The 72,089-nt window shown below is 44.9% G+C and overlaps 1 protein-coding gene across 1 annotated transcript; it reads right to left on the reverse strand.

Annotated features, from left to right (window-relative positions):
• Positions 1-2,298: 2,298 nt before the first annotated feature.
• LOC141146001 (uncharacterized) lies at positions 2,299-30,238 on the reverse strand. The gene is made up of 3 exons (XM_073632781.1): positions 29,016-30,238; positions 28,665-28,814; positions 2,299-2,316 (listed from the first exon to the last, which is right to left on the reverse strand). The coding sequence occupies exons 1-3, from the start codon at positions 30,201-30,203 to the stop codon at positions 2,299-2,301; spliced, it is 1,356 nt and encodes a 451-aa protein (XP_073488882.1). The 5' UTR covers positions 30,204-30,238.
• Positions 30,239-72,089: the final 41,851 nt, after the last annotated feature.

A 72,089-nucleotide genomic window follows, 5' to 3' on the forward strand; every position in this document is an offset into this window, starting at 1 on the left:
CAAATTCAGACCGTTTTTTCCGGCTCTAAATGCCTGAAAAAATATTCAAACATAAAAGCTGAAACCGGTAAACCACTCCCCCCTCCCTCCTAAACCCCCGCTCCCCCTCTCTAACTAGAGGAGATGGAATTCCTGGGGAGTCCGGAGAACCAGGGGGGGACAAAAGACCCTAAAAATCGTATCCTAACCACAAAAGTGGAAGTGTTATATGGGGAGCTCGGACAGACGGTGACTCCTAGCTAACTGGGGAAGGACCTGAAACAATTGACACATGAAATCTAGTCCGAGAGCCATTCCTCTATGTGAGAGAAACCCTGGTCTTCCTGGAGGAGCTTGTTTCCTGAGAAAATCATCTTCGCCGGGAAGGCTACAAACTTAGCCGGTTGGCTCCAGGAAGGTGCGGGGTGAAGATAAACTGGAAAATGGTGGTTTCAAACCTCTGCTATCGAAGAAGGTTTACAGCGGTGGGTAATGAGGTGCAGAACTATGTAACAAAATGTGAATCTGGGTGTGGGGTCTTCCACTCCTTTAAAACGTGAGGTGGTTTGGAGCTCCTGCTCCGTCAACTGGGAGGACAACTGCCCCAAAAAACATCCCTGATGAGACAAAAGGAGATTAAGGTACTGGCCGTCCCTTACCGTGGTCTCCCTTCTTTGCTCTTCTTAGATGGGCCCTTCAGCCAAAGTGGAGATACGGGGCTGCCTTGAGGAGGACGCTTAGTGGAACCTGAGGAAGATGAAGAAAAGTCCATTGGGGCCTCCTGTGAAATTAACTTGAGGGAGAGAAACAGTCTTTCACCTTCTGGAAGACTTGCGAAGGAGTGGGTCTTGCCCTGAATGGAAAACTTTACAGCAAAGGGGAAGGTCCAGCGGTATTTTATATCCCATTGAGAGAGGACCGTAAGAAGGGGTTTCAGCGTCCTGCGTCATTGAATGGTTGAAGAAGCTAGGTCAGCAAAAATCTGGATCTGATGGCCCTGGTGTTGCAGCTTAGGATTTTGGCGTGATTGTCGAATTACCTCTTCCTTTACCGCAAAAAAGTGCGGTTTGACAATTATGTCCCTTGGGGAGCCATCTTGTCTGGGGGGGTCCAAGAGACCTGTGTGCTCTGTCCAGTTCAAGACGCTGGGGTGGTATATTAGGAATAAGGACAGATATAATGTCCTGTACCGTGGATGGGATGTCTGTGAAAGTTTCCGGAAGGCCTCTGATTCTAAAGTTATACCTCCTGGACCTATTTTCAAGCTCATCGATCCAGGAGAGGGCCACATCCAATTGTTCTTGAATGGTCTGGAGGTGTGCTGCATTTTGGTTGGTTCTGGAGACTGTGCATTATACTTTATCCTCAATGGCTTCAATTCTGGAGCCTAAATTGGACAGGTCTGCTTTAATAGTGTTGGTAATCTGTTTTGCTGTGCTGGCCAGACCTTTCTCTAATAGGGATGAAAATTTAGCAAACATGTCTTCCTGCATTGCTGTGAGGTCAGTTACTGAAAAGCCTGATGGCTGGATAACTGGAGGTGTGAGTTGGGCCTGTGCAGGAAAGGCCTGGAGGGAAAGATCCTGTTGTGTGTGGCTCAAGTGCTCTGTGGAGGCCTTTACTGTGGCCTGGAGCTTCATGGGGCCTTGCAGGGGTATTTGGGGCGTTGGGGAGGGTCCTTGTGCTGCCTGTGCATAGGTCAGGGTCGGTGGAGTTAGTACTGGCCTGTGCTCCTGGATCCTTGAGTGGAGGCCTGCATGATGCAGCAGCCCGTCCGTGCTGGCGGCCATCTTGGAGTTCCCGTCTGCGCCTGCTGTGTCAAATTGGGGGCCGAGATCGCGTCTAACCGACGGACCAGACATCCCTGCGGGTTCCCCCGAGGTTCCCCTGCTCGGGTGGGGTGGCTGTGTAGTGGGCTGGGGCGGCTGTAGTGCGGCTCGATGGTCCGGGGTGGAGCGGAGCTCCTGGCTCAAGTGGCCATGTTAGAGCTCTCGCGCATGCGCACTCCAATTTTCTGATATATTATCTCCTACAATAAAACTGAGGCCTTCGATACGTTGTTGAGGGGGAACTCTTTTCGTTCAGAATCCTTAATGGGCACAATTTCCATTCTTCCCAAATCTAAATCTGATACAACCTCTTTGACAAATTACCATCCTATTTTGCGTCTTTATATTTGCCTTAAACTTTTAGCTAAAATACTTGCAACCCGCTTGAATCAAGTAATAGGCGAACTTGTTCATCGAGATCAAGTTGGGTTTATTCCCTCGCACCAAGCAAGTGATAATATTCGTAGAGCTTCTTTACTCGCCCATGTCGCTAAATCCAGACGTCTACCTGCAATATAAGAAAAGCGTTTATCATATATGTTGGTTTTAAATAAGACCCTTTCCCTATTAGAAGAGGCACCCGTCAAGGATGTCCTCTCTCCCCCCTCCTATTTGCACTCCTCATTGAACCCTTGGCCCATTTAATTAGATCTGATGCAAACATAAAAGGTATTGAATTAGCTGTATGTCATCATAAAGTATATCTTTTTGCAGATGAGATCTTACTCTTCATGTTATCTACCCATATCACAGCATCTAATCTCCTCTCTGTCCTAAACCGTTTTGCACACATTTCGGGCTTAACAGTTAACTATCAAAAATTGACTGCACTCAACATTTCCTTGCCTCCTTCAGACCTTCAGCTTACTAAAGATTCACTTCCCTTCTTTTGGACACCTCATAGACTTCCATACCTAGGAATACAACTCACTCCTAAGATAACTGGCTTATACTCAGCTAACTTCCCGCCATTACTAAAACAGGTTACTGAATTATTAACACAATGGTCCTCTATCCTTCTATCCTGGTTAGGCAAAAATTAATGTAATTAAGATGGCTATATTACCCAAGTTTTTATCTCTTTTTAGAGTCTTGCCCATCCCACTTTCATCTCATTTTTTACGGTTTATACAGTGCAGAATTATCTCCTTTATCTGGGGTAAAACAAAACCTCGAACCTCTAAATCCACTTTCTGTCTCTGACAATGCTGCGGAGGTTTAGGTCTCCCAAATATTTCTGCTTACTATCATGCTGCACACCTTGCACATTTACCGAAATACCATGCAATCAAAGAAATTCCTTTATGGGTAACAATTGAGTCTATTGACTGTGACCCTATTTCAGTATCTAACATGTTATGGTTAAGACCAACTCATCGTACTTTGATTCACAAAACTATCACAAAACATTCTTTATCCATCTGGGACAGATTCAGAACTTCTCTTGGCCTTCAATCTCCTCATTTACTGCTCCTTTCTTTTGTTAAAAATCCCGCTTTTTACCCTGCCTGGATCGCTCCTAATTCTTTCAAAGCATGGAATACAGCTAATTTATCCCATCTATATAACCCTTTCATGACTAAGCCTATTTTTGAAATTTGGTGTTTACAAGTTAAAATCCGTATTTTTTGCTAGAAAATTACTTAGAACCCCCAAACATCATATATATTTTTTTAGCAGAGAATCTAGAGAATAAAATGGCGATTGTTGCAATATTTTTTATCACACGGTATTTGTGCAGCGGTGTTTTAAACGCAAATTTTTGGGAAAGTGACACTTTCATGAATTTTAAAAAATCCAAACAGTAAAAGTTACCCCAATTTTTTGTATAATGTGAAAGATGATGTTACGCCGAGTAAATAGATACCAAACATGTCACCCTTTATAATTGCACGCACTCGTGGAATGGCGATGAACTACGGTACCTTTGAATTTCCATAGGCGACGCTTTAAAATTTTTTTACGGTTACCAGGTTTGAACTACAGAGGAGGTCTAGGGCTAGAATTATTGCTCTCGCTCTGACGATCGCGGCGATACCTCACATGTGTGGTTTGAATACCGTTTACATATGCAGGCGCGACTTCCGTATGCGTTTTCTTCGCTGCGCAAGCTCGCGGGGACAGGGGCACTTTAAAAAATTTTTTTTTTTTTTATTTAATTTATTTATTTTTGTACTTTATAAATTGTGTTTACATTTTTTTTTTTTACTTTTATTGCTGTCACAAGCAATGTAAACATCCCTTGTGACAGTAATATGTGGTGACAGGTACTCTTTATGGAGGGATGGGGGTCTAAAAGACCCCCATCCCTCCTTTACACTTCAAAGTATTCAGATCGCCGAAAACGGCGATTCTGAATACTGTGTACTTTTTTAAATTCGGTGCCATTGGCAGCCGAGTAAACGGGAAGTGACGTCATGACGTCGCTTCCGCGTTTACAACAGGAAGGCTGGAACGAAGCCGCTCGCAGCTTCGTTCCAGCCCGCCCCCAGCCGCCGAAGGCAGCCGAACGGACACCGGGCCTCCCGATCGCACAGGAGGCCCGGTAACAGCGGCGGGAGGCGGCGGGAGGGGGGAGATGTCCCCTCCCGCTCCTCCGGTATAACAGCCGAGCGGCTTTTAGCCGCATCGGTTGTTATACACGGGTAGCCGATCGCCTGCTGTAAACAACGGTACTGGGATGATGCCTGCAGCTGCGGGCATCATCCCGGTATAACCCCGGAAAGCCGAGTACGCATATCTGCGTACGGTCGGTGGGAAGGGGATAATTTGGTATCTGCCTCCTCCATACATTCTTTTCCTACTTTGTGTGATACATTTGGACTTTCTCAATGGGAACTGTTCCGATATATGCAAATCAATTTTTTTCCCATCCTTATCTCTATTCCAACTCCCAACGATCCCAGATGTCGCATTTTGAAAGCATATGTATTTCTGACCCTCATGCTAGAGGGCTTGTTTTGTTTATAAGCAAATTTTAGCTAGTACTAACACTGGTCCCCCTCATATGCCTCCAAATGGGAACTAGACCTTAATCGCTCATTTAATGCGACTGAATTGTCTAGCATATGGCCCGCCACTAAGTCTGCTTCTTCTAATGTTGTTGCTGTGGAAACTAACTTTAAGGTGCTAACCCGTTGGTATTTGGTCCCCGCTAGAATATTAAAATATGCTTCTGATTACCCTGGAGCTTGTTTTTGTGGCTGTTTAGAGTCTGGTACTCAACTTCATATTTGGTGAGATTGACCAAAAATTCTGGAAGGCAGTTTTTGACTTAGCCTCCAAAATCTTTGATACACCTATACAACCCAATCCTGCTACAGCCCTAATAAACCTGAAACCTGATGGGATAACACAGAATCAATTTCGCCTTCTTTTACAGCTCCTAACAGCCGCAAAACAAACCATTGCTAGGGCATGGAAAACTCAATATTTAATTCTATCTTAAACCATACACAGAACTAATAAAGCTCTTATTCATGCTAAAATGGAAGCAATTGAAAGACTTTGATGACATACTATTATTGCTTTGGTAATTTTACACTATTTGCCTTAACTATACTTTGTATTCATTTGGTATCGCATCACAACTTGTAAATACCTCCCCCCTTATTCCCTTCCCCCTTTTTTTCTACCCTATTCTCTCTATCTACTCCTATTTTTTGTTTTCTACCTTTCTTTTCATATTGTGTGGTGTTTATAAACAAATTGTCTCTTCTGTTTTAATATATACCTATTAGATTGTTCTCCTTATTACTGCTCTTGTAAAATGAACCAATAGTCGCTAGCTTACTTTTTTCCTTCTGATAGAATTTTATAATGCTTTCAATGTAATACTTTATTGGTTTATTCGCTGCTCTACTGGTTACATTTTTACATTGTTATGTACTCATCCTGTTCATAAATTGATATGTTTAGCTTTATTGCTATTTGAATATTGTACCACCAGAATCAGGCTCAGTATACAAACCTGTAGAGAGCAGCAGTACCCTCACAGATAGCTTAGACGTTGGAGTAGAGGTCCCTGCTATGGTCAGGCGTACCTGACCACGTGCCCAAGTTCCTGAGGTGGTACAATCACATAATGACTCCCGTATGCAGCAGAGTGCCAGTACTAGTGCCGCTCTACCTTTTGATGAACTGGCGAGCACCAGAGGCCTAGTACTTCCTGGTCTTAGACACACCAGCACTGCAGTAACACCTGGTGATGAGGCAAGCCCCATAGGTACAGTTCAAGCTTGCTAGCACAAGTGGTGTCCCGCAGCCACCAAGAATTCAAACACAGGCCTGTAGAACCCATAGTGCCCTTCCCGATGTGCTGATTGACTTGATGAATCCTGATTGGCAACCCACAGATTCTGCAGCACCTGTACTTCCCCCATTCACTGGCCAACCGGGAATTCAGGTGGAAACAGCAAATTTAACTCCCCTTGCTTTTTGGAACTGTTTTACACAGAGGATCTGTACAGACTGATTGTGAACCAAAGCAATTTATATGCCAAGCAATTTATCGCTACAAACTCAAATTTGTACCTTGCCAGATCATTCAAATGGAAATGTATCATGGTTTCTGACTTTAAAAATTTTTTGGGCCTAATCCTCAACATAGGCATTACTAAAAAGAATGAGCTGTGGTCATATTGGTTCACAGATTTAATTCATTATATGCCCATGTTCTCTGCTGCCATGACAAGGCATATATACTGTATAATGTGATTTATGAATTCCAGCAACAATGAACTCTGTCATCCTCTGTCATCCTCAGGCTGACCCTGGATTTGATTGGCTCCACAAAATTCAGCCTCTCGTAAATCAATTTAACCAAAAATTTGGAGACTTGTTTACGCCCCAAAAAGCTCCATCTAACTTTTTCCATCGGAATTTCTGACACAGAAAGTTTGAGAGCAGGATATAACATTTTCCAACAACAAAATCCGATCATTTAAATTCCGATCATGTGTACTCAAATCCAACCCACAAAGTGCCACGCATGCTCAGAATAAATTAAGAGACGAAAGCTATTGGCTACTGCCCCGTTTATAGTCCCGACGTACATGTTTTACGTCACCGCATTCAGAACGATTGGATTTTTCGACAACTTTGTGCGACCGTGTGTATGCAAGACAAGTTTGGCCCAAAATCCGTCGGAAAACATCCGATAGATTTTGTTGTCATAATGTCCGATCAATGTCCGATCGTGTGTACAGGGCAATAGAATCTACAAACTATGGTGCCAATCACTGAAAATTGATCACATCTGATCACACCTGATGTACCGAAGGCTCTTATTTCTAGAGACACTAACAAATCAGGAAAGTACAAATACCCACCAAATGACCCCTTTTTAAAAAGTAGACATATTAAGGTATTAAGTAAGTAGCATGGTGAGTTTTTTAAGTTGTATTTTTTCCCACAATTCTTTGCAAAATGAAGATTTTTTTTTTTTTACAAAATTGTCATACTAACAGGTTATTTCTCTCACAGAGCATATGCATACAACAAATTACACCCCAAAATACATTCTGCTACTCTTCCCAAGTATGGTGATACCACATGTGTGAGACTTTTACACAGCCCGTCCAGAGCCGCGCCACCCGGCCGTCATATGACGGTGGGTGGGCGGCAAGCAGTTAAGGAGATTACCAATATAGAGATACCAGAGGAACCTTGGAGGTGTCTGTTTCATGGGGTGAGAATGCCAATTAAACAATACCTGAGAACATTGGTTCCCCATCTAATGAACGCAGCCAAAAGTCTAATACCTCGACAGTGGCAGGAGATAGAAAGCCCTATGATGGGGAGTTGGTGTAAGAAAGTGGATGAGAATTACAATATGGAATATCTTAGGTTCTGTGGAGAGGAGGGAATGGAAGGATTTGAATGTAAGTGGAAGGTTTGGAGAGAGTTTAAGCAGACAAGGAGATATGTAGAATTAAAGGGGAGAGGATGGGAGTCACGGCAGATGTTAAGTAATAAAAAGAGGAATGGGGGAGGGGGTATAATAATGGCAAATTGTCTTGGTGTTTAATAAGTGTTTTTTTAATCTTGGATATTCATTTTTTATAAAGAAAATAATAAAGAAATTGAAAAAAAAAATTAAAAATAGTTGTTTTTTTATTGAGTTAATGTTCTGTGGTTACTGTGTTTTATTGTTAACTATTGTTTGCTTTGCAGGAACGCCATTCAGCTGAAGCACTGATCTGTTTATTCTGACTATTCACAAAAGGGATAATATGATGTTTGTAAGAAATGAAGAAAGAAATTCCACTCACTGGTCCCAACACATTTTCTAGCTTCTTCAGTAGACCTTTTAGAACTAGAAGAATGTACATACATGCATCAATAGAAATGTATATTGCTATACTGCATATTGAACCATACCATGACCCAAATCATATACTCACATAATAAGGATATAACAGGAGTAAAGTTAAAATCTTGTTGTATCTTAGTCCAAAGTACGGATGGACACTATAGAGACCACAGTCTAAAGAACAGTGATAATAAGATGGCTAGCAAAGGAACCCAAAAGGGGTGCAATGAAAAGGGGCACCATCTTTAGATTTCTATTTATAGAGAACCTACCAGTAGACACTGTATATACTGTACATTTTCATTGATGCATGTATGTATAATCTTCTAGTCCTAAAAGGTCTCCTGAAGAAGCAACATATTGAGAAACATGTTGGGACCAGTGGGATCTCTTTCTTTATTTTTTTACAGAAATCATATTATCCCTTTTGTGAATAATCATTTTTGATGTGTATGGAAACAATACAGTCATGTAATGAGATCCTCTGCTTTACATTGTTATGGTGGTTTTCACATTTTGTATTAAATAAAATGTACGATTTTTAACAGTATTGGCGTTACAAATATTATTCCTGAGAGTTTAGGCGCCAAAAAAAATCCCATTGACTAGGTAAATATGCACATCCTTCTAATATATGGCTTGATGTAGAATTCCAACTGAGTGACACTGACTTATACACAATGCTCTGGGTTCCCAACAAATACAGATCGCCTTTGCCTTACATCTCTCCTCTTATGAGTTTATACCTAACAACTTTCACAACAGCAATGGCCTAATAACTCACCATTACAACCACTTCTGGGTATCTTTTGTTTTCTCCTGAGCCTTCTAGACCCTCAATTTTACAATTGGTGACCAGAACAACCTCTCCTTCTACATAATGTGACAAACTTAATTCTCTTGAGACTCTTTTGTCTAAACCTCCAACCAAATTTTTCAGCTGTATTTTTAGGTTCCTTTGGTATGTGGACTCTGCTCCATACTAATAATATTCATCAAAATGGGCAACAGACCTTTTGCATTCTGTTTTTCTGCCAATCTCCCCTCAATGCTGAAGAGTTTGTGGTAATGCTGGGAATCATGCTCACATCTGGTGTTTTTGCTCAGAATTTCTGGACTATGTTGTTCAATTATATAAATCAAATACAAGGAACCCCTGTTGCCTTCAATCCCTGTGTACTACTTTTCTATTGTTCAAGTGAATTAATCGGTCAATATAAACAATCACATGATGAAACCATTGGACAGCTTTTAAAACTACATCCTCTTACCTAAAGTTTATGTCAACCTCATCATAATTCAGGTTGCTGTATTGTCCTTTATTATGCATTTAATTCCCACTGGAACAAGACAACTTTCTGGACTAGACATTGTTTCCACTTCTAACCCCTTTTTTTTCTGTTTCTCTCATCAATGTACACCTTACAAATTCACCAAACCCAAGCCCGTAGTTAAGTTTGTGCATCTGATACATTATAATATGCCTTTTCACCAATGCCGGGTACAATTATAAGTGCAAACAAGTGTAATAAATTCATCTAAGTACCGCTGAAGTACCGATAAAGTAGCTTTATCACTTACTTGGAAAATTGAACAAAAAGCAAATAAATAAAAAGCATAATTTAGTACACTAACAATACTATAAATTTTCATTTTAACAGCACATTAAAAGATCCCTAAAACAAATTATTTTGGACGTATACTTCCAAATCCAATTTTATAAAATGATCATAATTTTTTTTTGTTTTTTTTTAAATAAGATTGATGCTTATCAAAATAAGTAAAATAAGTAATATAGATAAGCATATTTGAATTGTATTATAACTGCAGATTTCATAGACATCACCCTACAGTTTATGACATTTAGAAGGTAGTGGTATTTTACATTCAAAAATTAATGCGACAGTATATTTTTTAAGATTTTTATTTTTATATAAAAATACCTTTAAAATCAATAACATAACATGTAAATGAAGAGGATCAGTGTGATAACATCTTTACTGAATTAATAATAGCAATATTGCTTCTATTATACTTAAGGACTGTAGTGGTCAACTTACAGGAGGCATAAGAGTTGTCCCTGACTTGTCCAGAGGGCCATACAATATTTTAATGTTTGGTTGTGTTATTAGCAATTGCAGTCTACCCTAACATAATACTCACTGTTATTTCTGGTATAAATAATGCTTTAATTTAATAGCAGATTTTGATATACACTATATTACCAAAAGTATTCTGGGTGTTCTTACAGTATACAATCAAGGCCCATAAAGACATGGACGAGCGAGTTTGGGGTGGCCTGCACAGAGTCCTGACCTCAACCCTATAGTACACCTTTGGGGTGAATTAGAGCGGACACTGCGAGGCAGGCTTTCTTGTCCACATCAGTGCCTGACATTCTTCTGGAAGGATGGTCAACCATTCACATAAGCACACTCCTAAACCTTGTGGACAGCCTTCCCAGAGGAGTTAAAGCTGTTATAGTAAAAAAAAAACGATCAAGGAGTTAATATGGCGCACAATGGAGGTAGCCGAGTACATATAACTAAAAATGGTGGGAGGAAGGGGGTGGGTTGGGGGTTCCTGAGAGGGAGAACTTGATGGTGGTAGTTAATGTTTCACAACAAGTTCGGGTATTAGTCCATGTAAGGATAAAATGATGCTGAATAAATGGAAGGCAGCCAGTCTATAAAAGCTAGAAGAAGCTCTGGAACAAATAAAAAAGAAAGAAGGACGGCGCCCTCTAAGTGCAGCATGTATGTTAAAAATATTTATTACAATAGATAAAAACACTCACATTTGAGTTGCTAAAAACCAGCATGTAAAGTAGTTTCATCCGCGTGCTTTCGGGGGATGTGGGTGTCACGGGCCAGTGGAGGGGTTCCTGGGATGTGAGTCCTGTAACCTGGGTCCTGGTAGCTGTTCCAGTGGATGTCGGTCATGGATCCTCCGTGGAGCGCCGTGCTGACCTGCGTCTTCACTTCCGGGAGCGGGGTGAGGCGGGCGGTGCTTCGCGTTCGGAGCATGCGTGCTCCTTCATCAGGCTATGCTGTGAAGGCGCAGGTCAGCACGGCGCTCCATGGAGGATCCATGACCGACATCCTGGCCGCCCGGAGGCTCTGAGGACCCTCGGCACCACTGGAACAGCTACCAGGACCCAGGTTACAGGACTCACATCCCAGGAACCCCTCCACTGGCCTGTGACACCCACATCCCCCGAGAGCACGTGGATGAAACTACTTTACATTTTTTTTTTAGCAGCTCAAATGTGAGTGTTTTTATCTATTGTAATAAATATTTTTAACATACATGCTGCACTTAGAGGGCGCCATCCTTCTTTCTTTTTTATTTGTTCCAAAGCTGTTATAGTTGCGAATGGTGGGCCAACTCAATATTGAATCCTACAGACTAAGACTGGGATGACACTAAAGTTCATGTGCATGTAAAGGCAGGTGCCCTAATACTTTTATATAGTGCATGTATTTTTTTTTCCTAGATATTCATTTGGCAGAAATGTACCCCAAAATATGACTGACAAAGCCTTCTGACTAAAAGGATATCACTTTATGTGATTTAGAGTGATGATAGAACTAAAAGTAAAGGTTTGCTTTTTTAATTTAATCTTTCAATGTTTCAAACATTGTGGCACTCACATGAATATAAAACCTCTTTGCTTAAGTTGTTAATGTAACAATGAAATAAAATACAATTTGTGCATACAACCACTATGTCAGGAACTGCTTGGCTACACTCAGGAAACTGGGACCAGACTGTGTATGCTTTAAGTAGGATTTGTTTACAGTGAAACAAAATCCTTCCAAACACCAGCGCACAGCAAACATGAAAAGATAAGTGAACCAAAAAACCCAGTGACAGAATACCTGACTAATAACTAACTATGCATAATAAATACAAAATTGGGAAAACCGAAAAGCAGGGGAAAACTGAAGGTGCAGTGAGCAAATGGGAAGGGGGAAACAAAACTGGGATCAGAAACAAGGAGTAGTAGGTACAAGGCAGCAGGGTACAGGGTACAGAGCACAGGGCAGGAAGCAAGAGCGGGATCTAGGCAAACGTAATCTGACAGCAGTAAAACACTAGAGCGAGAGTCACATTGTAGGGGAGGACTTAAATACCCTCCCAGCAGAAAGAATCAGGTGGAAACTAATTAATGGGTTCTCCTGGATGTTGGGAGACACCTGGTGGTGGCACTGGAATTACAACCCTCTGCCCAGATACAAAATAATGTTGAACAAAGCTCAAGTAATTTCCAGTACAACAATTTCGATCAGTACAAAAGAATTTATTCCCACCCTCACTCTCCCCTTCTTTTGCCTTCTTTATCTTTCTTTTTGTCTCTCTCCTACGCTACATGGATAAATCCATTTTGATCTGTCTTTGCTTGCCTTCTCTAAATCTAAATCAGGGAACTATATTATGGCCTACAATGTGTCAAAAGGGATAACTACTTTTTAATACACATTGTTTTTAAACTAAACAATGCATATCTACATCAGTTTTACATATGTATATTATACAAGAAAAGAAGAAAAATTGTGGCAAGTTTGTTTCAGAAGAATAACCTATCCTAACAAAATGAACAGACAATGAAAGGCCAACAATTACCAGATTTTTCTTTATCTGCATAGTATATGAGATGTGCTGTTGAAAGGTTTGTATTGTTTTTTTGTAAAACTGTTCAATAAGTATATTGCAGTCCAAAAAAATACACAAGATCATACAAACCCTAAATGTAGAACTCCACAAAATTCATTAGTATATTAAGACATAAATATATATGAACTCTGTCACTGTTCAAAACAGATTACTGCACGGGAGAAAGACCTGTGTTTAAACAGTACAATAGTACGATATTAACAAACTTAAAGTGATACTAAAGTCTCAGTTTTTTTTCTTTAAAAATATCAAACATGTTATACTTACCTGCTCTCTGCAGTGGTTTTGCTTTGCACAGAGCAGCTCAATCCCTGCTGAGTGCCCCCACAGTAAGTAGCTGTGACATTTAGACACGGAGCCACAGTTTGGCCCGGCCCTCTCTCTCTCCTCATTGGCTCACTGACTTGATTGACAGGAGCGGGAGCCAATGGCGCTGCACTGCCATCTTAAACAATGATGAGGGAGAGTCTCAGGCAGCCGAGACACTCCTGCAACATTGCTGGATTGAGATGGGCTCAGGTAAGTAATGGGGGCTAAAGGGGGTTGCTGCACACAGAAGGCTTTTTATCTTAATGTATTTAGATAAAAAAACTTTTGACTTTACAACCACTTTAAAAACATTTTGTTAACATCATTTTCCTATTAAAAAAAAGTGCAACATGAACTAAATAAAGCCATAAAGTATCAATTAAGAGTAAAGAGTAAATATATTACCATATATGCAGGAGTTTGTGCATACAGAAATTTACATGACAACATTTTCACAGCTGTGCAATTAATAAAATTTCAGACTGTATTGTGCTCACTTATGCGTTTTTTTTCTTGCCTTTATTAACCATTTTTTTTTTTTTTATGGGGGCTATGAATCAGGCCAAGAAAGACCTGATCCAGATTCCACCTATATCCACCTCTGCTGAAACAGCTAACTTATATAAGTGACCTAATCTTTTTTGTTATCAGCAAGCAATAGATCATAACTGTGCTAATATGTTGCTGCACAAAGAAGAAGGCAGGATGTGCATGTTAATATAAACCCCAATGAAATCCATGAGAGTTAAACCTTTAAAACCAGTTCTGGCCATTTTCAGGGCTAATAGTTCATTGGGCTGGGAGACATGTACCAAGGTACATTCTTTTTTAAATACCATTTGTCAGGGAGCAGCAATTTTAATAATGCTTGGAAATTAAACATCAAAAAAGCCCAATTCCTTTAGTTAACAAGCCTAAGGGATACCTGAGGCCCCCCTCTTAAACTATACCAGACGACATGTCCTCAAGGGTATCTTGCTAGGAGGACACCCCTGACAAAGCATGTTGACCTCATTTTGTTGAACACAAGAATATCTTTTGGTTTAGTGGTTGTGGGCTGAGAGCAGAGAGCTTATCAAAAGCTGGAAGCAAGTTGAGTGTAAAGAAAGGGCCAAGAGCTTTTTGTTTTCATAGACCAAAGTTGTTTATAAGTTGGCAAGCAGCTGGAAGCTGGATAGTTGCTAAGACACGGGCATAGCAGCCTGCACAGAGGAAATATTACATTTTCAGAGGTAGTAATACCACCAATGAATGAAAGAATTTCTGCTGCGAAAGCAACAATTCAGTTCTGATAAACCCATCAAATAGATTGTCAAAATAGCAAAATTTGGATTGATCCCTGCGTTGGGTTGAACCTGAACCTCATCCCTACCAAAAACTGAAGAACAAAAAGGAGAAACTATGTCTTACTGTAATATGCCATCATACCATTAATACATAGAACATGTCTAAAACAAAAATGTGGAGGGAGATATTATCAATACAAATTGATAATATATAAAATCATTAAAGTTTATTGTACAAAATTCCATAAAATATAATAAAAGATTATTAGGCTGACAAAGAGTACTAAATCATCATACAATTATGTATGTTTCAACATGCTATATTCCACATTCCCTTGTTGATAGCAACAGATCTTGTATGTTACATAACAGCAGCCGTGTGGCTGACCCAATGTCTTTCAATAAACTTTTCTTCTTTTGGACAACATATGTATGTGCCTCCACAAGGTGTCCGCCTATACTGTATGACAGTATATGTCCTGATCTCCATTGTATGTATATGTTCATAAATTCACCTCCACCATTCTCTTTTCATTTTACCATCATAATAAGCTCTGCATGGACACAGAAGCAAATATGCAGTTCACCTGCTTAGTGTTACAATTAAAGAACTGTCAGGGAACATATTTTTGTATTGTGACACTTGTATAGGTTTATACTTGGCTGTATTTGGATCTAATATTGTAAGTTTATATATTACAGATATTTATCACTCTATCCCTGAAGAAGAGTTTATTGAAACGCATTGGGTCATCCACATTTACTATGTAACTATGAGAGTCCAGAGAAGGACAACAAAACTACTAAAGGGACTGGAGGACATTAGTTATGAGGAAAGGTTACGAGCACTGAACTTGTTCTCTCTGGAGAAGAGACACTTGAGATGATTTCAATGTACAAATACCGTACTGGTGATCCCACAATAGGGATAAAACTTTTCCGCAAAAGGGAATTTAATAAGACACATGGTCATTCACTAAATTAGAAGAAAAGCGGTTTAACCTTAAACTCCGTGGAGGGTTCTTTACTGTAAGAGTGGTTAGGATGTGGAATTTTCTTCCACAGGCGGGGAGCGGGGAGCATCGATAATTTCAAAAACCTATTACATAAGCACCTGAACGACCACAACATACAGGGATATACACTGTAATACTGACATAAAATCACACACCTAGGTTGGACTTGATGGACTTGTGTCTTTTTTCAACCTCGCCTACTATGTAACTATGTGACATGGCTGCTGTTATTTATTATACAAGATCTGTTGTTAACAATAGGGTCATATGGAATATAGAGTGTTGAAACATACATAAGTGTATGATGATTAAATACTCTTTGTCAGCCTAATAAACTTTTATTATGTTTTCTGGATTTTTGTATGATAAACTTTAAAGGAGAAGTACAGCCAAAGCTCATTTCCTTTGGATCACAGGAGTGCAGTTCATTCTGCACTCCTCTGACCCATTTTCAGCCGAAAACAGGATGAAGCCCGTCGTTAGCTGACGTCACAGAGGCGGTCCAGACTGGGGAAAGATTGCAAACATATGATCAGGACCCACCCAGGAGCCTGGACCGGCACATGGCTCAGCCTCTCAGTGAGTCCTGGAAGTGCATAGTGATGCTGTGGACCTTCCTCCAGTATTCTATACCTGTGCTGGTCTCCTGCCAGAACCAAAGAGCAGAGCACATATGCCAGTAACAGTTGAGTATGTAGTTGCACAGGTTATGGAAAAGTGATGACTTGTTTATGTCAGATCACCTAGCTGTGAATTAAGTATTTAGTAGCTAATACAATAAAAGTGGTGGAAAATAACAACTTTGCAGTTTTAACTCTGGGAACATGCTTGTATCAATGTCTCCCTAAATTGTATAAGTTGCTATTTGGACTTTTTTCTTTGTGTTTAAAAGCTTAAATATTAACATACAACTACAACATGCAACAATTTGTGAGTGTAAATTCACACCAGATGCGGTAGGACTGTGTTGAGTGGCTAATCCAGCATAGTCCCACCATAAAATGTTGCCTTGTCTCCTGCCTGGTCAGTTCACACCACTGCATGCAATACTTTTTTCAGTGCAGCACAGTGTGAGGCAATCCATGCTGCAGCAAATAGAATTGTGTGACATTTCAAAAAGTTTTTAAAAAAAGTGAAGTGTGATGGGCACTGCTGTCATCCCACTTGCACACCAGTCACTACGTCCTAATGCAGCTATTGGTGTGAATATACCCTGAAGGTCATAAACATTATTTTATGACTCTATGTTTTTATTTATTTTTGCATTTATGAATGGATTTATGGTTGCTGGCAAATCCATGTATAGTTCTGATCTCTGATGTGAGTACAGTGGTCAGTCATCATTGTCCTCCCTTCAGCTTTCTATATTTATGTGAATGGCTTTGTTTACCTTAAAACCCATTTACACGTAATCAATGGGTCTGAAGGTATTCACATCCAGTTGCACTGACAGATCAGGACTTTGCTCCTGTATTCAGAAGCTTGCAACAGTGTGTATCAGAATACAGGAGCAATGCACTGGCAGGATGGAGGAGCTTGAGGGGGAGAGCAAGCTCCATCTTTGCCTCCTCCTGGCTCTCTCCTCTTCTCCTGGACACTTCTAGCACTGGGCTGTGTTCCTTCTCTCTCTCCTTCCTGCCAGTACAATGCTACACTGTCAGGAAGAAGGGGGGGGGGGATGAGAGAACACAGCCTGTACCTCCTTCCAGCTTTCTACTATTCTCCTTCCCACTTCCAGTGCTGGGCGGACAGCAGTAATGATGCCACCGTCACTACTCCTGTCAGCCCCGTACGCAGAATGCTTTCACCACATTGTACCCCCATCCTTATAGTATGCCACTGCACCCGGGACAGCTGCCTCTCCTGACCACCCCTTGTCTCAGCCCTGGTTGAGGTAATATAAAAATGTAAAGTAAAGGTAAAGGAAAGGAGAGAGAGTATTACTAAAGCAATTGACCAATGTAGAAATTAATCTAGGTTTCAGCATGAATGGGTACAATGATGCAATTAGTACACTCTAGACTGTTTTTGGTATTTTGGTGCCCCAGTAAGAGGGAACCTTTTTTGCAAGGAATATGATGTCTTGTTTTATTTTTTGGCCATACTTCTCTTCTGGGTCACAGAAGTGTGCTTACTTGTGTCCTCATTACCCATAATCTGCTGACTGTGGGCTAAATACGACCAGATGTGCTACCGGCACAAAACTACATTTTTTTTTTTGCAGTATGTAGTATATATGCATGGTGATATGTGATATTTGATGGTCACTAAGTAATATTGGCACATTGCACATTTTTTAATATTTTGTCATATTTCATTTTTTTAGCACTAGCACTTTAAACAGTTTTTTGGCAGTTTTTTGGAATATTATTTTGTCACTAGTAACACTATGTGGACAGTATATTTTTGGCACAATAATAATTGATACAGAAAAGCAGGCTACATAGGATAGATATCCTATTTTTGCATATTTTCAGCAGTGGTATCATACACAGAAGTTAGCACAATCCACTTTTATAATAGACTGTGGGATAAAGCCTGCTATCGCTTGATGTCAGAGGGCCACTCCAGGCTGTGGAATGATCTTGAAAATAATGTCGGTGGGATCCACCCAAATGTCTGACCTGCTGTTGGTTCAGTCTCTTAGTGTATTGCACAGAGCCTGGGCTAGCCACTCCCACCCCCTCCCCAGCCTGGCACTAAAGTGAGTGCTGGAGGGGCAGAGCAGAGAGCGGTCACTGATGGTCACCACTCCCTGCTCAGAGTGCACTGAGAACTGAGCGATCAGTCATGTGATTGCCCTTGTTCTCAGTGTTATGCCCCGTACACACGGTCGGACATTGATCAGACATTCCGACAACAAAATCCTAGGATTTTTTCTGACGGATGTTGGCTCAAACTTGTTTTGCGTACACACGGTCGCACAAAGTTGTTGGAATTTCCACTCGCTAAGAACGCGGTGACTTACACCACGTACGACGAGACTAGAAAAGGCCAATTCAGAACCAAGCGTGGCACCCTTTGGGCTCCTTTTGCTAATCTTGTGTTAGTAAAAGTTTGGTGAGAGACGATTCGCGCTTTTTCAGACTCGTGGTTTTCAGATCGTTTTCTGCTGTTCAGTTTGTGCTTGTGGGTTTGAATCTGCTCTTCAGAGCGTGCAAGCAAGATACGCGTGACTTTGTCATTGTGTTCTTGTTCGTTCGTTACTGTTTTTCAGGTCACTCTTCACAGGCCTTGCTGTTCTTCAGTGCGTTCTGTTACTGCGTTCTGAGCAGCCGACTGTTTTCTAGCCATGTTGCGTATACGTACTCCTCGTAGAGTTCGTGCTGTGCGGGGGCTTGGTGTTGGGGTCCTGACCTTGACACAAGTCCAGTCCATGAACAGGGTGGGGAGGAGTTCATGGACCAAGAATTGGTTGCTTCAGCGTGACCAGTTCTGTCATATGCCTTTGCTCCCTGAGATCTGTGAGAATAATCCTAAAGATTTCAGGAACTTTCTCCGGATGACAGACCCCGTATTTCACTGTTTGTTGGCTTTGCTGACCCCCTATATCAGCAGGCAGGATACCTGCATGAGGCAAGCCATCACTCCGGAGCAGAAGCTCGTCGCCACCCTGCGGTACTTGGCGACGGGGAGAAGCCTGCAGGACTTGAAGTTCTCGACAGGCATCTCCCCCCCAGGCTCTGGGGATCATTATCCCAGAGACCTGTTCTGCCATCATCCAGGTCCTGCAGAAGGAGTATATTAAGGTAAGATTTTTATCCTTTAATATCACATTTTATTGTATTTAATGTTTGCTAATATATTGTATTTCTTTCCCCATTCCCTAATTACCATGATTGGAATATGCTGTGAATGTCCCCTTTGTCCTCATTCATGCTGGTTTTTATTTAATTATTTTTGTTGTCCTTCGTACATATTTGCCTTCACTTACCTCCCCAGCATGCTCTCCTGGCCCTATATTCACCTCATGTAGTCACTTAAGAATGTATTTTATCAGCTCCATAGTAGTGCTTTACCCCAAACACCCCTAAAATGTTTTGAAATGTGATTGGTGCTTCAAATTCTGGCAGAGTGCCAGAGGCTTTTTTTGGGGGGTCCTCAAATCATTTTGAACCCTCCCTCCCTCCAACTGCTAAGTCAGCTGATACCAATTCTCTATCTATCCTCAATCATCTATCTCCTGACTTTGCCAAACCCATACACACTATACCCATCTCTTTTGTGCTCAGATTTATGGATGAATTCCCCAAAACATGTAGTGCAAGGGCCTGCCTGAATACTTTCAAATGGTACTGTTTAAAGTTTTGTAATCCTATTATTATCTATAAATGTGCTAAAATGTGTACAGTGTGTATTTATACCTTTGTATTATGACACTTCTTACCTGTCCTGTGGGCTGTCAATAGTGTAACTAAGGAGGGTCTGTTCAAAGTAATACACATTATTTAGGCATTCATCTCTCAATGAAGTGGAGAGGGTTACCTGTCCAAGAGTCCCCCCCCTATAATGTTAGAAATGGCCTATGAGAGGGGGGGGATCTGATACGTGTACCTTATACTTTGGTCTTTAAAAATTCCCATAAATAAATGGTATCTTGATGTTGGCCAAGAATGTTTGTGTCTAATCTGCTTTCCATGTTTATGTGCAAAAAGACTAATTTTTTTTGTTTACTCCACAGTTTCCTTCCACGCCACAGGAATGGCAGACTGTGGCCTCCCACTTTGCCCAGCGGTGGGACTTTCCTAACTGAGGAGGGGCAATTGATGGGAAAGACGTCCACATCATCCCACCACCCAACTTGGGGTCGTACTATTATAATTATAAGGGGTTCAATAGTATTGTGATGTTGGCGGTGGTGTCGGCTACTTATGAATTTCTGTATGTGGAGGTGGGGAAGAATGGCCGGATGGTGGAGTCATCGCCCAGACGGAGTTCTACAGGCATCTCCAGAATGGCAGCTTGGACTTGCCACCTCCAGAAGACAATGTGGAAGGACTCCCATTCATCTTCGTTGCGGATGAAGCTTTTGCGATAGGGGACCATCTTATGGGGCCATTCCCAATGAGGACCCTCACCCCAGAACAGAGAGTTTTTAACTACCGGCTGGCCAGAGCCAAAAGAGTGGTGGAGAACACGTTTGGAATCATGGCCAGCCGGTTCCTCCTATTTCTTACACCCATACATATGGCGGAGTACAAACTGAATCATATTATCCAGGCGTGCTGTGTTCTACACAACTTTTTACGGCAACATTCTGCCAACTATGCTGGCTCAGTTGGGCCTGAGGCCGGAATTCAAAATGAACCAACCCTGACGGCGCTTGAAAGTGTCCGTCCTGGCTTGCCCCCCCTGAGTGCCCATGATGACCGGCTAAGATACCTTGAATTCTTTGTGGGTAGGGGGGCTAGCAATATGCCAGACAATGGGTAAAACCTTTATCAAATAAAATAAAAAACAAATAAGCAAATCTTTGGTGACATTTACCGCTTGTGTTTGTTTTAGCTGACCCTGACAGAAATGTGGTGAGTCCTGAAAATGGCGTGATTGTGTAACCTTACAAAGCACTGTTGGGTGTTAGTTACTAAAGGCAAAGACACTTTGCACTACAAGTGCACTTGAAACTGCACTTGGAGTGCAAAGTGGATTTGCCCTTAGGAAATAACACCCATTGTCACAGAAAACAGCAATTAGAGCACCACAAAAGTGTTGTAGCGTTGAGACAATAATCCACACATTCTTGATTAACAATCTTTTTAATACCTGCACAATCACATGTGCATTTAGAAAAGGTTTTTAAAACAAACCAACATGTTTGTTGTATAACAATTTTTGGGGTCACATTAGAAAAAGTAGAAATGTCCATTTAAGATAAAACAGGCATGTTTAAAACCCACAAGAAAGACACAAATCTTGAACTTACGAAGTTCACATTTGGTAGAACTTGAAGGCAATATCAGACATGAGTATTTACAAACTGTGTTTGATATTGCGTTCAGATGGGGTGAAGTCAACCCCGGAAAAGCCAAATTTTGAAGATGCACACAAATAGCCGAATGTCAACATGTGCTACCTGCCATCACGGGGGATCAATTGACGTGTTTTGGGGGTGCAACCCCTTCCTCTCAGCTACTTTATTATTGAGAAAGGGGTTGCACCCCCAAAATGCGTCCATTGATCTCCCGTGATGGCAGATAGCACATGTTGACACACTGTGTGCCTCTTCAAAATTTGCCTTTTCTCCAATTTGACAAAAAATTTAAAAAAATTGTAGCACACCAAAAAAACAAGTAATTTGGAGGGGTTTTAAACTCTCCCCAAAACATCAATGATGTTCTTATTTTTTTGAAGAACATCATTGATGTTTTTCTTGATGTTTTCCAAGTCCCTATTACACCCCATGATCTCCCCGATCAGGATCTGTGCACTTTCCGAGGTGAAAGGATCTGGATCCACAACATCACGATCACCTAAAAAGATAGAAACCAAAAAAAAAACATGTATTGTAAATATGTCGGCATCCATCTCTTACCCGAGCCTGTGGTCGCAGACACTCACCTGTTGTGGTGCCAATTTCCACTACGTCTTCCTCCTCCTGCTCTGTTTGTCTTGGGTGTATTTCCCCTTCTTCCAGAGGTGGGGGGTGTGACGAACGCGGGTGTCAGATCCCTGCCCTCCTCGCTAACTTGCAACGAAGGACTGGCCAACCTCACACCACGCTGTCACTTACGTAACAATGCCACTCTCAGCTGCGCCCAGCACAAAGATTTTCCAGCTTGCGGGACCACAATCTAGGTGCGAGCAGCCTGAGAGTGATTGTCACTGTCACGGAACGTCCCACACTCGAGTGCTTCCGTCATATACCACTTCCTCCCAGTCTGTATACAGATATCCCAACCTCTCTGAGCACAAAACAAGGTGACACTTGCTTGTTGCTACCAAGAACTCACTTTATTCAGAACCAGAATACAGTCTTATATACACAGGAGAAGATTACTCTAACAATACAAACGTAACCTAATTAACATGAGCTAATTATCTAATCCTTTATACAGCCTAGGTGACTGAGACATGACCTTTCGCCCAGACTTGTGGGCACCGAGTTTCACACAGTTATATCAACACAATAGCTGGAGCTAATTACAATTAACAATACAAACAAAACCTAATTAACCTAATTAACATGAGCTCCAATAGGAGTCGTCCCGTCTCCTACATTGTATGGAGGACAGTGTGATCAGCTCATTCAATTAACAGGTTGCGTTCAGAATCAACCAAACCAATAATAGTCTCTACATACATCCTGGGAGATATTGTGGACAAATATTACTGTCCCATTTTAAGTAGTCCAAGATATATTTTCTCACTCACCCTGCGCCAGGATGGCACAGGGTGACTTAGACATAAGATGTATTCTGAGTTCCACGGGCCCTCCTGTCACATCTCTCCCCTTTCGGCAGGAGACTAACACAGGAGGAGACCCCAGACGGGTTGACTCCGAAGTTAGTAAGTAGCTCCAGTCCTCTAATGCCTGTACCCACACAGTACCCCAAATAAATTGTTCCAAACAGAGTATTACTCACCCAGCCAACCTCTGCCTCTCTCAGAGAACATATCTGCCGCTGGGGAGAGGCCTGGACTGGCTCTTCTCCCTGGAATCCTTTCTGCCGCTGGAGAGAAGACAGGGTGTCTGGGCTTACTCTGTCATGCTGTTGGGGATCGGGGCCCACTGCCCAGCATCCCTGGGGTATACAGGTGGAGACTGAAGTCCCATCCACCTTCACAGGAAATCCATCCTCTGTTAGTTGAGGGCAGAGTCCAGCAGTCCTCGGCCCTGTTGCCAGCCCTTCTGCTGGAAACCCCACACCATCTGTTCTGGCTAACTGTTGGAGAGGGAGGCCGACTGCCCTGCCTCCCTGGAACTCTGTAGTTGTTGCCGGTGCTGGGCAGAGGTTGGTAGCACTCTGCCCTGTTGCCAGCACTTCTGCTGGGGACTCCGCATCCTCCGCTCCAGCTAACCGTTGGGGCAGGAGGCTGGCTTCCTCCACTCCCAAACTGTGTAGCTGCCATTGGGGAGGTGAGCCGGCTGCTTCCTTTTCCATTCCCTCATCTGGCTGCTGGGACAACATGTCGATGGTACTGTCTCCCAGGTACACGGATCTTTGCTGGGCAGGAAAGCCCACTTCCTCCACCCTGGCCAACTGTTGGGGAGGGACAACACACACCTCCTCTCCCTTCTCCCCCTGTATCTGCTGCTGGGAAGTGATTGCCATCTTCTCAGCCTGAGCCTCCACAATTGCTGCAGGTGTGGGGCAGAGGTCTTGGACCCTCTGTCCGGTTGCCAGCACTTCTGCTGGGGGTTTGCCAGGTGGTTCCTCCTCTACAGAAAGGTCTATTAAATCCCCAGTCTCTGGAATTGGTAAAAGTGTGGGACAGAGGTCTTGGACCCTCTGTTCAGTTACCAGATCTTCAGCTGGAGAAGTTTGTTTTAACTCCATAGATGCTGCTGGCAGAAAATCACATGTCCCTGTCAGTGTTGTGGGAGAAAGGCCGACTACCTCTTCTCTCAGGAAGGCTGAAGCCACTGTTGGTGCTGGGCAGAACACAGTGAACTTTGGCCCTGATAGCAGCTCTTCTACTGGAGGCTCATCAGGTTGTTCTTCCTCAGCAGAAAAGTCTATCAAATCCCATGTCTCTGCAACTGATGTCTGGGGATAGAGGTTCACCATCTCCTGTCCATGGAAGCCAGAAGATGCTATCATTTCTGGGCAGAGGTTAGCATAGCTCTGCCCTGTTGTCAGCACTTCAGGTTTGGGGACGGCAATCTCCGGATTTTCCACTGCCGATTCTCTGGCATGCTGCTGAACTTGTTCTAGCAGTTTCCTGTATGCCCTTTCCAGATGCTGTTCCTTCCTTAGCAAATGGTCCAGATCAGGTTTGAGCTCTGAGACCCCTGCAAGACCGAGCATAGACTCTCTATAGTCTCTCAGGTCCTCAAGGTCAGGTTCCCCTTCATCGCCAAACATAAAAAGATCTGTAAGGCTCTCCCACAGCAATCCAGGGCCGCCAAAGTCATATCCCTCCGGAGAGCATTCTGTTGTCTCCCCTAAATATCCCTCCTCTGCGTGCCATTGCAGAGCCCGATAACGATTGTCCAGCTCTATCTCCTGCTGGACCAACCTGTCCAACTCAGTCACCCATTGCTCCTGGGGCTGCTCTCCCAGGAATGCCATCCGCAATGCCCGTTGGTCACTGGCCCGTTGCTCTTGGGTTGGAAAGCACTTGCCCTGTTTTATACCAGCGAGACGGAGGGCTGCAAACCAGAGCTCCACCCGAATTTGCTGCCTAAGCTCCAGGTATTCATCCTCAGACACAGTCCTGGTGTATGTTGAAAGGATGATCCGCAGCAGCCCCGGGAACTCTGATGCCAGATCCATATCTCCGCTGGGGTGACTGAAGTCTGCTATGCTGATCTTGGATCCAGTTGGAGGTTTGGATGTCCCAGACTTCAAGAAGCTTTCCCGCTGCTTGTCACCAATGTCACGGAACGTCCCACACTCCGCTTGAGTGCTTCCGTCATATACCACTTCCTCCCAGTCTGTATACAGATATCCCAACCTCTCTGAGCACAAAACAAGGCGACACTTGCTTGTTGCTACCAAGAACTCACTTTATTCAGAACCAGAATACAGTCTTATATACACAGGAGAAGATTACTCTAACAATACAAACGTAACCTAATTAACATGAGCTAATTATCTAATCCTTTATACAGCCTAGGTGACTGAGACATGACCTTTCGCCCAGACTTGTGGGCACCGAGTTTCACACAGTTATATCAACACAATAGCTGGAGCTAATTACAATTAACAATACAAACAAAACCTAATTAACCTAATTAACATGAGCTCCAATAGGAGTCGTCCCGTCTCCTACATTGTATGGAGGACAGTGTGATCAGCTCATTCAATTAACAGGTTGCGTTCAGAATCAACCAAACCAATAATAGTCTCTACATACATCCTGGGAGATATTGTGGACAAATATTACTGTCCCATTTTAAGTAGTCCAAGATATATTTTCTCACTCACCCTGCACCAGGATGGCACAGGGTGACTTAGACATAAGATGTATTCTGAGTTCCACGGGCCCTCCTGTCACAGTCACTGGGCTAATTACACAATTAACCCTTTAACTGCCACCACCCCCGTTTAAAAGACCGAGCCGGGGGAGACTCGTAATTTTAGCAATACCAATTATAATTTTAGAATAAGCGTCTGCCACACACACTGCCACCACAGACAGGTCTGCTCAGAGTCTTACTCTACAACAGTAGCGCCCTTCAAGAGGCAGGTTCGTTTATAGCTTGCATTAAGAGCTTTAGAGACAAGGTTAACACTTTTCAACATAAGGGTTTATTATGAAAAGGTCAAAGTTGATACAAATAAAACATTTACAGAAAAAAGATGTTTCAAAAGATAAAGACAATATACAGCCACAAAGCAATAAGGTAGAATTGGGAAGAAAGAATACTTGCAATTAATGTCCGAGGGTTGATCAGAGTTCGATCGATGAGCTAGGTAATCGGTTCTCAACTTGGCAGATGTTTCTTCTTGGATGGTAAAAGGAGAACTGACCATTGTCTTGGCATCTCCTCTTTTCTGTCAAATCAAAGGGGGTGTTGACAGCGACCAGTGACCAATCGTCTGGTCATCTTGTTTAGGGGTTGGTTGCTGGGAGGTGTCTACACTCATGACCACGTCCCAGGTAGATTTTGTAATACATATTCATAAATCTGCATCTATAGTGTTTACAGACTCCAAATATCCATATTATTATTCAGCGTGAGATTTCCTTCAAAACAAGTATAAACATGGCATATCTATAATGTATAGTCGGCTTAGGAGGAATAAGTGGTACCAGTGGTTTCCCATATGACCTGACATAGGGGTGTCTGGACTTGAAATGTTACAAATTATCTGAGGAAACTAAATATGTCCATATTATGGCTGTGCTATTACTAAGTCAGAAGTTATGAAACATGCTGAAATTTCATACTATTCCACTGAGGTGTATTCAGACAATTTACAACCGGGGCCTGTTAGGTCTCTGAATGGAGAGGGTGACAGTTTTACGACAGGCCTGAACACTCTGCCCTTTCAACAGCAGTTTACTGACCTAGCCTGGTTCTGTTTTCTCTGTTGAGATAACCTTTTCTGTTGAACTTAAAAAGCTTTAAATTCCTAAGACAAGGGAGAAGGAGGAGGGAGTTCAGAGTTTTCTGTAATGTTACATGGTTAGCCAAACTGTCATGGCTACTTCCACACAAGATCGCAGCTAGCTACAGCTTTTCATGTCCCGTACGTGATATCGTTACACCTCCCCCCTTAGGTGGTTGCATGGGAGGGAACTACAATTTCCCTCCTGACGCAACCGACTCCTGCGGGCTCGGCTTGTTGTGACAGCCCATCAGCATTGCCATGGGCGCTGCCTTTCTTATGCTGAATGGTGAAATCGTATTGCTGAAGAATTAGGCTCCACGAAGTAGTTTGCCATTCTCCCCAGCAACACAATTTAGCCAGCTCAAGGGATTGTGATCCGTGATCACAGTGAAGTGCCGTCCATAAAGGTACGTTTGTAACTTCTGGAGAGCCCACACGATCACAAGACACTCCTTTTCGATCGTGGCATATGCTACTTCCCTGGGAAGCAGCTTCCTGCTCAGGTAGAGGATGGGATGCTCCTCTCCGGCCTCATCCACCTGGCTCAGGACTGCACCCAATCCAAAGGCAGAGGCATCCGTCTGCACAAGGAAACGGCGGGTGAAGTCTGGAGCCTGCAGCACAGGTGCGCTGGCCAGCGCCTCCTTCAAGGCCTGAAATGCCTGCTCACATTCTGGTGTCCAAGATACCACCTTGGGCAGTTTCTTTTTGGTTTGGTCAGTCAGAGGTTTGGCGAGGCTTCTATAGTTACATACAAATTTCCTATAGTAGCCAGCGGTCCCCAAGAAAGACATAACCTGCTTTTTGGTTTGGGGGGTAGGCCAGGCCAGGATGGCCTCAACCTTCCCTGTCTCGGGTTTCAGGGTACCTCCTCCTACCTGGTGTCCCAAGCACTGCACATCAGTCATGCCAATCTGACACTTACTGGGTTTGACAGTCAGATTAGCAGCTGTCAGTTGGTCCAAGACCTGTGACAGGTGCACCAGGTGTTCTTCCCAGACAGGGCCAATCACTCCAAGGCTTCTTGAGACGACCATTTCACAAGGTTCCACCCCTCCTCGTAGGTCATTCATGACCCCCAGAGAAGTGGCTGGCGCGTTCTCAACCCCAACTAGCATTGCCTTACATGCAGACAAGCCACATGGGGTGGTGAAGGCTGATTCGTCCTGAGCCTTCCGTGTTAGGGGGGTTGGTCCACGCCCCCTGCTCAGGTCAATGATGGTGAGACAGCGGGCACCTACCAGCTGCTCCAACCCCTCATGGTTCCTGGGCATGGGGAAGGCCACAATAACAGGGCTGGCGTTCAGCCCTTCAAGGGCTCCTGAAAGCCTGGTTGTCTGATCCCTTTTGGGGGCCAGGACTACCAGTGGCGCCCAGACTGTCCGAGCTCCCTGAATGACCCCTAACTGCATAATTTCCTCAGTCTCCTTTGCCCCGCCTGTCTGCACCTCGTGCAAGGCAAGGTGGGCTGCAAGGGTGAGGGGAGGATACACCCTGTGGACGCCATGGGGTGCCCTCCCAGGGTTTCCCATGACCCAGACACGGCATGCTGTAAGCACTGCCAGCATCATGGGTCCCTGGAGGGGAAGGAAAGGTGAGTGGGACTGAAGGCCTAAGCCCACTCCCTGAGTGTCAGCTATCACTTCTAGCAGGGCACCTAACTCTTTCCGTTCAGGTATACGGTCTCTGCCAATGACAGGCGCTGTGCTGGGACATTGTGTGAACATCAAGTTAGGCCACAAACCATTGTGTTTCACTCCAGCCCTGGCCTTCCTGATTTCACCTGGACCTTCACAGACCATATCAGGTGACACCTTCAACACATTCCCCTTAGGTTGACTGAACACAGTGAGCAACTGTTTAACCCTTTCAGTCTCCAGGCCTCCTGCCTGTAGACCAGTACAGCCTCTCTGCCCACTGTCACGCTTTTGTTTATTTTTCTCAGCAGGGGAGCTAACAGCTGGCCTGCTGAACACTGCAAAGCCTTTGTCTCTCAGCAGTACTGGCTGAGGCGTGGGACTACAAGTACCAACCAGCCGTCCTGTGACACACAAGGACAACTGCTGGGGTGTAGTCAGGGCAGAATCCTCTGGGTCAGAGTCAGGAATGGGGCCAGCTGGGCCACTCCTGGGCTCTGCCGCCAGAGACTCTATCTTCTCCACCCTCCCAGCATTGTGGGTGACCTCCAACAAAGACATAACATCATTACATTCAGTAATTACATTCTTAACATCAGCTACACAAGCATTTGATATCGGCACATGCAAGGGGGCCTCCTCTCCTTCTGTAGGTGAAGAAGACCCCTGTACCTCCACTCCACCCTCCCCCTCCCTCTGTCCATCCACAGGTTGCCCAGATATTACCCCAACATCTGTAAACAGTACCTTGGTAGGTCCAGAGAGTTCCGTGGGAGCATCCTGGGTGCTTTTAGCAGGGGCATAGTAAGAAACAAGGGTACCTAAATCAGCACCCAACAACACCGCAGTGGGGATCTCCTCCGAGACTCCCACTTCTCTCATCCCACTTCCAGCACCCCAATAAATGAAAACATAGGCACGGGGTACTCGTGAGCGGGTCCCCCCGACTCCGGTGAGGGTAAAAAACTTTCCAGGGATGATGTCCCTTCTTTCTATCACCTCTGGTCTGACCAAAGTGACTTCAGCTCCTGTGTCCCGGAAACCAGTAACGATCTGGTGGCCCACGGTGACTGGCTGCAAGTTGGCGGTGGTTACCCGAGTTTTCCTGCGGACGAACAGCACGGAAGAAGGGTTGCTGGCTGGATGGCCAGGTGATGTCATCTTCTTCTGCTCAGGGCACTGCGTCCTGAGATGTCCGGCTTCCCCACAGTTGTAGCATTTGCGTTTGTCAGTTAGGAAGGCCTTGGCTCCAGAAGCTGCAGGTTCCGGCTGCTGAGGAACTTGGTTGGTAGGCGGAGGAGGGGTTGCCGTGTGTGATTTCCCTCCTTTCCAGCCATTCGGAGGAGCCTTGCGATGGTCAGATACCCGAGAGTGGATATAGGTATCTGCCAGTTCTGCTGCTGCTTTGGCAGAGGTTGGCTTTCGCTCCAGCACAAACTGTCTGACGTCTGTAGGACAGATGTGCAAAAGTTGATCTTCAATCATAAGATCTTCCAGGGATTCAAAAGAATCGGCTTTCAAGCCTTTAGTCCATTGCCGGAATGTGGTGCGTAAGCGACTTACCACATCCATGTATGAGTCCCCAGGCCCCTTTTGCAAGGACCTAAAACGCTTCCAGTACACTTCCGGGGTTAGCTGAAACTTTTGGATGATTGCAGCCTTTAGGGCCTCATAATCGTCGCACTGCTCTTCTGACAGTTTGACATAAGCATCCAGGGCCTTGCCTCGTAGCCCTGGCGTCAGGTAACGGGCCCATTGTGCTGGGGGCAGATGGTACTGACGGCAAGTTTTTTCAAACGACAGTAGATACAAGTCAATGTCACTGTCCTTTTCCATAACTGGAAACTTGGCTGCCGGGGTCACTGGCAGAGAGGCATCCCTGTGCTCTAGGGATCCGAGGTTCTGAGCCTGTCGCTGCTGCTGGAGCCTAGCCATCTCCAGTTCGTGCCGACGATCAGCCTCCCTCTCAGCCCTGCGTTCCTCTCGCTCGGCCTGGCGTTCCAGAAACTGCAAGTACACCAGAGGATCCATATCCCTGAGGTTTTGTAGAGTTTTTTGCATTTGAAGAGAGTCTATGATGGTTTCAGGCAATCTGATGCTGGCCTGCTCTAGTGGTGGCTTGGAGGTAACAATCCGTGGTATTCCAGTGTCAGTCTCTGCTTGCCCATCTGGTGAGGCCGCCTCTGAACCACTGGGCTCTGGAGTAGCGGAAACCCTTTCTGGTCCAGTTTCCCCCAGGTTCTGGTCTGCACGGATATCAAACTCCTGTAAGGCATGTATCAAGCCTTCACGATTTTTTCCACCGACATCAATTCCTCTTCCTGTGCACTCAACAGCCAGTTCATTCTTGCTCATCTTTTTATATGCTGATAACCCAGACATTTTGCAAGCAGAAAAGATAGAACAGAAAGAAGAGATAGGAAGAAGGTGTAGGAAGGAGCTGTTGCTGTATGTCTCTCTTGAATAAAAATAATCAAAAAAAAAAAAAAATGCACCAGCTTGTCTCTAAGGACTGTTTCCACAAAGGTTACAATCCTTCAGTGCAGAGCTAATTCCTAACAATGCACTGAATGCTCTTAATGCAAAACTATCCCGCCGCTGCCAGCCAATATGTGATGAACGCGGGTGTCAGATCCCTGCCCTCCTCGCTAACTTGCAACGAAGGACCGGCCAACCTCACACCACGCTGTCACTTACGTAACAATGCCACTCTCAGCTGCGCCCAGCACAAAGATTTTCCAGCTTGCGGGACCACAATATAGGTGCGAGCAGCCTGAGAGTGATTGTCACTGGGCTAATTACACAATTAACCCTTTAACTGCCACCACCCCCGTTTAAAAGACCGAGCCGGGGGAGACTCGTAATTTTAGCAATACCAATTATAATTTTAGAATAAGCGTCTGCCACACACACTGCCACCACAGACAGGTCTGCTCAGAGTCTTACTCTACAACAGTAGCGCCCTTCAAGAGGCAGGTTCGTTTATAGCTTGCATTAAGAGCTTTAGAGACAAGGTTAACACTTTTCAACATAAGGGTTTATTATGAAAAGGTCAAAGTTGATGCAAATAAAACATTTACAGAAAAAAGATGTTTCAAAAGATAAAGACAATATACAGCCACAAAGCAATAAGGTAGAATTGGGAAGAAAGAATACTTGCAATTAATGTCCGAGGGTTGATCAGAGTTCAATCGATGAGCTAGGTAATCGGTTCTCAACTTGGCAGATGTTTCTTCTTGGATGGTAAAAGGAGAACTGACCATTGTCTTGGCATCTCCTCTTTTCTGTCAAATCAAAGGGGGTGTTGACAGCGACCAGTGACCAATCGTCTGGTCATCTTGTTTAGGGGTTGGTTGCTGGGAGGTGTCTACACTCATGACCACGTCCCAGGTAGATTTTGTAATACATATTCATATATCTGCATCTATAGTGTTTACAGACTCCAAATATCCATATTATTATTCAGCGTGAGATTTCCTTCAAAACAAGTATAAACATGGCATATCTATAATGTATAGTTGGCTTAGGAGGAATAAGTGGTACCAGTGGTTTCCCATATGACCTGACATAGGGGTGTCTGGACTTGAAATGTTACAAATTATCTGAGGAAACTAAATATGTCCATATTATGGCTGTGCTATTACTAAGTCAGAAGTTATGAAACATGCTGAAATTTCATACTATTCCACTGTGGTGTATTCAGACAATTTACAACCAGGGCCTGTTAGGTCTCTGAATGGAGAGGGTGACAGTTTTACGACAGGCCTGAACGCTCTGCCCTTTCAACAGCAGTTTACTGACCTAGCCTGGTTCTGTTTCTCTGTTGAGATAACCTTTTCTGTTGAACTTAAAAAGCTTTGAATTCCTAAGACAAGGGAGGAGGGAGGAGGGAGTTCAGAGTTTTCTGTAATGTTACATGGTTAGCCAAACTGTCATGGCTACTTCCACACAAGATGGCAGCTAGCTACAGCTTTTCATGTCCCGTACGTGATATCGTTACAGGGGGTCTCTGGTCTCCTCGGATGAGGGGTGTCCTCTGAGTCTTTTCTCCCCTATGTAAAAAAAAATGGTATACTTAGCACACAGATATTTGATGGCAGAACTATAAATATGAAACATTGCTTGGAATTGGGGTACAATTGTCTGTTTTGGCAGAGTTCCAAGATGTAGAATTTTTAGTGTCCTTTGTCAAGCTTCAATACTTTACCTGTTTTGTACAAGCTTCAGAGATGGAGACACCCCTATAGTATCCACTGGAGCACCTGTGTAGGACCCCTAATAAAAAGGGTGTTCTGGTGTTCCACACTAGTGTTCCAGCGTCCAGATGTGTAACCAGCTGCTGAGTGTCCTCTCCTTACATAGAATCTAGTTTGCATATCATTCTAGTAACAAACACATCTACACAACCAAATTAGTTTCAGACAAGTAGGCCCTAAAAAATGTGGGCAAATGCATATGGCCAAAACAATGGTGTTTTCTAGGCCGCACAAAAAATGTTTTTTTTTAAATCAGATAATTTTTATTGAAAATCAAAAACAAAAAATAAAAACAAAAATCAAAGAACCATACAAAGGTTTTTCAGTAGTATTTAAGGACATATATTAAGCACATTTATCTGACCACAAATATCTGTACATTGTGTCACTCATATATAATAACATGCTTTGTAGTTTCATATCAGAAATAAAAGATGTATATGTGTAATAAGGCATTTGTGGTAGTGTTTCTTCATTCTTTTTACTTTATTCTTTATTTCCCCTTTTTTTTTAAAAAAGGAAAACAAAAACAACCTTTATGTCCTCTTAATAGGATACTATTTCTCTCCACTTTCGGTCCCAAAAAAAAAAAAAAAAAAAAAAAAGGGGGGGCCTCTGAGTGGAGTTTGTTACCGCTAACCCTTAAACAGCGGGAGGCGGTAAGTATGCTCTATAACAAACAGTACCCATTGGGTATAACACAACATAAACCTTTAAATCTTTGCAGGTCCCAACACTCTTGTATCACTGCTCTATCGCAGACTTTCTTCTTCAGTGTCATAAACTAACTTGGTGTATTTATTGATGTCGGTCTACCGCCTAAGATTCTATTTTGAACCAGTCGCAATGGAGCCAGTCCCGGGGTGTCTAACCAGGGTTCCCAGATAGATTCAAATTTTTGTGGGCTACCTCTATGTGTGCCCATTCACAAATGTTACCTGGGTAGATAATTTGTAAACAGTGTTGACCTTCTTCAGTCTCAGGTAAATCAGTCTGGACGATAGAGACATAATACAGACTTATATGCCGTGTGCACCTGCAAAAAAAAAAACCCATCCAACCAAGGTTGGGAAATAGAAAAAACATTAAAAAAATAAAAAACAGTCTGTCCATAACAACAGTAGGTTTAGCAAACCTAAACTCAGATAGACCAATTATTGAACTTTGATAAGTGCCCCACAGGGCTTGTAAGGGGGTAGAGTTGAGGGCCGGGACCCAGCGTCTTTGAAATCAAAGTACAAGATTTAAACGATAGATACTGAGAGGTGGCAATGTAAAAAATTTGTGTCTTTCTAAGAGCTCCTGAAATAGCAAGGTGAGCAAAAGGATTCATATATTGCTGGATACTTTGCAATTTTCAATCAAATGCATGCCCTTGGTCAGCTCCACGCAAACGCCTTTCATGTCGATCAAGCCAGGAGGCAGCCATGTTTGGGGATTCAAAAAAATGCACTGTTCCATCTGCTACCACGCGTAACTTAGCTGGATACAACATGGAATAGACTAGTGGTATTGCCCGCATCCTTTTTTTTACTTCTGTGAATTTTGCCCTCTGTTTTTGGACAGCAGCCGAGAAATCTGGATATATTGAGACTTTGGAGCCTTGTATGTCCATATCAGTTTTTTGTCTGGCTAAGCGTAATATAATGTCTCTGTCCTTGTAGTGGAGGAGTTTTAGGATAAATGGTCTGTGATTGCCCCCCGGTGGCGGTGGTCGGGATGGCACCCTGTGAGCCCTTTCCACTGAGAAGAATGGAGTAAGATTATTTTTCCCAAAAGTGTCTGCAAGCCATGCTTCAATGAACTCTGCAGGGTGTTTCCCTTCGGATTTCTCAGGCATTCCGACTATACGGATGTTCGACCTTCTTAATCTATTCTCCATATCTTCGATTCTAGCTGCTGATTCATCAGCTTTATTAGAGGTTATGTGCATTTCTTGGGCTAAGGGGGGTAATTCATCCTCAATAGAGCTCACACGTCCCTCCAAAGCAGTGGCCCTCTCCCTGATTTTCTGCATATCTTGTCTAATGTGCAACAAACCTTCCTTCATGCTTTTGACTTCAGTTGATAAGTCAGTAATGGAGGAGCCATAAGCATGGACTGCAGTTAGTATGTCCTGTAGTGAGGGCTCTCTATTTTCCACATCTGTGGGATCAGCAGTGACTTGGGCAGGGAGGGGGGATGGTGGATTACTCACTGCGTTCCTGGAGGCCGCCGGCGCCATTTTCTCGGGCACATGTTGTGCTGTATTAGGAGTCTTCACAGGGGGTCCGTTTTTGGCTGTTTTAGCTGTGCAGGCTAGCAAAGTTTGCTGTGTGGACTTGACACCGCTGGCTTCATGGGCATATTGGCCGAGTTTAGCCGCCGCCGAGGCATAGGAGTCTCTTCCCGTTCGTTGCTGGAGCGGGGGTCCGCCATGCTGGGCCGTGCCGTCGGTGAGGAGGCTCCCTTCCTTTTTAGGCATGTTTGCCTTGTTATTATGGCGACCGGGAGTCGCTGTAGTGGTGACTCCACACCGGGGGCGAAGTATCCGGTCTATTTCTGCGATGTATGTGGCTCACAACAGGATTCTGTGAAGCAGGATGCAGGAGCTAGTGTGAGACACGTCCTCTCACATGAACATCCAAGCCACGCCCCCACGAAAAATGTTTGATACGAACGAATAATGTGCCCATGAACATGAAAGTTCACATTTAGAAATGGATAGCAGTTAAGAAAAGCACATGGAGCAGCATGAACGTAATAAACATAAAAAGAATCGGAACACAGCACAACTACTTACTTTTTTGCAGCACTCTCCGGATCTTTCTGTACTGCTCATGCTCTCTTAATTTGAGGTCCGACCACCGTTTTCTGAGCTGATCTTTCGATCGTCGTACCCCGAAATTCCGGTGCAGACTCTTGACCACTTTCGCCATGATCTTGGCTTTTCTGACATTGGGGTTGGGGTAAGGTCCATACTTTTTATCATAGTTGGCCCTCTTCAGGATGTCGACCATCTCCAACATCTCCCCAAAGGACATACTCGATGCCTAAAGTCTTCTCCTTCTGGATCCAGACGTTTCAGGTTTTGGGCTTTCCTCTTCCTCCTCCTCATTGCTATAATTAGCACGCACCTGCTGTGTCTCCGCCATGTGCTCTTCCCCCACTGCGCTGAACTAAAAGGGGCGGGGAATAGACTAGAAAGAACGTCAGGGGGCGGGCGGAGTTACACGCATGCGCAGTGTGTATAAAGCGTAACACGCGTGCGTAGTACGTACACTCTGTGAGCGGAGGAAGGAGTATCGGAGGCGCCGATCGTGATAACGAAGGTAAGATCGAAATTTGGGCCTATACTGCTTCTAGATTGAGGCCTATATTGTAACAAGATTAGGAGAGTTTTGCCTGACATTAGGGTTTGTCTCGTGTTGTGTCTTGCAGTTAAAATGGATGGCTTCAGTGACCACAACTTCCTCCCTCTGTTCATAGACAAGTACAGGGAGCTGCCCTGCCTGTGGCAGGTGAAACATTCACATTACATTAATAAACAAAAGAGGCAGGCAGCGCTGGAGAAACTGCTGGAGTTGGTGAAGCCGGTGGTTCCCACGGCAAACATCCCCTATCTAAAAGCCAAAATTGGTGGCCTGAGGAGCACTTATCTTAGGGAGCGCAAGAAGGTCATGGATTCCCAGAGTTTAGGAGCAGGAGCAGATGACATTTATGTCCCCAGGCTGTGGTAGTATGAGAGACTGCGATTTCTGTCAGACCAGACTGGAGTCAGGGAATCCCTCTCAACCCTTCCTTCCACTCTTCCTTCCACTCTTCCTTCCACCCCAGCTGAGGCTTCCGATGTCCAACCTGGGACTTCCAGCCAGGAAGAAGTGGAGGAGCCCAGATGGAGTCAGGTATAGCATTGTTCTACAGATTTCTGGTTAATAAATAACATAATTTACTTACATCTATTACTAGATGTTATTATTGATCACTAATTGCTGGTTTAAGAAAGTGTTTTACATATCAATAGACAGTAGTGGCCAAAAATAATTGGGACAAGAATGAAAAATGCTGGGCTCAGAAGGATATGGCGATGTGTATTTAAGGAGGCGGCGTGCCCGTTCGTGCGATCCCTGATGATGTCAAAACGCACTGGCTAAACCAGTCGGACGTAAACGAACGTGACACGCCACTTCCGCTCGTAACTTGGTTTTTCCTGCTTTTTTGTTTGTTTGTTTGCCTGCATGAACCCTTATGTGGGTAATGTGATTTTAAGTCCGTTTTTGGCCTATTAAATATTTTGACTTACTTCACATGGGAGTTTTTTATCCATTTTTTCCACATTCTTAACATCTATGGTCTTTGTGACCCATCTTGGGAAGTCCGGTTGCATGCATCCAAGTAGCCTCAGTGCTAATCAAGACACGTGAGTTCCAGCACCTGAGTTCCAGTATCTGCACTTAGCCGTGACCGCGAGAAGCTCTGTTGGTTGTTCCCAAAAGCGTGTTTGACTCCTGTCATGGGAGTCACCTCCATCTGGTGAGTAGGCTGTGTGGCTGGTGATGGTGACTGAATACTGTTATTCGATGCTCTGCTGAACCCAAGGAAGATTTGCCTAGAAGCCTTATGTACTCAAAAGTTCCATTTTGTTATTTTTTGAACATTTTGATTTATGGTTGATTCATTATTATTTTTCGAACACATTGATATTTTGAAATTATCTGTGGACTTTTCCTTTAATTTTTCAATTTTTTACCCTGTACATTTTGATTATTTCTACCATTCAGTAATTTTTCACTATGATGATTTAGTGTTTAACTCAGCTGGTAGACATTATCACTGACATTATTTTAACATTTTTCACAATCGTTTTCACAATAGAGTGATTTTGCACTTGCACTTTAAAAGGAGTGCGGTTTGTAATTAATTTGTTAATTACCTTTTTGCTCAGAAGGATAGTCTGTTATATTTGTTAACATTCAATTTGCAACAATCATGAGCTGAAAATTGTGTGTGATTGATATATAAAAAACTAAAACTATGTCCCTTTTTCATACACAGGAAGACCTCAGCCAGGATGAGGCTGTGGAATGTGCCACACAGGAGGAGGCTGTGGAATGTGGCAGCCAGGAGGAGGCGGGTGTAAGTGGCAGCCAGGAGGAGGCGGGGGTTAGTGGCAGCCAGGAGGAGGTGGGGCTAAGTGGCAGCCAGAAGAAGCCTGGGACCAGTCATAGCCTGACCGAATTGCAGGTTCCTCCCCTCCACCTTCAATACAAAAGACCCAGGAAGGGGAGTCACGTTCAGGATTTAGCGCTCAGGCTCATTCAGGAGGCTTCTGCGTCCCTCAGAGCCACCCCCACTCCTGAAGAGGCCTTTGCCTGCATGGCTGCCAACAAACTGCAGGCCATGCAGGAGGGTCAACGCAAGCTGTGTGAGGACCTTCTGTATAAAGTCCTAAGTAAGGGGGTGAGTGGCAAAATCACACCCAATACCCACCTGAGTGAGTTGGCCCATCCCCCTCCTCCTCCTCCTCCTCCTGCTGCCACAACTCCACCACCACAGCCACAGCGTGGAAGGAAGCGTGGAAGGAAGACCAGAGAGTGATGGCCCTGGGTTCAGTCTGGTCTGACAAAAGATGCAGTCTCTTGTTTGACCACAGCCTGGGGACACAGATGTCATCTGCTGCTTTCATGATCTCTTGGACTTCTGGACCAGACTGCACTCCCTTAGATATGGACTCCTCAGGCCACCAATTTTGCAGTAAAATAATTGATGTGTGCCCTGGGGGCCAAAGGCTTCACCAATTTCTGCTGTTTCTCCAGCGTTGCCTCCCTCTTTGTTTGGTTGTGAGCCCTTAATAAAGGGATTTTTGTTTCAATTATACTCGCCTATGTGTGTTTTCCTTAAAAAAAAAACTGTTTGTTTGTGAGGAGGCAGGTACATTTCAAAATACAATGTGAAATTAACAAGGGACACCAACAACAAACAATCTCATTGAGATTAAATAATACAAGATATCAACGGTGTTGTGGTAACTTGACACACAAAACACACACAAAAATATTCTGGAGTAAAAACCAAAAAAAAGAAAAAAAAAAGACAGCCTTGAAAAAAATACAAACCCCTCCAAAAAATTAAACAGCCTTGAAAAAAAATGTAAAAAAATTAAAAACAACAAAAATAAAAATTGGTCAGATGTGACAAATCAAAATATATTGGGGGAATCCCAATAAAGAATAAAGAAATAAGTTTGTGAGAAGTCTGTGTGAATATGAGCAGCAAAACTACTTCATTCTTCTCACATTATAAAGAAGAACAGAGTGCGCTGTATTAAACTATTTTAAACATTGCAGAATGATGAAAGTGCTGTATCCTTTCCGTACGCTCATTTTACCAGACCGAGCTGTTCCGTCTCGGAATTTCTTCTGAGCATGCGTGGAACTTTGTGCGTTGGAACTGGCCACACATGGTCGGAATTGACGCGATCGAATTCTGTTGTCGAAAAATTTTATAGCCTGCTCTCAAAATTTGTGTGTCGGAAAATCCGATGGAAAATGTCCGATGGAGCCCACACACAGTCGGAATGTCCGACAACACGCTCCGATTGCACATTTTCCGTCGGAAAATCGGACCGTGTGTACGGGGCATTAGAGTCGGTGGGGGACAACTGCAACATTGGATCTATGCTGCAGTCATATGAGTGAGTATGTATATTTTCTTATTTTGTAGCACACACATCTCCTTTAATAAAAGAATTGATGGCAAATGATTTGATAACATTGCTCTGGTGCTAGTGGGTCGAGAATGCCTGATGCATTGAACAACTTTAACTGAAGGTAAAACAAAAAGGGTGTAACAGCTGTATGCAGTTTGAAATAAATGGAATAATATTAGGCTATATTTGCACTGTACACTGGTGGATCTGCATGTGAATCTGGCTGATGGGAGGTAAAGGAATGAGTTGCATGGCTTTATCCACTGTCCTGAAATGAGGAATAATCGTCCTATTTTGGGTATATTTGATGGATTCGGACTTGTGAATACCTTCTGTTCTAAGAATAGTTTACTGTGCTATATACAGTACAAGGAGCAAATATTGGTATGCAATTTGCAGGCATAATGAAGCCTTTTTTAAATAACATTAAAAGAGTGAGTGTTTTTGTATAAATAAAATATGACTACATTTGACTAAAGTTCCTAGTACTGTAATTTAAATTTAATGTTTCATAAATCATTCATACAAATCTAAAAAATTCAAGCTCACAGAGCTGAATTATCCATCATTCTTATTATGATTGCAAAAGCATTGACCATTAGATTTAGCAGGTAGCCTTGTGTATTTTCCTTTCCAGAATAAAATTCCCTATCATTAATTTGAAGGATTATACTAGACTAGGGATTATAAAAATGGGTGAGAATTTTTTTAAAAAAAAGCAATGCACAATTTGATTGGCTGCATACTTCTGTCTTTGTTTTGTACACATACAGCTTTTTTTAACATATCACTGCACATATGGCATTTGAGGGGAGCTTTAATCTGCTGGCTTTTGCCCACAGCATGGGTGCAGAACAGAATACTCACAGTTTTCATGCTGGTTAGTTGCGCTTTTTCCCATAGTCTTGTATTCTGTCCACAGTTTTGGTGTGCTTTCTGAAAGCCCAAAAGTCCTGCATGCAAGACTTTTGGTGCACTTTCAGAAAACACACCAAAAATGGCAGGCATAATAGTACACTTTCAAAAACACACCAAAACGGTGGCAGTAACAGAAGCCTATAGGAAAGTGCAGCTAACCATCAGAAAACTACGGTACACTGTGCTGCAGTCAAAGCAGAGTGGATCAGTGTGTTTTTTGGATCTTGGCATAAGAAGAGCTGGAAAAACAATTCTAGAAATAAGTGAAAATAAACAGTAAAACAAACAAATTAACATATATATATATATATATATATATACAGTCCCTGACAAAAGTCTTGTCGCCTCTATTTTGTAGAAACTCCTGCTATTAACCTGACTTTTAATTAATCAATTGGTGTTATTAAAATAGCTCATATGAAAAGCTAAAGCCCTCCCAAATGATGTTTAATGCACTGAAATAAATTAGTTTCACTGAAAAAAGATTTATCATTTAATCAAGACAGACAGGTCAAATTTTGGCAAGACAAAAGTTTTGTCGCCTATACAGAAATTGAACAACTTTACTGAAAATCCAAAAATATGTCAGCAAATTAAGTAGTGGTGCTGTGAGATCCAAATTGAATATCTTGTATGACTTCCATGAGCTTGAAGGACAGTATCCATACAGTTTGGCAAGGATTCATACAATTTATTGATGAAGTCATCAGGAATAGCAAAGAAAACAGTCTTGCATGCCTCCCAGAGTTCATCAATATTCTTTGGTTTCGTCTTCCATGCATTTTTCATCCTACACCACATATGCTCAATGATGTTCATGTCTGGTGACTGGGCTGGCCAATCCTGGAGCATCTTGATCTTCTTTGCCTTAAGGAACTTTGATGTGGAATGGAGCACCATCCTGCTGCAAAATTTGGCCTTTTTTATGGTTGGGAATATAAGAGGTAGCTAAGATTTCTTGGTATTTTAAAATATTGATGTTGCCTTCCACCCTGCAGATCCCTCGCACACCACCATACTGGATGTAACCCCAGACCATGATTTTGCCTCCACCAAACTTCACTGTTTTCTGGGTAAATCTCGGCTCCATGCAGGTTCCAGTAGGTCTCCTGCAATATTTGCGGCGACTGTGGTGTAATTCAACAGAAGATTCATCCGAAAAATCCACCTTCTGCCACTTTTCCAGAGTCCATCCTTTTAGCAGGCTGTGGCCCTTGGCAAATGCCAAACAGTTTTTCAATTGTCTTTTGTTTAGTGCTGGCTTATGGGCACTGATTCGACCATGGAGGCCATTTCGAGACAGAATCTGACAAACTGTTCTGGTTGACACAGGGTCTTCAGGTGACCAGGTCTCGTGGAGCTCTGCTGCAGTGGAAAATGGGCTGGCCTTGGATTTTCGAGCCAACAAACAGTCCTCTCGAGCAGTTGTCTTGCGGGGTCGGCCTGACCTGGCCTTGTCCAAAACGTCTCCAGTCTCTTCAAATCTTTTTTTTATCCTCTGAACTTGACGCTGAGACACATTGAAGGTGTCTGCCACATCAGCAGTGGATCTGGTCTTCAGCCTCTTGATAATCAACACTTTAGTCTCCGGGGTGAATCTTAGGCATGTCTGCAGAGGTCTAGTTGCAGTTGAGAAGGTCTAGTGTACTGGTGTTCTTTTTATACACACCTGAGACCTAATTGATCCATTATTAGTCACAGGTGAAGCTCATATAACAAGGCGACAACACTTATGTCTTGGCAAAAATTGACTCAATGGGCTTTACCAAGCTGTGAATATTAGAATACTTTTTGTCAGTTTCGTTTTGCACTGAAACATTATTACAAAAGCTGTTGGGATTAAAATGACCCATTTCTTGTAACAAAATCTTGATTAGAAATATATTTTAGCGGCACTTCAGGTCAATTTGTACACAAGCGACCAGACTTTTGTCAGGGACTATATATATATATATATATATATATATATATATATATATATATATATATATATATATATATATATATATATATATATATATATATATCTTTTCATGTGGCAACACTGAAGAAATGACACTTTGGTACAATGTAAAGTAGTGAGTGTACAGCTTGTAGAACAGTGTAAATTTGCTGTTCCCTCAAAATAACTCAACACACAGCCATTAATGTCTAAACCGCTGGCAACAAAAGTGAGTACATCCCTAAGTGAAATGTCCAAATTGGGCCCAATTAGCCATTTTCCCTTCACTGGTGTCATGCAACTCATTAGTGTTACAAGGTCTCAGATGTAAGTGGCGAGCAGGTGTGTTAAATTTGGTTTTATCACTGTCACTCTCTCATACTGGTCACTGGAAGTTCAACATGAGACCTCATGGCAAAGAACTCTCTGAGGATCTAAAAATAAGAAATGTTGCTCTACATAAAGATGGCCTTGGCTATAAGAAGATTTCCAAGACCCTGAAACTGAGCTGCAGCTTGGTGGCCAATAGGGATGAGCCGAACACCCCCCCGGTTTGGTTCGCACCAGAACCTGCGAACGGACCGAAAATTCGCACGAACGTTAGAACCCCATTGACGTCCATGGGACTCGAACGTTCGAAATCAAAAGTGCTAATTTTAAAGGCTAATTTGCATGGTATTGTCCTAAAAAGGGTTTGGGGACCCGGGTCCTGCCCCAGGGGACATGAAAAAAAAACTTTTAAAAACTGCAGTTTTTTCGGGAGCAGTGATTTTAATGATGCTTAAAGTTAAAAAAAAAGTGAAATATTGCTTTAAATATCATACCCGGGGGGTGTCTATAGTATGCCTGTAAAGTGGCACGTGTTTCCCGTGCTTAAAACAGTCCCTGCACAAAATGTCATTTTTAAAGGAAAAAAAGTCATTTAAAACTGCTTGTGGCTTTAATGTAATGTCGGGTCCTGGCAATATGGATGAAAATCAGCGAGACAAACAGCATGGGTACCCCCCAGTCAATTACCAGGCCCTTTGGGTCTTGTATGGATATTAAGGGGAACCCCGCACCTAAATTAAAAAAAGGAAAGGCGTGGGGCCACCAGGCCCTATATACTCTGAACAGCAGTATACAGGCGGTGCAAACAAGACAGGGACTGTAGGTTTGTTGTTAAGTAGAATCTCTTTGTAATTTGGAACTGGTACATTTTTAACGTGTTTAGTTCCAGCCAAAAAATCTATTTTAAGCTTTTTGGAAAACATAGGGAAGAATTATCACCCCTGCGACATTTGTTTTGGTGTCTGTGCTCCTCTTCAGAAGATTTCACCTAATTTTTTGTCCCAATGACAAATGTTTTTTGAAAATTTGGGTTTTTTTGTGAAACAAGGATTGGTGATAAAGCATCAGTGGAAAGGAGAAATGTTTTTCCCATATTAACTCTTACAGGAGAGAATTTCCCTTCCTAGGGGTAGATTTCATCTCACTTCCTGTTGTCTCCTTCCGTTTGCAAGTAGGAGTCGTTTGTAAGTTGGATGTTTGAAAGTAGGGGCCTGCCCTATATACTCAGCAGAAATGTGGGCCTTAGGTGTTGTTGTGGCCACAACACTGTAAGCCCTCACAGGGCCCTGCTGTGAAATATTAGATTAAGAATTGTAATTACATGCCCCTGTTGAACAGGGGCAGAAAAATTTGGCCTTTGGTGGTGGTGGTGCTAGTGTCACAACACTGTAAGTCCTCACTCGCTCTTGGTGGGCCCAGAAATGGTCCCTGCTGTGAAATATTAGATCAAGAATTGTAAGTACATGCCCCTGTTGAACAGGGGCTGAAAAATAGGGCCTTAGACACTGGTACTGGTGCCAGAACACTGCAACCCCTCACAGATACTCTAGTTGGAATGCAGAAAAGAGCCCTGCTGCAAAGTATTGCATCAAAAATTGTAATTACACGCCCCTGTTAAACAGGGGCTGAAAAATGGTATCTTAGGCACTGGTGCTGGTGCCACAACACTGCAACCCCTCACAGATACTCTAGTTGGAACGCAGAAACGAGCCCTGAGGCAAAGTATTGCATCAAAAATTGTAATTACATGCCTCTGTTAAACAGGGGCTGAAAAATTGGGTCTTAGGCACTGGTGCTGGTGCCACAACACTGGAACCCCTCACAGGTACTCTAGTTGGAACACAGAAACGAGCCCTGCTGCAAAGTATTGCATCAAAAACTGTAATTACACACCCCTGTTAAACAGGGGCTGAAAAATTGGGCCTTAGGCACTGGTGCTGGTGCCATAACACCGCAACCCCTCACAGATTCTCTAGTTGGAATGCAGAAACGAGCCCTGCTGCAAAGTATTGCATCAAAAATTGTAATTACACGCCCCTGTTAAACAGGGGCTGAAAAATTGGGCCTTAGGCACTGGTGGTGGTGCCCAGAACCAAAAATGTTCTTACAAGCTATCAGCGTGATCATTGAGGAGGAAGAGGATAATTACTCAGGATAGTCACTCAGCATCAGCATAGGCAGTCTTTGAAGGGATCTGAGATTTCAAAAAAATTATTCGGTTACATCAGCATCAGGTGCTTGGTAGCTGGTGGTGATCCAAGACTGATTCATTTTTATGAAGGTCAGTTGATCGACTGAGTCGGTGGACAGACGCACCCTGTGATCGGTTACAGAGCCTCCAGCAGCACTGAATGTGCCTTCCGAAAGAACGCTGGATGCAGGACAGGCCAGTAGCTCAATTGCATACTGTGCTCTGGCCAGTGATCCATCCTCAAGACCCAGTAACCCAGAGGATTTTCGGTGGGAAAGGTGTCCAAGTCAGATCTTGCCCCTAGGTATTCCTGCACCATGTAAAACAGACGCTGCCGATGGTTGCTGGAACCGATCATACCTTGGGGCTGCGTACCAAAAAATTGTCTGAACGCATCGATCAGACGGCCACCTTCTCCAGCGCTCCTTCTTTGACTGACCGAAGCCTCAGCAACACGTTGTCCAGAAACAAGAGTTTGTAACCTCCCAGTCTCTGGGAATGCGTTGCACAGACCTTTCTGCAAGGCCTCCCGAAGATGTTTCATCCTCTGTTCCCTCTGCGATGGCAAGATAAGGTCTGCAACCTTACCCTTGTAACGTGGATCAAGGAGGGTAGCCAGCCAGTATTGGTCCTTCTCCTTGATACCACGATTACGAGGATCCTTCCGCAGGCCTGCAGGATCAGGGAGGCCATGCAGCGTAGGTTTGCTGAGGCATTCAGTCCGGAGTCCTCTGGGTCACTAAGGACGACATGGTCCGCAGCCACCTCCTCCCAGCCACGTACAAGTCCATGTGTTTCTTGGGACTGAACCTTAAAGACTGCTGCTGATGCTGAGTGCCAGGCTCCACCTCCATACTGACACAATCCTCCTCCTCGCCCTCTTCCTGTGTGATCGGCGGGCACGCAGGAACACTGTCTGGATTAAGGGGGCCTTGAGAGCTAAGGAAGTCCTCCTCTTCCTGCCTCTGTTCTGCCTCAAATGCCCTGTCCATTATTCCATGCAGCGTGTGCTCCAACAGGTGGACAAGGGGGACAGTGTCACTGATGTATGCACTGTCACTGCTCACCATCCTCGTGGCCTCCTCAAATGGTGACAGGACAGTGCATGCATCCCTGATCATGGCCCACTGGCATGGGGAAAAAAAAACAAGGGGCTTGTAGCTTTAGCTGAACACTGTGCCGAGGTCTCACTACACTAACTTGTAGTTTTAGCTGAACACTGTGAGGAGGACGCACTACACTAACTTGTAGCTTTAGCTGAACACTGTGAGCAGGACACACTACACTAACTTGTAGCTTTAGCTGAACAATGTGCAGAGGTCTCACTACACTAACTTGTAGTTTTAGCTGAACACTGTGAGGAGGACGCACTACACTAACCTGTAGCTTTAGCTGAACACTGTGCAGAAGTCACACTAAACTAACTTGTAGCTTTAGCTGAACACTGTGAGGAGGAAGCACTACACTAACTTGTAGCTTTAGCTGAACACTGTGCAGAGGTCTCACTACACTAACTTGTAGTTTTAGCTGAACACTGTGAGGAGGACGCACTACACTAACTTGTAGCTAGGGATGAGCTTCGTGTTCGAGTCGAACCCATGTTCGACTCGAACATCGGCTGTTCGATCGTTCGTCGAATTGCGAACGATATGGGCCGTTCGCGCCAAATTCGTGTGGCGCGTCACGGCCCATAATTCACTGCGGCATCGCAGTGCATTGCTTGCTGATGATTGGCCAAGCATGCACTATGACCCGCATGCTTGGCCAATCACAGCGCCGCCTTAACAGAGAGCCATAATTGGCCAAAGCCAAGGAGGCTTTGGCCAATTATGGCTCAGGGGATTTAGTACACGCCCCACACTATATAAGGCCGCCTGCACGGCGGCCCTGTGCAGTGTGTTCCGGTGTGCTTAGAGAGAGAGAGAGAGACAGTGTCATTTCATTTGAGTTAGCTAGATTAGGCAGGACAGTCAGTCAGTTAGCTGCACTTAAAGTGTATTGTGTATATATATGCATCCCAGGTGTTGCATATATATATATATATATATATATATATATACACTGTATTCAGTTTAGCTAGATCCATTCCTGTTATCTTCTAGACTATTTACATTTAGTGCAGTGCGTCCTGCTCACAGTGTTCAGCTAGATCCGTTCCTGTTATATTCCTACTGACAGGCAGGCTTGTCTTGTTACAGCATTTTGAAGAAAATTACTGGTGTTCTTTTGATCCTATTAGTACCACAGTCAGGCAGCTAGACTATTTACATTTAGTGCAGTGCGTCCTGCTAACAGTGTTCTGCTAAACCTACAAGTAAGTGGGGTGCGTCCTGCTCACAGTGTTCAGCTAAACCTACAAGTTAGTGGGGTGCGTCCACCTCACAGTGTTCAGCTAAACCTACAAGCTAGTGGGGTGCGTCCTGCTCACAGTGTTCAGCTAGATCCGTTTCTGTTATCTTCTTACTGACAGGCAGGCTTGTCTTGTTACAGTAAATACAGCTACCTGAAGAAAATTGCTGGTGTTCTTTTAATCCTATTAGTACCACAGTCAGGCAGCTAGACTATTTACAGTTAGTGCAGTGCGTCCTGCTCACAGTGTTCTGCTAAACCTACAAGTTAGTGGGGTGCATCCTGCTCACAGTGTTCAGCTAAACCTACAAGTTAGTGGGGTGCGTCTACCTCACAGTGTTCAGCTAAACCTACAAGCTAGTGGGGTGCGTCCTGCTCACAGTGTTCAGCTAGATCCGTTTCTGTTATCTTCTTACTGACAGGCAGGCTTGTCTTGTTACAGTAAATACAGCTACCTGAAGAAAATTGCTGGTGTTCTTTTGATCCTATTAGTACCACAGTCAGGCAGCTAGACTATTTACAGTTAGTGCAGTGTGTCCTGCTCACAGTGTTCTGCTAAACCTACAAGTTAGTGGGGTGCGTCCTGCTCACAGTGTTCAGCTAAACCTACAAGTTAGTGGGGTGCGTCCACCTCACAGTGTTCAGCTAAACCTACAAGCTAGTGGGGTGCGTCCTGCTCACAGTGTTCAGCTAGATCCGTTCCTGTTATCTTCTTACTGACAGGCAGGCTTGTCTTGTTACAGTAAATACAGCTACCTGAAGAAAATTGCTGGTGTTCTTTTGATCCTATTAGTACCACAGTCAGGCAGCTAGACTATTTACAGTTGGTGCAGTGCGTCCTGCTCACAGTGTTCTGCTAAACCTACAAGTTAGTGGGGTGCGTCCTGCTCACAGTGTTCAGCTAAACCTACAAGTTAGTGGGGTGCGTCCACCTCACAGTGTTCAGCTAAACCTACAAGCTAGTGGGGTGCGTCCTGCTCACAGTGTTCAGCTAGATCCGTTCCTGTTATCTTCTTACTGACAGGCAGGCTTGTCTTGTTACAGTAAATACAGCTACCTGAAGAAAATTGCTGGTGTTCTTTTGATCCTATTAGTACCACAGTCAGGCAGCTAGACTATTTACAGTTAGTGCAGTGCGTCCTGCTCACAGTGTTCTGCTAAACCTACAAGTTAGTGGGGTGCGTCCTGCTCACAGTGTTCAGCTAAAACTAAAAGTTAGTGGGGTGCGTCCACCTCACAGTGTTCAGCTAAACCTACAAGCTAGTGGGGTGCGTCCTGCTCACAGTGTTCAGCTAGATCCGTTCCTGTTATCTTCTTACTGACAGGCAGGCTTGTCTTGTTACAGTATTTTAAAGAAAATTACTGATGTTCTTTTGATCCTATTAGTACCACAGTCAGACAGCTAGACTATTTACAGTTAGTGCAGTGCGTCCTGCTCACAGTGTTCTGCTAAACCTACAAGTTAGTGGGGTGCGTCCTGCTCACAGTGTTCAGCTAAACCTACAAGTTAGTGGGGTGCGTCCACCTCACAGTGTTCAGCTAAACCTACAAGCTAGTGGGGTGCGTCCTGCTCACAGTGTTCAGCTAGATCCGTTTCTGTTATCTTCTTACTGACAGGCAGGCTTGTCTTGTTACAGTAAATACAGCTACCTGAAGAAAATTGCTGGTGTTCTTTTGATCCTATTAGTACCACAGTCAGGCAGCTAGACTATTTACAGTTAGTGCAGTGCGTCCTGCTCACAGTGTTCTGCTAAACCTACAAGTTAGTGGGGTGCGTCCACCTCACAGTGTTCAGCTAAAGCTACCTGTAGAAGGTTGGTGGTGTTCTCATACTACAGGCAGGCAGTTGATTTTACTAGCTGCAGTATCAGTACATATATATATATATATATATATATATATATCCCAGCTTAGTGCAGCTACAGGCCATTAGTATGTCTGGAAGGCCAAGAAGGAGAGGCAGACAGTCACAAGCCAATAAGTGAGGGCAAGCAGGCTCTGTGTCTAGTGCTGGTCGTGGAGACGGTGCATCCTCATCAGCACGTGGCCATGGGACACGCTTGGCCTTTTTTTCGGCAGCTGGCCATGTTGAGCCGCAACATGCGGAAGACTTGGTCGAGTGGATGACCAAGCCGTCCTCATCCTCCTCATCCTCTCTCACCCATGCCCAGGGTACTTTGTCTGGCAAAGCAGCGGCCTCTTCCCTCGGCTCAATGTCATCAGTGACTCCTTCCCTAGCCCCACCATGTCCTCCTGAGGAGTCCCTCGAACTGTTTGACCACAGTGTTGGGTACATGCTCCAGGAGGATGCCCAGCGTTTGGAAGGCTCTGATGATGATACTGAGCTCGATGAAGGCAGTAACACGAGCACGGACAGAGGGGGTGCCCAAGAAGGACAGCAATCTGGCAGTCATGCTCCCCCTGCTGCAGCATACTGCCAGGTTTGCTCCAGTGATGAGGAGGGAGGGGATGATGAGGTCACTGACTCAACGTGGGTGCCTGATAGGAGAGAGGAGGAGGAGGAGGAGGCGGCACATCACCAACGAGGCAGGATGCCCTCCAGGGGCCAGCCTAAGGGCAGCACATTGACTGCATCACACCCCAAAGCTCCACATGTGCAGGGCGCTGCAGTCTCTGCGCGTTATTCAAAAAGTTCTTTGGTGTGGGCCTTTTTTGAGACGAGTGCATCAGATCGCACCGCTGCTATTTGCAACATATGTCTCAAGCGTATCTCGCGTGGCCAAAACATCTCCCGCTTGGGTACCACATGCTTGACCAGACATATGTTGACCTGCCATGCAGTTCGTTGGCAAGCGTATCTAAAAGACCCACACCAAAGAACAAAGAGGACCTCTCCTTGCTCCTCATCAGCTGAGATTTCCAACCCCACTACACCTTCAGTCCTCTCTGAGACCTGCACTGAGAGGAATAAAGGTGTAGAATTAGGTGTGTCACAGCCACGTACTTGTGGGCAATCTGATTTTGGTACACCGACGTCAGATTGTACCAGGCAAATTTCCCTGCCCCAGCTGCTGCACCGCCGAAAGAAGTTTGCTTCCAGCCATCCACATGCCCAACGGTTGAATGCTAGCTTGGCAAAATTGCTAGCACTTCAACTGCTGCCTTTTCAGTTGGTAGACTCTGCCCCCTTCCGTGAGTTTGTGGAATGTGCGGTTCCTCAGTGGCAGGTACCCAAACGCCACTTTTTCTCACGGAAGGCGATTCTGGCTCTCTACCAGCATGTGGAAGGCAATGTCCATGCCTCGCTGGACAGGGCGGTCAGCGGTAAGGTGCATATTACCGCTGACTCATGGTCCAGCAGGCATGGACAGGGACGTTACCTAAGTTTCACGGCGCATTGGGTGACTCTGCTGGCAGCTGGGAAGGATGCAGGACAAGGTGCAGTAGTGTTGGAGGTTGTTCCGCCACCACGCCTCCAAAATGCTAATAATTGTGACACACCTCTCTCCTCCACCCCCTCCTCTTCTTCTTCCTCCATGGCCTCTTCCTCGGAACCAGCGGTGCTCCGTAGTCGTTCAAGGGGCTACGCAAGTACGCAGGCCAAAAGATGCCATGCGGTGCTTGAGCTGGTGTGTTTGGGGGACAGGAGCCACACTGGGGCAGAGGTTCTGTCAGCTCTGCAGGGGCAGGTTCAGAGGTGGTTGAAGCCACGCCAACTTAAGGCAGGAATGGTGGTTTGCGACAATGGCACCAACCTCCTCTCTGCCCTCCGACAGGGACAAATGACCCATGTGCCCTGTTTGGCTCACGTCCTTAACTTGGTGGTGCAGCGGTTCTTGGGCAGGTACCCGGGCTTACAGGATGTCCTGAGGCAGGCCAGGAAAGTCTGTGTGCATTTCCGCCGGTCATATAATGCCAGTGCTTGGCTGACGGACCTCCAAAAGGAGTTTAACCTGCCCAAGAACCGCCTAATCTGTGACATGCCCACCAGGTGGAACTCAACGTTGGCCATGCTGCAGCGGCTGCACACGCAGCAGAGGGCCATTAATGAGTACCTGTGCGACTATGGCACCAGGACAGGGTCAGGGGAGCTTGGTTTTTTTTCCCCACGCCAGTGGGCCATGATCAGGGATGCATGCACTGTCCTGTCACCATTTGAGGAGGCCACGAGGATGGTGAGCAGTGACAGTGCATGCATCAGTGACACTGTCCCCCTTGTCCACCTGTTGGAGCACACGCTGCGTGGAATAATGGACAGGGCACTTGAGGCAGAACAGAGGCAGGAAGAGGAGGACTTCCTTAGCTCTCAAGGCCCCCTTTATCCAGACAGTGTTCCTGCGTGCCCGCCGATCACACAGGAAGAGGACGAGGAGGAAGAGGAGGAGGAGGAGGAGGAAGATTGTGTCAGTATGGAGGTGGAGCCTGGCACTCAGCATCAGCAGCAGTCTTTAAGGGATCAGTCCCAAGAAACACATGGACTTGTACGTGGCTGGGAGGAGGTGGCTGCAGACCATGTCGTCCTTAGTGACCCAGAGGACTCCGGACCGAATGCCTCAGCAAACCTACGCTGCATGGCCTCCCTGATCCTGCAAAGCCTGCGTAAGGATCCTCGTATTCGTGGTATCAAGGAGAAGGACCAATACTGGCTGGCAACCCTCCTTGATCCACGTTACAAGGGTAAGGTTGCGGACCTTATCTTGCCATCGCAGAGGGAGCAGAGGATGAAACATCTTCGGGAGGCCTTGCAGAAAGGTCTGTGCAACGCGTTCCCAGAGACTGGGAGGTTACAAACTCCTGTTTCTGGACAACGTGTTGCTGAGGCTTCGGTCAGTCAAAGAAGGAGCGGTGGAGAAGGTGGCCGTCTGACCGATGCGTTCAGACAATTTTTTGGTCCGCAGCCCCAAGGTATGATCGGTTCCAGCAACCATCGCCAGCGTCTGTTTTACATGGTGCAGGAATACCTAGGGGCAAGATCAGACTTGGACACCTTTCCCACCGAAAATCCTCTGGGTTACTGGGTCTTGAGGATGGATCACTGGCCAGAGCTTGCACAGTATGCAATTGAGCTACTGGCCTGTCCTGCATCCAGCGTTCTTTCGGAACGCACATTCAGTGCTGCTGGAGGCGTGGTAACCGATCACAGGGTGCGTCTGTCCACTGACTCGGTCGATCGACTGACCTTCATAAAAATGAATGAGTCTTGGATCACCACCAGCTACCAAGCACCTGATGTTGATGTAACCGAATAATTTTTTTTGAAATCTCAGATCCCTTCAAAGACTGCCTATGCTGATGCTGAGTGACTATCCCTGAGTAATTATCCTCTTCCTCCTCAATCATCACGCTGATAGCTTGTAACAACATTTTTGGTTCTGGGTGCCACCACCAGTGCCTAAGGCACAATTTTTCAGCCCCTGTTTAACAGGGGCGTGTAATTACGATTTTTGATGTAATACTTTGCAGCAGGGCTCGTTCCTGCATTCCAACTAGAGTGTCTGTGAGGGGTTGCAGTGTTGTGGCACCAGCACCAGTGCCTAAGGCCCAATTTTTCAGCCCTTGTTTAACAGGGGTGTGTAATTACAATTTTTGATGCAATACTTTGCAGCAGGGCTCGTTCCTGCATTCCAACTAGAGTGTCTGTGAGGGGTTGCATTGTTGTGGCACCAGCACCAGTGCCTAAGGCCTAATTTTTCAGCTCCTGTTCAACAGGGGCATGTAATTACAATTCTTGATCTAATATTTCACAGCAGAGCCCTGTGAGGGCTTACAGTGTTGTGGCCACAGCAACACCTAAGGCCCAAATTTCTGCTGAGTATATAGGGCAGGACCCTACTTTCAAACAACTAACTTACAAACAACTCCTACTTGCAAACGGAAGGAGACAACAGGAAGTGAGAATAAATCTACCCCTAGGAAGGGAAATTCTCTCCTGTAAGAGTTAATATGGGAAAAACATTTCTCCTTTCCACTGATGCTTTCCAATCCATTGGGACAAAAAGTGAGGTGAAATCTTCTGAAGAGGAGGAAAGACAGCAAAACAAATGTCACAGGGGTGATAACCCTTCTCTATGTTTTCCAAAAAGCTTAAAAAAGATTTTTTGGCTGGAGCTAAACACGTTAAAAATGTACCCGTTCAAAATTACAAAGAGATTCTACTTAACAACAAACCTACAGCCTGTATACTGCTGTTCAGAGTATATAGGGCCTGGTGGCCCCACACCTTTCCTTATTTTAATTTGGGTGCGGGGTTCCCCTTAATATCCATACAAGACCCAAAGGGCCTGGTAATGGACTGGGGGGTACCCATGCCGTTTGTCTCACTGATTTTCATCCATATTGCCAGGACCCGACATTACATTAAACCCGCAAGCAGTTTTAAATGAGATTTTTTCCTTTAAAAATGACATTTGGTGCAGGGACTGTTCTAAACACGGGAAACACGCGTCACTTTACAGGCATACTATAGACATCCCTCAGGTACGATATTTAAAGGAATATTTCACTTTTTTTTTTTTACTTTAAGCATCATTAAAATCACTGCTCCCGAAAAAACGGCCGTTTTTTAAAGTTTTTTTTGCATTGATACATGTCCCCTGGGGTAGGACCCGGGTCCCCAAACCCTTTTTAGGACAATACCATGCAAATTAGCCTTTAAAATGAGCACTTTTGATTTCGAACGTTCGAGTCCCATAGACGTCAATGGGGTTCTAACGTTCGTGCGAACTTTCGGTCCGTTCGCAGGTTCTGGTGCGAACCGAACCGGGGGGTGTTCGGCTCATCCCTACTTGTAGCTTTAGCTGAACACTGTGCAGAGGTCACACTAAACTAACTTGTAGCTTTAGCTGAACACTGTGAGGAGGAAGCACTACACTAACTTGTAGCTTTAGCTGAACACTGTGCAGAGGTCTCACTACACTAACTTGTAGTTTTAGCTGAACACTGTAAGGAGAACGCATTACACTAACTTGTAGCTTTAGCTGAACACTGTGCAGAGGTCGCACTACACTAACTTGTAGTTTTAGCTGAACACTGTGAGCAGGACGCACTACACTAACTTGTAGTTTTAGCTGAACACTGTGAGGAGGACACACTACACTAACTTGTGGCTTTAGCTGAACACTGTGCAGAGGTCTCAGTACACTAACTTGTAGCTTTAGCTGAACACTGTGCAGAGGTCGCACTACACTAACTTGTAGTTTTACCTAAACACTGTGAGCAGGACGCACTACACTAATATGTAGCTTTAGCTGAACACTGTGCCGAGGTCTCACTACACTAACTTGTAGTTTTAGCTGAACACTGTGAGGAGGACGCACTACACTAACTTGTAGCTTTAGCTGAACACTGTGCAGAGGTCACTCTAAACTAACTTGTAGCTTTAGCTGAACAGTGTGAGGAGGATGCACTACACTAACTTGTAGCTTTAGCTGAACACTGTGCAGAGGTCTCACTACACTAACTTGTAGTTTTAGCTGAACACTGTGAGGAGGACACACTACACTAACTTGTAGCTTTAGCTGAACACTGTGAGCAGGACGCACTACACTAACTTGTAGCTTTAGCGGAACAATGTGCAGAGGTCTCACTACACTAACTTGTAGTTTTAGCTGAACACTGTGAGGAGGACGTACTACACTAACTTGTAGCTTTAGCTGAACACTGTGCAGAGGTAGGGATGAGCTTCGTGTTCGAGTCGAACCCATGTTCGACTCGAACATCGGCTGTTCGATCGTTCGCCGAATTGCGAACGTTATGGGCCGTTCGCGCTAAATTCGTGTGGCGCGTCACGGCCCATAATTCACTGCGGCATCGCAGTGCATTGCTGGCTGATGATTGGCCAAGCATGCACTATGACCCGCATGCTTGGCCAATCACAGCGCCGTCAGTAGAGAGAGCTGTAATTGGCCAAAGCCAGGGTGGCTTTGGCCAATTATGGCTCAGGGGATTTAGTACACACCCCACACTATATAAGGCCGCCTGCACGGCGGCCCTGTGTAGTGTGTGTTCCGGTGTGCTGAGAGATAGAGAGAGAGAGAGACAGTGTCATTTGATTTGAGTTAGATAGATTAGGCAGAACAGTCAGTCAGTTAGCTGCACTTACAGTGTATTGTGTATATATATGCATCCCAGGTGTTGCATATATATATATACACTGTATTCAGTTTAGCTAGATCCGTTCCTGTTATCTTCTATCTAGACTATTTACATTTAATGCAGTGCGTCCTGCTCACAGTGTTCAGCTAGATCCGTTCCTGCTATTTACATTTAGTGCAGTGCGTCCTGCTCACAGTGTTCAGCTAGATCCGTTCCTGTTATCTTCTAGACTATTTACATTTAGTGCAGTGCGTCCTGCTCACAGTGTTCAGCTAGATCCGTTCCTGCAATTTACATTTAGTGCAGTGCGTCCTGCTCACAGTGTTCAGCTAGATCCGTTCCTGCTATTTACATTTAGTGCAGTGCGTCCTGCTCACAGTGTTCAGCTAGATCCGTTCCTGCTATTTACATTTAGTGCAGTGCGTCCTGCTCACAGTGTTCAGCTAGATCCGTTCCTGCTATTTACATTTAGTGCAGTGCGTCCTGCTCACAGTGTTCAGCTAGATCCGTTCCTGCTATTTACATTTAGTGCAGTGCGTCCTGCGCACAGTGTTCAGCTAGAGCCGTTCCTGCTATTTACATTTAGTGCAGTGCGTCCTGCTCACAGTGTTCAGCTAGATCCGTTCCTGTTATCTTCTAGACTATTTACATTTAGTGCAGTGCGTCCTGCTCACAGTGTTCAGCTAGATCCGTTCCTGCTATTTACATTTAGTGCAGTGCGTCCTGCTCACAGTGTTCAGCTAGATCCGTTCCTGTTATCTTCTAGACTATTTACATTTAGTGCAGTGCGTCCTGCTCACAGTGTTCAGCTAGATCCGTTCCTGTTATCTTCTAGACTATTTACATTTAGTGCAGTGCGTCCTGCTCACAGTGTTCAGCTAGATCCGTTCCTGCTATTTACATTTAGTGCAGTGCGTCCTGCTCACAGTGTTCAGCTAGATCCGTTCCTGTTAAATTCCTACTGACCGGCAGGCTTGTCTGGTTACAGTATATAAAGCTACCTGAAGAAAATTACAGGTGTTCTATTTGATCCTATTAGTACCACGGTCAGGCAGCTAGACTATTTACATTTAGTACAGTGCGTCCTGCTCACAGTGTTCAGCTAGATCCGTTCCTGTTATCTTCCTACTGACAGGCAGGCTTGTCTGGTTACAGTATATAAAGCTACTTGAAGAAAATTACAGGTGTTCTATCCCAGCTTAGTGCAGCTACAGGCCATTAGTATGTCTGGAAGGCCAAGAAGGAGAGGCAGACAGTCACAAGCCAATAAGAGAGGGCAAGCAGGCTCTGTGTCTAGTGCTGGTCGTGGAGACGGTGCATCCTCATCAGCACGTGGCCATGGGACACGCTTGGCCTTTTTTTCGGCAGCTGGCCATGTTGAGCCGCAACATGCGGAAGACTTGGTCGAGTGGATGACCAAGCCGTCCTCATCCTCCTCATCTTCTCTCACCCATGCCCAGGGTGCTTTGTCTGGCAAAGCAGCGGCCTCTTCCCTCAGCTCAATGTCATCAGTGACTCCTTCCCTAGCTCCACCATGTCCTCATGAGGATTCCCTCGAACTGTTTGACCACAGTGTTGGGTACATGCTCCAGGAGGATGCCCAGCGTTTGGAAGGCTCTGATGACGATACTGAGCTCGATGAAGGCAGTAACATGAGCGCGGACAGAGGGGGTGCCCAAGAAGGACAGCAATCTGGCAGTCATGCTCCCCCTGCTGCAGCATACTGCCAGGTTTGCTCCAGTGATGAGGAGGGAGGGGATGATGAGGTCACTGACTCAACGTGGGTGCCTGATAGGAGAGAGGAGGAGGAGGAGGAGGAGGAGGAGGAGGAGGAGGCGGCAGCACATCACCAACGAGGCAGGATGCCCTCCAGGGGCCAGCCTAAGGGCAGCACATTGACTGCATCACACCCCAAAGCTCCACATGTGCAGGGCGCTGCAGTCTCTGCGCGTTATTCAAAAAGTTCTTTGGTGTGGGCCTTTTTTGAGACGAGTGCATCAGATCGCACCGCTGCTATTTGCAACATATGTCTCAAGCGTATCTCGCGTGGCCAAAACATCTCCCGCTTGGGTACCACATGCTTGACCAGACATATGTTGACCTGCCATGCAGTTCGTTGGCAAGCGTATCTAAAAGACCCACACCAAAGAACAAAGAGGACCTCTCCTTGCTCCTCATCAGCTGAGATTTCCAACCCCACTAGACCTTCAGTCCTCTCTGAGACCTGCAGTGAGAGGAATGAAGGTGTAGAATTAGGTGTGTCACAGCCAAGTACTTGTGGGCAATCTGCTTTTGGTACACCGACGTCAGATTGTACCAGGCAAATTTCCCTGCCCCAGCTGCTGCACCGCCGAAAGAAGTTTGCTCCCAGCCATCCACATGCCCAGCGGTTGAATGCTAGCTTGGCAAAATTGCTAGCACTTCAACTGCTGCCTTTTCAGTTGGTAGACTCTGCCCCCTTCCGTGAGTTTGTGGAATGTGCGGTTCCTCAGTGGCAGGTACCCAAAAGCCACTTTTTCTCACGGAAGGCGATTCCGGCTCTCTACCGGCATGTGGAAGGCAATGTCCATGCCTCGCTGGACAGGGCGGTCAGCGGTAAGGTGCATATTACCGCTGACTCATGGTCCAGCAGGCATGGACAGGGACGTTACCTAAGTTTCACGGCGCATTGGGTGACTCTGCTGGCAGCTGGGAAGGATGCAGGACAAGGTGCAGTAGTGTTGGAGGTTGTTCCGCCACCACGCCTCCAAAATGCTGATTGTGACACACCTCTCTCCTCCACCCCCTCCTCTTCTTCTTCCTCCATGGCCTCTTCCTCGGAACCAGCGGTGCTCCGTAGGCGTTCAAGGGGCTACGCAAGTACGCAGGCCAAAAGATGCCATGCGGTGCTTGAGCTGGTGTGCTTGGGGGACAGGAGCCACGCTGGGGCAGAGGTTCTGTCAGCTCTGCAGGGGCAGGTTCAGAGGTGGTTGACGCCACGCCAACTTAAGGCAGGAATGGTGGTTTGCGACAATGGCACCAACCTCCTCTCTGCCCTCCGACAGGGACAAATGACCCATGTGCCCTGTTTGGCTCACGTCCTTAACTTGGTGGTGCAGCGGTTCTTGGGCAGGTACCCGGGCTTACAGGATGTCCTGAGGCAGGCCAGGAAAGTCTGTGTGCATTTCCGCCGGTCATATAATGCCAGTGCTCGGCTGACGGACCTCCAAAAGGAGTTTAACCTGCCCAAGAACCGCCTAATCTGTGACATGCCCACCAGGTGGAACTCAACGTTGGCCATGCTGCAGCGGCTGCACACGCAGCAGAGGGCCATCAATGAGTACCTGTGCGACTATGGCACCAGGACAGGGTCAGGGGAGCTTGGTTTTTTTTCCCCACGCCAGTGGGCCATGATCAGGGATGCATGCACTGTCCTGTCACCATTCGAGGAGGCCACGAGGATGGTGAGCAGTGACAGTGCATGCATCAGTGACACTGTCCCCCTTGTCCACCTGTTGGAGCACACGCTGCGTGGAATAATGGACAGGGCACTTGAGGCAGAACAGAGGCAGGAAGAGGAGGACTTCCTTAGCTCTCAAGGCCCCCTTTATCCAGACAGTGTTCCTGCGTGCCCGCCGATCACACAGGAAGAGGACGAGGAGGAAGAGGAGGAGGAGGAAGATTGTGTCAGTATGGAGGTGGAGCCTGGCACTCAGCATCAGCAGCAGTCTTTAAGGGATCAGTCCCAAGAAACACATGGACTTGTACGTGGCTGGGAGGAGGTGGCTGCGGACCATGTCGTTCTTAGTGACCCAGAGGACTCCGGACCGAATGCCTCAGCAAACCTACGCTGCATGGCCTCCCTGATCCTGCAAAGCCTGCGTAAGGATCCTCGTATTCGTGGTATCAAGGAGAAGGACCAATACTGGCTGGCAACCCTCCTTGATCCACGTTACAAGGGTAAGGTTGCGGACCTTATCTTGCCATCGCAGAGGGAGCAGAGGATGAAACATCTTCGGGAGGCCTTGCAGAAAGGTCTGTGCAACGCGTTCCCAGAGACTGGGAGGTTACAAACTCCTGTTTCTGGACAACGTGTTGCTGAGGCTTCGGTCAGTCAAAGAAGGAGCGGTGGAGAAGGTGGCCGTCTGACCGATGCGTTCAGACAATTTTTTGGTCCGCAGCCCCAAGGTATGATCGGTTCCAGCAACCATCGCCAGCGTCTGTTTTACATGGTGCAGGAATACCTAGGGGCAAGATCAGACTTGGACACCTTTCCCACCGAAAATCCTCTGGGTTACTGGGTCTTGAGGATGGATCACTGGCCAGAGCTTGCACAGTATGCAATTGAGCTACTGGCCTGTCCTGCATCCAGCGTTCTTTCGGAACGCACATTCAGTGCTGCTGGAGGCGTGGTAACCGATCACAGGGTGCGTCTGTCCACCGACTCGGTCGATCGGCTGACCTTCATAAAAATGAATGAGTCTTGGATCACCACCAGCTACCAAGCACCTGATGCTGATGTAACCGAATAATTTTTTTTGAAATCTCAGATCCCTTCAAAGACTGCCTATGCTGATGCTGAGTGACTAGCTTGTAAGAACATTTTTGGTTCTGGGCGCCACCACCAGTGCCTAAGGCACAATTTTTCAGCCCCTGTTTAACAGGGGCGTGTAATTACAATTTTTGATGTAATACTTTGCAGCAGGGCTCGTTCCTGCATTCCAACTAGAGTGTCTGTGAGGGGTTGCAGTGTTGTGGCACCAGCACCAGTGCCTAGGGCCCAATTTTTCTGCCCCTGTCTAACAGGGGCGTGTAATTACAATTTTTGATGCAATAATTTGCAGCAGGGCTCGTTCCTGCGTTCCAACTAGAGTGTCTGTGAGGGGTTGCAGTGTTGTGGCACCAGCACCAGTGCCTAAGGCCCAATTTTTCTGCCCCTGTCTAACAGGGGCGTGTAATTACAATTTTTGATGCAATACTTTGCAGCAGGGCTCGTTCCTGCGTTCCAACTAGAGTGTCTGTGAGGGGTTGCAGTGTTGTGGCACCAGCACCAGTGCCTAAGGCCCAATTTTTCTGCCCCTGTCTAACAGGGGCGTGTAATTACAATTTTTGAAGCAATAATTTGCAGCAGGGCTCGTTCCTGCGTTCCAACTAGAGTGTCTGTGAGGGGTTGCAGTGTTGTGGCACCAGCACCAGTGCCTAAGGCCTAATTTTTCAGCTCCTGTTCAACAGGGGCATGTAATTACAATTCTTGATCTAATATTTCACAGCAGGGCCCTGTGAGGGCTTACAGTGTTGTGGCCACAGCAACACCTAAGGCCCAAATTTCTGCTGAGTATATAGGGCAGGACCCTACTTTCAAACATCTAACTTACAAACGACTCCTACTTGCAAACGGAAGGAGACAACAGGAAGTGAGATGAAATCTACCCCTAGGAAGGGAAATTCTCTCCTGTAAGAGTTAATATGGGAAAACAATTTCTCCTTTCCACTGATGCTTTCCAATCCTTGTTCCACAAAAAAACCCAAATTTTCAAAAAACATTTTTCATTGGGACAAAAAAGTGAGGTGAAATCTTCTGAAGAGGAGGAAAGACAGCAAAACAAATGTCACAGGGGTGATAACCCTTCCCTATGTTTTCCAAAAAGCTTAGAAAAGATTTTTTGGCTGGAGCTAAACACGTTAAAAATGTTCAAAATTACAAACAGATTCTACTTAACAACAAACCTACAGTCCCTGTCTTGTTTGCACCGCCTGTATACTGCTGTTCAGAGTATATAGGGCCTGGTGGCCCCACACCTTTCCTTATTTTAATTTGGGTGCGGGGTTCCCCTTAATATCCATACAAGACCCAAAGGGCCTGGTAATGGACTGGGGGGTACCCATGCCGTTTGTCTCACTGATTTTCATCCATATTGCCATGACCCGACATGACATTAAACCCGCAAGCAGTTTTAAATGAGATTTTTTCCTTTAAAAATGACATTTGGTGCAGGGACTGTTCTAAACATGGGAAACACGCGTCACTTTACAGGCATACTATAGACACCCCCCAGGTACGATATTTAAAGGAATATTTCACTTTTTTTTTTTTACTTTAAGCATCATTAAAATCACTGCTCCCGAAAAAACGGCCGTTTTTAAAAGTTTTTTTTGCATTGATACATGTCCCCTGGGGTAGGACCCGGGTCCCCAAACCCTTTTTAGGACAATACCATGCAAATTAGCCTTTAAAATGAGCACTTTTGATTTCGAACGTTCGAGTCCCATAGACGTCAATGGGGTTCTAACGTTCGTGCGAACTTTCGGTCCGTTCACGGGTTCTGGTGCGAACCGAACCGGGGGGTGTTCGGCTCATCCCTATGCAGAGGTCACACTAAACTAACTTGTAGCTTTAGCTGAACACTGTGAGGAGGAAGCAATACACTAACTTGTAGCTTTAGCTGAACCCTGTGCAGAGGTCGCACTACACTAACTTGTAGTTTTAGCTGAACACTGAGCAGGACGCACTACACTAAATTGTAGCTTAAGCTAAACACCTTGCAGAGGTCTCACTACACTAACTTGTAGTTTTAACTGAACACTGTGAAGGGGACGCACTACACTAACTTGTAGCTTTAGCTGAACACTGTGCAGAGGTTGCACTACATTAACTTGTAGTTTTAGCTGAAAACTGTGAGCAGGACACACTACACTAATTTGTAGCTTTAGCTGAACACTGTGCAGAGGTCTCACTACACTAACTTGTAATTTTCGCTGAACACTGTGAGGAGGATGCACTACACTAACTTGTAGCTTTAGCTGAACACTGTGCAGAGGTCGCACTACACTAACTTGTAGCTTTAGCTGAACACTGTGCAGAGGTCTAACTACACTAACTTGTAGTTTTAGCTGAACACTGTGAGGAGGACGCACTACACTAATTTGTAGCTTTAGCTGAACACTGTGCAGAGGTCTCACTACACTAACTTGTAGTTTTCGCTAAACACTGTGAGGAGGATGCACTACACTAACTTGTAGCTTTAGCTGAACACTGTGAGGAGGATGCACTACACTAACTTGTAGCTTTAGCTGAACACTGTGCAGAGGTTGCACTACACTAACTTGTAGCTTTAGCTGAACACTGTGAGCAGGACGCACTACACTAACGTGTAGCTTTAGCTGAACACTGTGCAGAGGTCTCACTACACTAACTTGTAGTTTTAACTGAACACTGTGAGGAGGACGCACTACACTAATTTGTAGCTTTAGCTGAACACTGTGCAGAGGTCTCACTACACTAACTTGTAGTTTTTGCTGAACACTGTGAGGAGGATGCACTACACTAACTTGTAGCTTTAGATGAACACTGTGAGGAGGACGCACTACACTAACTTGTAGCTTTAGCTGAACACTGTGCAGAGGTCGCACTACACTAACTTGTAGTTTTAGCTGAACACTGTGAGCAGGACGCACTACACTAACTTGTAGTTTTAGCTGAACACTGTGCAGAGGTCGCACTGCACTAACTTGTAGTTTTAGCTAAACACTGTGAGGAGGACACACTACACTAACTTGTAGCTTTAGCTGAACACTGTGCAGAGGTCTCACTACACTAACTTGTAGCTTTAGCTGAACACTGTTCAGAGGTCGCACTACACTAAGTTGTAGTTTTAGCTGAACACTGTGAGCAGGACACACTACACTAACTTGTAGCTTTAGCTGAACACTGTGAGGAGGATGCACTACACTGACTTGTAGCTTTAGCTGAACACTGTGCAGAGGTCGCACTACACTAACTTGTAGTTTTAGCTGAACACTGTGAGCAGGACGCACTACACTAACGTGTAGCTTTAGCTGAACACTGTGCAGAGGTCTCACTACACTAACTTGTAGTTTTAGCTAAACACTGTGAGGAGTACGCACTACACTAATTTGTAGCTTTAGCTGAGCACTGTGCAGAGGTCTTACTACACTAACTTGTAGTTTTCGCTGAACACTGTGAGGAGGATGCACTACACTAACTTGTAGCTTTACATGAACACTGTGAGGAGGACGCACTACACTAATTTGTAGTTTTAGCTGAACACTGTGCAGAGGTCGCACTACACTAACTTGTAGTTTTAGCTGAACACTGTGAGCAGGACGCACTACACTAACTTGTAGCTTTAGCTGAACACTGTGCAGAGGTCTCACTACACTAACTTGTAGTTTTAGCTGAACACTGTGAGGAGGACGCACTACACTAACTTGTAGCTTTAGCTGAACACTGTGCAGAGGTCGCACTACACTAACTTGTAGTTTTAGCTGAACACTGTGAGCAGGCCGCACTACACTAACTTGTAGCTTTAGCTGAACACTCTGCAGAGGTCTCACTACACTAACTTGTAGCTTTAGCTGAACACTGTGAGCAGGCCGCACTACACTAACTTGTAGCTTTAGCTGAACACTGTGCAGAGGTCTCACTACACTAACTTGTAGCTTTAGCTGAACACTGTGCAGAGGTCGCAGTACACTAACTTGTAGTTTTAGCTGAACACTGTGAGCAAGACGCACTACACTAACTTGTAGCTTTAGCTGAACACTGTGCAGAGGACTCACTACACTAACTTGTAGTTATAGCTGAACACTGTGAGGAGGACGCACTACACTAACTTGTAGCTTTAGCTGAACACTGTGCAGAGGTCGCACTACACTAACTTGTAGTTTTAGCTGAACACTGTGAGCAGGACGCACTACACTAACTTGTAGCTTTAGCTGAACACTGTGCAGAGGACTCACTACACTAACTTGTAGTTTTAGCTGAACACTGTGAGCAGGACGCACTACACTAACTTGTAGCTTTAGCTGAACACTGTGCAGAGGACGCACTACACTAATTTGTAGTTTTAGCTGAACACTGTGCAGAGGTCGCACTACACTAACTTGTAGTTTTAGCTGAACACTGTGAGCAGGACGCACTACACTAACTTGTAGCTTTAGCTGAACACTGTGCAGAGGTCTCACTACACTAACTTGTAGTTTTAGCTGAACACTGTGAGGAGGACGCACTACACTAACTTGTAGCTTTAGCTGAACACTGTGCAGAGGTCGCACTACACTAACTTGTAGTTTTAGCTGAACACTGTGAGCAGGCCGCACTACACTAACTTGTAGCTTTAGCTGAACACTCTGCAGAGGTCTCACTACACTAACTTGTAGCTGTAGCTGAACACTGTGAGCAGGCCGCACTACACTAACTTGTAGCTTTAGCTGAACACTGTGCAGAGGTCTCACTACACTAACTTGTAGCTTTAGCTGAACACTGTGCAGAGGTCGCAGTACACTAACTTGTAGTTTTAGCTGAACACTGTGAGCAAGACGCACTACACTAACTTGTAGCTTTAGCTGAACACTGTGCAGAGGACTCACTACACTAACTTGTAGTTATAGCTGAACACTGTGAGGAGGACGCACTACACTAACTTGTAGCTTTAGCTGAACACTGTGCAGAGGTCGCACTACACTAACTTGTAGTTTTAGCTGAACACTGTGAGCAGGACGCACTACACTAACTTGTAGCTTTAGCTGAACACTGTGCAGAGGACTCACTACACTAACTTGTAGTTTTAGCTGAACACTGTGAGGAGGACGCACTACACTAACTTGTAGCTTTAGCTGAATACTGTGCAGAGGTCTCACTACACTAACTTGTAGTTTTAGCTGAACACTGTGAGGAGGACGCACTACACTAACTTGTAGCTTTAGTTGAACACTGTGCAGAGGTCGCACTACACTAACTTGTAGTTTTCGCTGAACACTGTGAGTAGGACACACTACACCAACTTGTAGCTTTAGCTGAACACTGTGAGGAGGACGCACTACCCTAACTTGTAGCTTTAGAGGAGGATGCACTACACTAACTTGTAGCTTTAGCTGAACACTGTGCAGAGGTCGCACTACACTAACTTGTAGTTTTAGCTGAACACTGTGAGGAGGACACACTACACCAACTTGTAGCTTTAGCTGAACACTGTGAGGAGGATGCACTACACTAACTTGTAGCTTTAGCTGAACACTGTGAGGAGGATACACTACACTAACTTGTAGCTTTAGCTGAACACTGTGCAGAGGTCTCACTACACTAACTTGTAGCTTTAGATGAACACTGGGAGGAGGACGCACTACACTAACTTGTAGCTTTCGCTGAACACTGTGCAGAGGTCGCACTACACTAACTTGTAGTTTTAGCTGAACACTGTGAGCAGGATGCACTACACTAACTTGTAGCTTTAGCTGAACACTGTGCAGAGGTCTCACTACACTAACTTGTAGTTTTAGGTGAACACTGTGCAGAGGTCGCACTACACTAACTTGTAGTTTTAGCTGAACACTGTGAGCAGGACGCACTACACTAACTTGTAGCTTTAGCTGAACTCTGTGCAGAGGTCTCACTACACTAACTTGTAGTTTTAGCTGAACACTGTGAGGAGGACACACTACACTAACTTGTAGCTTTAGCTGAACACTGTGCAGAGGTCTCACTACACTAACTTGTAGCTTTAGCTGAACACTGTGCAGAGGTCGGACTACACTAACTAGTAGTTTTAGCTGAACACTGTGAGCAGGACGCACTACACTAACTTGTAGCTTTAGCTAAACACTGTGCAGAGGACTCACTACACTCACTTGTAGTTTTAGCTGAACACTGTGAGGAGGACGCACTACACTAACTTGTAGCTTTAGCTGAACACTGTGCAATGGTCGCACTACACTAACTTGTAGTTTTAGCTGAACACTGTGAGCAGGATGCACTACACTAACTTGTAGCTTTAGCTGAACACTGTGCAGAGGACTCACTACACTAACTTGTAGTTTTAGCTGAACACTGTGAGGAGGACGCACTACACTAACTTGTAGCTTTAGCTGAACACTGTGCAGAGGAGGACGCACTACACTAACTTGTAGCTTTCGCTGAACACTGTGCAGAGGTCGCACTACACTAACTTGTAGTTTTAGCTGAACACTGTGAGCAGGATGCACTACACTAACTTGTAGCTTTAGCTGAACACTGTGCAGAGGTCTCACTGCACTAACTTGTAGCTTTAGCTGAACACTGTGCAGAGGTCGCACTACACTAACTTGTAGTTTTAGCTGAACACTGTGAGCAGGACGCACTACACTAACTTGTAGCTTTAGCTGAACTCTGTGCAGAGGTCTCACTACACTAACTTTTAGTTTTAGCTGAACACTGTGAGGAGGACACACTACACTAACTTGTAGCTTTAGCTGAACACTGTGCAGAGGTCGGACTACACTAACTTGTAGTTTTAGCTGAACACTGTGAGCAGGACGCACTACACTAACTTGTAGCTTTAGCTGAACACTGTGCAGAGGACTCACTACACTCACTTGTAGTTTTAGCTGAACACTGTGAGGAGGACGCACTACACTAACTTGTAGCTTTTGCTGAACACTGTGCAATGGTCGCACTACACTAACTTGTAGTTTTAGCTTAATACTGTGAGCAGGATGCACTACACTAACTTGTAGCTTTAGCTGAACACTGTGCAGAGGACTCACTACACTAACTTGTAGTTTTAGCTGAACACTGTGAGGAGGACGCACTACACTAACTTGTAGCTTTAGCTGAACACTGTGCAGAGGTCTCACTACACTAACTTGTAGTTTTAGCTGAACACTGTGAGGAGGACGCACTACACTAACTTGTAGCTTTAGTTGAACACTGTGCAGAGGTCGCACTACACTAACTTGTAGTTTTCGCTGAACACTGTGAGTAGGACACACTACACCAACTTGTAGCTTTAGCTGAACACTGTGAGGAGGATGCACTACCCTAACTTGTAGCTTTAGAGGAGGACACACTACACTAACTTGTAGCTTTAGCTGAACACTGTGCAGAGGTCGCAGTACACTAACTTGTAGTTTTAGCTGAACACTGTGAGGAGGACACACTACACCAACTTGTAGCTTTAGCTGAACACTGTGAGGAGGATGCACTACACTAACTTGTAGCTTTAGCTGAACACTGTGAGGAGGATGCACTACACTAACTTGTAGCTTTAGCTGAACACTGTGCAGAGGTCTCACTACACTAACTTGTAGTTTTAGCTGAACACTGTGAGGAGGACGCACTACACTAACTTGTAGCTTTAGCTGAACACTGTGCAGAGGTCGCACTACACTAACTTGTAGTTTTAGCTGAACACTATGAGCAGGCCGCACTACACTAACTTGTAGCTTTAGCTGAACACTGTGCAGAGGTCTCACTGCACTAACTTGTAGCTTTAGCTGAACACTGTGAGGAGGATGCACTACACTAACTTGTAGCTTTAGCTGAACACTGTGCAGAGGTCGCACTACACTAATTTGTAGTTTTAGCTGAACACTGTGAGCAGGACGCACTACACTAACTTGTAGCTTTAGCTGAACACTGTGCAGAGGTCTCACTACACTAACTTGTAGTTTTAGCTGAACACTGTGAGGAGGACACACTACACTAACTTGTAGCTTTAGCTGAACACTGTGCAGAGGTCTCACTACACTAACTTGTAGCTTTAGCTGAACACTGTGCAGAGGTCGCACTACACTAACTTGTAGTTTTAGCTGAACACTGTGAGCAGGACGCACTACACTAACTTGTAGCTTTAGCTGAACACTGTGCAGAGGACTCACTACACTAACTTGTAGTTTTAGCTGAACACTGTGAGGAGGACGCACTACACTAACTTGTAGCTTTAGCTGAACACTGTGCATTGGTCGCACTACACTAACTTGTAGTTTTAGCTGAACACTGTGAGCAGGACGCACTACACTAACTTGTAGCTTTATCTGAACACTGTGCAGAGGACTCACTACACTAACTTGTAGTTTTAGCTGAACACTGTGAGGAGGACACACTACACTAACTTGTAGCTTTAGCTGAACACTGTGCAGAGGTCTCACTACACTAACTTGTAGTTTTAGCTGAACACTGTGAGGAGGACGCACTACACTAACTTGTAGCTTTAGTTGAACACTGTGCAGAGGTCGCACTACACTAACTTGTAGTTTTCGCTGAACACAGTGAGTAGGACACACTACACCAACTTGTAGCTTTAGCTGAACACTGTGAGGAGGACGCACTACCCTAACTTGTAGCTTTAGAGGAGGACGCACTACACTAACTTGTAGCTTTAGCTGAACACTGTGCAGAGGTCGCAGTACACTAACTTGTAGTTTTAGCTGAACACTGTGAGGAGGACACACTACACCAACTTGTAGCTTTAGCTGAACACTGTGAGGAGGATGCACTACACTAACTTGTAGCTTTAGCTGAACACTGTGAGGAGGATGCACTACACTAACTTGTAGCTTTAGCTGAACACTGTGCAGAGGTCTCACTACACTAACTTGTAGTTTTAGCTGAACACTGTGAGGAGGACGCACTACACTAACTTGTAGCTTTAGCTGAACACTGTGCAGAGGTCGCACTACACTAACTTGTAGCTTTAGCTGAACACTGTGAGGAGGATGCACTACACTAACTTGTAGCTTTAGCTGTACACTGTGCAGAGGTCTCACTACACTAACTTGTAGTTTTAGCTGAACACTGTGAGGAGGACGCACTACACTAACTTGTAGCTTTAGCTGAACACTGTGCAGAGGACTCACTACACTCACTTGTAGTTTTAGCTGAACACTGTGAGGAGGACGCACTACACTAACTTGTAGCTTTTGCTGAACACTGTGCAATGGTCGCACTACACTAACTTGTAGTTTTAGCTTAATACTGTGAGCAGGATGCACTACACTAACTTGTAGCTTTAGCTGAACACTGTGCAGAGGACTCACTACACTAACTTGTAGTTTTAGCTGAACACTGTGAGGAGGACGCACTACACTAACTTGTAGCTTTAGCTGAACACTGTGCAGAGGTCTCACTACACTAACTTGTAGTTTTAGCTGAACACTGTGAGGAGGACGCACTACACTAACTTGTAGCTTTAGTTGAACACTGTGCAGAGGTCGCACTACACTAACTTGTAGTTTTCGCTGAACACTGTGAGTAGGACACACTACACCAACTTGTAGCTTTAGCTGAACACTGTGAGGAGGATGCACTACCCTAACTTGTAGCTTTAGAGGAGGACACACTACACTAACTTGTAGCTTTAGCTGAACACTGTGCAGAGGTCGCAGTACACTAACTTGTAGTTTTAGCTGAACACTGTGAGGAGGACACACTACACCAACTTGTAGCTTTAGCTGAACACTGTGAGGAGGATGCACTACACTAACTTGTAGCTTTAGCTGAACACTGTGAGGAGGATGCACTACACTAACTTGTAGCTTTAGCTGAACACTGTGCAGAGGTCTCACTACACTAACTTGTAGTTTTAGCTGAACACTGTGAGGAGGACGCACTACACTAACTTGTAGCTTTAGCTGAACACTGTGCAGAGGTCGCACTACACTAACTTGTAGTTTTAGCTGAACACTGTGAGCAGGCCGCACTACACTAACTTGTAGCTTTACCTGAACACTGTGCAGAGGTCTCACTGCACTAACTTGTAGCTTTAGCTGAACACTGTGAGGAGGATGCACTACACTAACTTGTAGCTTTAGCTGAACACTGTGCAGAGGTCGCACTACACTAATTTGTAGTTTTAGCTGAACACTGTGAGCAGGACGCACTACACTAACTTGTAGCTTTAGCTGAACACTGTGCAGAGGTCTCACTACACTAACTTGTAGTTTTAGCTGAACACTGTGAGGAGGACACACTACACTAACTTGTAGCTTTAGCTGAACACTGTGCAGAGGTCTCACTACACTAACTTGTAGCTTTAGCTGAACACTGTGCAGAGGTCGCACTACACTAACTAGTAGTTTTAGCTGAACACTGTGAGCAGGACGCACTACACTAACTTGTAGCTTTAGCTGAACACTGTGCAGAGGACTCACTACACCAACTTGTAGTTTTAGCTGAACACTGTGAGGAGGACGCACTACACTAACTTGTAGCTTTAGCTGAACACTGTGCAGTGGTCGCACTACACTAACTTGTAGTTTTAGCTGAACACTGTGAGCAGGACGCACTACACTAACTTGTAGCTTTATCTGAACACTGTGCAGAGGACTCACTACACTAACTTGTAGTTTTAGCTGAACACTGTGAGGAGGACACACTACACTAACTTGTAGCTTTAGCTGAACACTGTGCAGAGGTCTCACTACACTAACTTGTAGTTTTAGCTGAACACTGTGAGGAGGACGCACTACACTAACTTGTAGCTTTAGTTGAACACTGTGCAGAGGTCGCACTACACTAACTTGTAGTTTTCGCTGAACACAGTGAGTAGGACACACTACACCAACTTGTAGCTTTAGCTGAACACTGTGAGGAGGACGCACTACCCTAACTTGTAGCTTTAGAGGAGGACGCACTACACTAACTTGTAGCTTTAGCTGAACACTGTGCAGAGGTCGCAGTACACTAACTTGTAATTTTAGCTGAACACTGTGAGGAGGACACACTACACCAACTTGTAGCTTTAGCTGAACACTGTGAGGAGGATGCACTACACTAACTTGTAGCTTTAGCTGAACAGTGTGAGGAGGATGCACTACACTAACTTGTAGCTTTAGCTGAACACTGTGCAGAGGTCTCACTACACTAACTTGTAGTTTTAGCTGAACACTGTGAGGAGGACGCACTACACTAACTTGTAGCTTTAGCTGAACACTGTGCAGAGGTCGCACTACACTAACTTGTAGCTTTAGCTGAACACTGTGAGGAGGATGCACTACACTAACTTGTAGCTTTAGCTGAACACTGTGCAGAGGTCTCACTACACTAACTTGTAGTTTTAGCTGAACACTGTGAGGAGGACGCACTACACTAACTTGTAGCTTTAGCTGAACACTGTGCAGAGGTCGCACTACACTAACTTGTAGCTTTAGCTGAACACTGTGAGCAGGACGCACTACACTAACTTGTAGGTTTAGCTGAACACTGTGCAGAGGTCTCACTATACTAACTTGTAGTTTTAGCTGAACACTGTGAGGACGCACTACACTAACTTGTAGCTTTAGCTGAACACTGTGCAGAGGTCGCACTACACTAACTTGTAGTTTTAGCTGAACACTGTGAGCAGGCCGCACTACACTAACTTGTAGCTTTAGCTGAACACTGTGCAGAGGTCTCACTGCACTAACTTGTAGCTTTAGCTGAACACTGTGAGGAGGATGCACTACACTAACTTGTAGCTTTAGATGAACACTGTGAGGAGGACACACTACACTAACTTGTAGCTTTAGCTGAACACTGTGCAGAGGTCGCACTACACTAACTTGTAGTTTTAGCTGAACACTGTGAGCAGGATGCACTACACTAACTTGTAGCTTTAGCTGAACACTGTGCAGTGGTCTCACTACACTAACTTGTAGTTTTAGCTGAACACTTTGCAGAGGTCGCACTACACTAACTTGTAGTTTTAGCTGAACACTGTGAGCAGGACGCACTACACTAACTTGTAGCTTTAGCTGAACACTGTGCAGAGGTCTCACTACACTAACTTGTAGTTTTAGCTGAACACTGTGAGGAGGACGCACTACACTAACTTGTAGCTTTAGCTGAACACTGTGCAGAGGTCGCACTACACTAACTTGTAGTTTTAGCTTAATACTGTGAGCAGGACGCACTACACTAACTTGTAGGTTTAGCTGAACACTGTGCAGAGGTCTCACTACACTAACTTGTAGTTTTAGCTGAACACTGTGAGGAGGACGCGCTACACTAACTTGTAGCTTTAGCTGAACACTGTGCAGAGGTTGCACTACACTAACTTGTAGTTTTAGCTGAACACTGTGAGCAGGCCGCACTACACTAACTTGTAGCTTTAGCTTAATACTGTGAGCAGGACGCACTACACTAACTTGTAGGTTTAGCTGAACACTGTGCAGAGGTCGCACTACACTAACTTGTAGTTTTAGCTGAACACTGGGAGGAGGACGCACTACCCTAACTTGTAGCTTTAGCTGAACACTGTGCAGAGGTCACACTAAACTAACTTGTAGCTTTAGCTGAACACTATGAGGAGGACGCACTACCCTAACTTGTAGCTTTAGTTGAACACTGTGCATTACACTA

This window comes from Aquarana catesbeiana, linkage group LG05 (assembly GCF_042186555.1).
Source record: "Aquarana catesbeiana isolate 2022-GZ linkage group LG05, ASM4218655v1, whole genome shotgun sequence".
In the NCBI taxonomy this organism is placed as follows: domain Eukaryota; kingdom Metazoa; phylum Chordata; class Amphibia; order Anura; family Ranidae; genus Aquarana; species Aquarana catesbeiana.

Bases quoted from the DNA above. Each gene is read 5' to 3' on its own strand.
- LOC141146001 (XM_073632781.1), bottom strand. From the start codon at position 30,203: ATGGCTAGGCTCCAGCAGCAGCGACAGGCTCAGAACCTCGGATCCCTA. The intron at 28,815-29,015 runs GTACTGTTTACA...TCTTTGTTGGAG, and splicing joins AACTCTCTGGACCTACCAAG to GTCACCCACAATGCTGGGAG.